At 42.9% G+C, this 72089-nt stretch overlaps 1 protein-coding gene across 1 annotated transcript; it reads left to right on the top strand.

The window, feature by feature from the left end:
• Positions 1-280: 280 nt before the first annotated feature.
• LOC128757790 (leucine-rich repeat neuronal protein 3) lies at positions 281-27345 on the top strand. The gene is made up of 2 exons (XM_053863320.1): positions 281-531; positions 24293-27345. Exon 2 carries the CDS (start codon positions 24578-24580, stop codon positions 26699-26701), a length of 2124 nt encoding a protein of 707 aa, XP_053719295.1. The 5' UTR covers positions 281-531; positions 24293-24577; the 3' UTR covers positions 26702-27345.
• Positions 27346-72089: the final 44744 nt, after the last annotated feature.

Genomic DNA, 72089 nt, shown 5'->3' on the forward strand with positions numbered 1-72089 from the left:
AATAAGTCATGCATGTTTCATCCAAAAAAAAAAAAAAAAACACATGCATGTCCCTTCCAGGGCTCCGTAGTTTTGTAATTTCTTTTATCTCGGCGTTATTACCGTTATTTTAACTTCACCGCCGGACATTTCTTGCAGCGCTTTTCTCCCCTGACAGCAAGCGCGGCTCTGGTGATTGACAGCTCTCTCGACCAATCAAGTTAGGGATGCAGCCCGTTGCCTCGTCGTCATTGGCTCATCTCAGCAGGTTCATTCTCATCACACCACAGTCGGAGGCGCATCGCCGTGCACCAGCCTGACGCGGTCCAGAGGAGAGATGCGACCTCAGCTGCAGCCTCGGTGAGGACGTGAGGCGGCCAGAGGAAACACATAAACCTCGGACCGACGTGTGGATCACACAGGAACCTGTCTCCGTGTGGCTTTTTTGGACTTTTCCCGCACAGGAACCGCTTCCATCATCTGCGTAAAATAGTGTTGCGCTGCTCTGGTCTTTGGAATAAACAGATTCAAGAGCTACAATGACCGAATCCGGTGAGTTGACTTATTTTGAATTGATTTAGAATCGCGCAAAACTAATACGATGTTCACCAGTTCTTCTCCTTTATGGTCTTCTTCGCCTTAAAGTACGAAATAACTAGAGAAATGTGAGTGGAAACGTGGTGTGCTGGGGTCTGTAATGTATGCGAGGTAATTACCACAACTGCGGATGGATTTGCGCGCAGTCTTGATGAGTTCAGATACACAGAATGGTGGCGATCCTCTACCTCTCTTTCTACCTCTCTTCTCCTGTTGCATAGAATTTTGTTTAAATATAAACGTGCTGTGAATCCGACACTTTTTTTCCCCAGGAAAAATAAAGGCTCATCTACTATTTAAAATCGCGTTTCCCACACGCTCCATGGCGCCAGTGGAAATACCAGATGCGTAAAACTGAATTCCCAATCGTAATTTTCCTGCTGCTTGTGAGCTCCAAGTGCGCTTGTGTGTCCATGCGAGGTTTTTACAGTGATGGATATGATGGATTTTGGCCTGCTCTTCTCGAATGACTCACCTAAAATGCTGCCCAAATATGAAAAGCTTCAGTCGAAGCATACGTTCAGGATGTTCAGAACGTCTCTTATGAGCGTGGTACGGACGTGGAACCGGTTTCAGGGACAGTTTTTTTTATAACAATTATTCTGGTCCGCCATTAAAGAATGTTAAAAATCAACATTAGGAAAGACTGGTGTCTTTCTGGGACACTTTGTTTCGATTTTGTTCTAAAGCTGTTCCTCAGCTACATAGTGTCTTCATCGAAATCCTTCAATTTTGGGATCACAACAGTCACTGAGCATGTGGTGTCAATTCAATTCCATTGCTATGCTAGGCTTGTTTTTGACTCACCCTGATAAAATAGTACTTTATTTAGATCAGACAATCCCCTTGTGACGTTGACTATTTTGCTGCCAAGTTCCTTCCTGTCCTTGTGTCTTTGCAGGGTTCTTCAATTGCCTGGTCATAATTCTTTTTCCCCTAAACCACACTGCCCTTTATTCATGTTGTTCATGTTAGCATCCACTATTCTTCAGGTATTAACCAGCGTTCACATGCTTCATGCTACTTCTTGTTACTGTGTATTGCCACTATGTCGGGTACACAAAGTTGTACTGAGCTCCTTAGGCACTTCCACCATAAATAACCTCCTATTCTAATAGTTGACTATTGTGCCATGTTACAGGGTTCAATTAAAGATGTTAAATATGAAAACAATTAATTCTGAAAACGGATAACAGATAATCGGCATGGACCGATTATTTACCCGGACGCCCATCTCCACGGCTGCTCTCATTCTGTCCATCACCATACACCGTCCGTAGAGGGAAGCTACTCTAGAAGGCGTAGCAAGCCCGCAACACAGACTGAGCTACCTCCTCTTCAAGAAATGTAACCAGCGTGAAGCGGCAGCTCTGCTTCTGTCAGCGAGAGAGCGCAACCCTTTACACAGAGTGGACAACGCTAGTGTTACCCACTGTAGCGTTTTCTTTATCAGGACCTCACAGGATTAGACACTCGCGAGTTACAACAACAGTGATAACTGCTTGTTGACGCTGTTCCGAAAACCAATGATGATTTGGAAGTGTAGATCTTTGGATGTGGTAGATAAACCAAGCGCTCCTTGTGAACTGAAAGTGCATGCAACTCAACAAGCGTTATAATGAAAGGAGTGTGTTCTTCTCTGACGTAGCTCTTGAAAAATGACTAAAAATGCTTGAAATATGAAGTCACAACTTGCTACATCAGAACCACATAAATATTTTTGCGTCCGAGTCACAAGTGCCTGCTTTGAGACGGTTAACGGCAGTGGTGGAATTGTCTCCACTAATCTCTAGTTAAAGCCAGACCTTGTGAACAGACTGGTGTTTTTAGCTAGAAACTGCTAAGAGTTACATGATGGAGGTTAAATGTAGATGTTAAATTATTATTTATGAGCAAAATCTTGAATCATTGAGTAACTGACTACTGTGTGACATCAATCTAACCCAACAGTCTTAATGCAATCCACTGCGTCCAACACATTCATGTCTTTGCACCAGAATCTCTGTACTGAAATCGGGTCAATCGAGCTTAACCGCTTTTCTAGTTTGACCATTCGCTTAAGCTATAACGCCTTGCTCATATAGTGTCAGCTGTCATTGTTGTTCTACTTCCTCAACCACGTGAGCACCTCTCCTCCCCATTTTTCCTGTGATATGATCTATTTTTCATTGTGTTTCTGTCTACTGTAGGCCATGCTGGTTTGTTCATATGCTATTCATCGGATCCTGCACACTACTAGACTGAACACATGCAGAAGCGCTCGCTCCACCCTCCATATCTGCGGTATGTGACATTAGTAGTATTGGGTTCCACTGGGCTCACAAAACAATAAGAGTATTTATTCACACATTAATATTTGTCTGATAGTCTGTCGGCATAAAGCCACCGAGCGTTACTGCAGTATGTCACCAGAGTCCTCTCTACTCACTAAATTCATGCCATGTATACAATATGCAGTACATACTGCACTCACCTAGTTGGAACAGTTCATACCGAACTGCCTTGGCCTGGATTCTGAGAAGAAATAAGTCCCGTAGTCGCCCACAAGCAACAAATTCTGTCGTCCAACATTTGAACGTCTCTCCAAGGCTGTTTCCTCTGTTATGAAGTATCGCATTAAGTCTTTTAATTTGTTGAACAGTAGACAGCCTCAGTTCAAGCGTCGAGATTCACATCACAGCTACATCTGCAACACATCTCTCAAGGCGTTTTTCTGCCATCAGACGAAAGTGCCTCATTCTAACTACTAATTTTCTCATGATGCTTTTGTTCCTTCAAGCGATGCTTTGTCTTTCAAATATGACTTAATCCTTGGCCACACAGTCCCTGCCACATGGGCCAACTCTGATTGAGTTTCATGTTGATAGAAACACAAAGACTGAGTCATTTCCCCTGCAACATCAGTACCTCAAATATGTGAGCGTCTCCACTGCCTCCCACTGTCGCTGTGCTAGCTCCTGCGTTAGACAAATGTCGCTGGTGCCAGTTCTCCATTAGTGACAATGCATCTGTCAGATTTGGCTGCGCGATAGTATCTACGTTCTGAACCGCTAGCTTTATCTTCCCATGAAGCGTGCATTCCGGGGCTTTGTCAGTTTTCCCGCTACAGCAGCCATGTCAGTTTTATTGTTGATCAAGAGCTTCTGCCGAGTCGACCTTCGCCTGTGTTTACAAATCTGCCACAACGGTTTCAAGTATCTTTGCTAAGTTACATTAATATCTCTTTGCCTGCCTTTCTTCTGACGCTATTTTAGTCCTACGACTAGTCTTTTCCGTCAGAACTGCGTACAGTCCTTATGTTTCCTTCCTTATGTTTCAAGGATGTTTTCATCTCCAGGTTGTTACAGTACCAACATTTGCGTAGTCAATATGAAGACCAGCGATTTTCCATTTTTCGATACTCAGTCAGTACCACAAAAAAACTACTTCAGGGTCTCTACTTATTTAAAAAAATGTGTCACTCTGTCTTCTGTACTTGTACTTTACCAGTACAAAACAGAGAGCAGTCCTTGTAATTATGGCTTTAGAAAGAAACTTAGACATTTAAAATAAAACAAATTTAAGAATAAGAAAGTGTCACTCTGTGCATTCATCTCATGCAGTTTCCAACAACCCAGGCATAACTTTTGATTCATTAACTTTTGAACATTTGAAGTCTGGTTCTTTTCCCTTCAACAAAGTGTTATTTTGGCTGAGTTGTATGACACTTCTCCAGCTTGTGCTGCTCACAGTCATACTCAAAGTGATCCTGTAAAGAAAGAGGCTGGTATTGTTCCATTTTTTTGCGTGTTGGTCACAAATTGGTACGCAAGTATCGGCTCCTGTGAGAGCCCCAGTTCATCTATGTGTCATACCCCCAGTCCATTCAGAATTGTTATTATTATTATTATTACTATTTTTTTTGTGCACGTTTTGAAAGCGGCAATGCCGTGACAATCATATCTGTTTCCTCGACAAGGCAGTGGATCAAAAACGCAAGTTTAATAGTCATGATGAACTTTTGTTTTCAAGCACAACAGTCAGTTGTATAGCAGAGACCCGTTGCCCGGCTGCCATGTATCACTCCACAGTGGCGTCACTCGGCTAAAAATGTGAGACACATGGGAAGCGTGGCATGACACACACCTCATTTGCATCGATTACGGCAGACCTGTGCTAACACGCTAGTGTTCTCCGCTAACCGCTGCTCAGCATCGCTCCAAAGAGGTTGTAGATACTGAAATAACACCGTCTATGTGATTAAGAGTCATACTGAGGTTTAGATATTGGTTATTTATTGCGGCTCCTACAGCGTCTCTCTCCTGCTGCGTCTGAGAAGAGGTGTGTGATCACGCAGGTTCTCAATATCTGAAACAATGTAGCCCCCAGAGTTTTACTCCCAGACTTGTTGTTGAACTGAAACTACTTTGTGTATTTATAAACAGTATATAATTGTCTGTGCAAATACACCCACGGTCACCACATTGACCAAATGTCTGTGGGAAGTGTGATGTGCATAAAAAAAAAATATATATATATAAAATATATATATATATATATATATATATATATATATATATATATATATATATATATATATATATATATATATATATATATATATATCGCAACATAAATCAAATCATTACCCAAAACAAAATGAATGGAACTGAAATTGAAGAAACATCGTCCCAGTCGACACAAGTACTCCACTACTGCTTTCACCACAATCATACAGTAGTACTGGCGATACTTCCCACTGGAATCTTACTTCGGGTTTGATAATATTTCTGACACAGCTGTGCTTCGCAGTGATAGTCCACAATAAAAGTTGTACTGCCACTGCAATCGTGCTACAGGAATGATAATATCAGCGCAACAATACATCCTGTCTAAAAATGTCGAAAATGCTGCTGCTCTGTATGCGACTCGTCTGCCCCCTGTTGTTGTTGTGATCTCGCTGTCATCTGAATATCTGTGTTTCTACCACTGAATGACAAATCTGAAATCTGTTATGCTAAGGACGGACTTCACGTCCAGATGTAAGACACTAGAAAACTGATCTTCTGTTTATGTCTGACTAATGGAGCATTTGTAGCTCTGATTTAGCCCCTGGCGTCGCACCAGCCAGACAATATCCAAGTCAATGTATCTTTTACTTTTAAATAGCTTGTGTAGTGATTAAAAAGAACATGATGTGGAGGAACGTGGTACTGGTGCAAAGTATACAGTGATATGTGAATCATTTTAATGTAGCCATGAACCATCCACGAGCTGAGGACAGCCACCTGCCTGACAGTGACAGTTGGGAAAGGGGGGTCATGCCCTGGTCAGGTTGAAGATGAGCTCCTTCCCCAAGTGAAGGGGGTCAAGGTTGTTTGGGTCTTAGGTGTCTCCGATTCTGTCCCTCGTGTAGGGATTCACTGATCCCGGTATCAGTTATTGACCCGATCTAACCTAAACATTCCCTTTGTTAAATGTTTTCTTGAATCATACAAGCGTAAAAAAAACAATCATAAACATAAAATCTCCCTGAATCTCCTCATGTTGCTGAGATGGAGGGGTCATAAATCAGCTGATCCGACGACCGTGTCTGCAGTTTCATTGGACAGACGCGGGTGGAGCTGATCAAATCTGAACTGTTGTGAGTTTCTTGTGTCAAAAGTACAATTCAGACGTGCCGTGCTTTGGTTTCAGTTTCATACAGCACGGAGCTGTAGTCCATGCTATGGTTTCCCTTTTGTTCTCACAGTAAAATGCGAATAACATAAAACACATTGTCATTTATTACAAAGTTTCCCTGGTTCACTTCACTTTTCACAGGTCGATTTCCTGTCTGTATGTTCTTCTCCACTCCAACATGAAGTGGTGCCACGCGTTTCTCCACTGTAAATAGAATCCTCACCAATTTGCAGTAGTGTCCAGTAGCGCAGGCAAACACTTGGCAAAAATTTGTTTCAATAAATATCAAGTTTGTAGTTCCATATGAAGTCATTTTTCCTTCTTACTTAAAGCTTGACCTGTGTTATCGGTGCATCAGTACTGTCGTGGTGAATCAATGAAGAAAGACATTGATATGGATATCTGTTCCTGTGCTCTCGTAATTGGGACTTCATGTTTTGATGTGACTGATGTGGTCATGATTTCAGGTTCCAACATTCTGTTCCATAAACTGTTAGCCATTGTTTGAGGCTGAATTCATGTCCTTGGTGTGACCCAGAGATTTTATGTGTGTGTTTATGAGGAACCACACAGCAACCCACAAGTGGGTCGCTCCATTAATTTGGGCACATTTGTTCAAAACAAATCAATATCACATGTCCACAACAAGTCATTCGCTTAAAGTGAGCAGCTCTGTGAATTGGCTATCGACCCGTGTGTGAAAGAAGCAAAAGAAAGGTGTGTGAGGGTGGGAGAGGAGGTGGGGGAGGGAGGGGGCTGCGCTGGCCTGGTGGAGGTTGGGAGCAGCAGGATGGAGGGTGTTCCACATCAATTCCTCCATAGGTAGAGGGCAGCAGGTTCCCGTGAGGTGAAAAATGAGTGGGTGCCAAGCGTGCACTTGTAGGAGGAAAGTGCCACGGGATTGAAATGAATCTCACAATTGAAACCCTCCCCACCGCTCCTCCAAACCCGCCCTAGGTTTTCCATAATGATGGTAACGAGAAGCCGCAGGATTCCCGGCGAAATGCATGTAAACATATTCATGGAGCGGCTGCAGGGCGTCAGGCTGTTCGGCCGTGCGCGAGTACCACGATAGCATCCTGTTCCCAAACAAACGCAGGAAGCATTAATGAGAGAGAGAACGCAGAGAGATTCAGGGAGGGAAGGGAAGAGAGAGCGAGCGAGAGCACTGGTTTACAGAAAGAACTAGTGACCCGTCTACCACACTAATCGCTGAAAGTTCAGTTTTGCAGTGAGTCTCGCCTGTTTCCCGTCCAGCAGTCTTGTCATCCTCTTGGGTCAAAGGGAAACAAACAGCATTGAAGGAGTTATTTATTCTCCTGTCACAGGGACTCACTCACATGTGATCCAGGTGGTTTCATCCACTCAAATGAGGAACTTCAATCGATGAGTTAAACTCCATTCATGGGACTCATTATGATAGCACTTTGAGTCATAGGGACTCATTTATAATCCATATGTTTGTCTCACTTCCTGCTCAACACGTTACTGGAAGGCACCCAGATATGTGTTAGGTCAAGTCAAAGCATCTCCCTCGGTGGTGTGGGATCAAGTCAGTGTGGCCACCACATTTCCTTCCTGGCAACTTCAGCTTCAGGAATCCAATTAGATGTGCGGGACTCAGCCATTGCATAAGTGCCCCGCTTCTTGTTTAGTGGCTCATGGGTCGACACACTCGACTCAACCCTACATGGCCTTAGCTGCGGCTCGACTCGTACAAGGCGAGTAGTGCAGAAGCAGGCGATGAGAAATAATTGTTGGGACGCTGTGATTTGGTGGAGTGTAACGCTCGTGGTGACATGAAAGAGGAAAAGGAATCCCAAGATCACAAAAACATGCTTCGCCAGCAGCATCTGTGACATTTCCCTCTTCTGGTCGATATCAAAGGTCACATCGGAACGTGACACCCCTATTGTGTCTTGTGACATTTACATCACTGTAGCGTCTCCACGAGGTCGACGATGGCCACGCGGTATAGATCAAGTATAGGAGATCACATGCAGAGGAATCACAAAACGAAATGGCGATAATGGCTCATTAGTGTTGTGCAGACTGGTATCAGAGATGGACATGATGGCAGCATATGTTGGCGTCCCTTTTTCAAACATGAGCAGAGAAGAAGGAGGACATGTGAGGGCTGCTGCTGCGTCCACCATCTGCTCTGCATTCACACCCAGACGTATAGAAGTGGAGGAATAGGAGTGATGCTGCGCCACTATAAAAATAGTTTGGCTGTATGCGACGACATTTCTGCATCAACATCATATGTTGATGCCACCAAATTGAAAATTTGAGGCTGAGGCAGAATAAATGTTTAAATGTTTGGACGAATACCCAATATTCTATGGTTGTTTTTGACTATTTAAAAAAATATATTACATAAATAGTCGATAACACATTTACATCAATATTTGTCAAAGAAAGTTATTGTTTAGATAAGTGAATATTTATGACAATTTTAAAACATTTCAGATTTCGTTTGTCAAATAAAAAGAATAAGAATAACAATAAGAATAACACAATTTGCCATGACTCAATCGGTTGATAATGTCAACAGGAGACTTCAAAAGAGCTGATAATTTCAATACTGTATGCGGACTTTGGGTCACACTTTGTGCTGATGCGTCGCCATGTCGACGGTCAGAACCGCTTAATACTTTGCATGGAAAACAAAGAAAAATCATGATACATGAGTTGGAAACTTGTGTTGAACCACTCCTGCTCGGTCTCCAGCCGACCAGGTAGTGAGCCGGGGAGTCGGTGCTGTCACCGCTGAAGTGGAGGATTGTGTTGCCAGATTTCCATGGCACTTTGAGAAAGGTGGAGTGGACTGATCGCATCACCTGCCATGATTCGACTTTGGTGACTCTTCGTCACCAGAGATCAGATAAAGAAAACTATCAGTTCCTATCTTTTGATGGAGTCAAAATCTGGGTCACTCAGACGTGAGCCTTCCTGTGCAGGTTGCTAGGGAGAAAAATAGACTCTGTCCATTGCTCCTGACCATAATGGATTGCCTCCGTTTTCTGTTCTTCCTCCTATATGACATCTGCATATTAGTTACAAGGATGTGAGTACTGGTTCTCTAAGTGTTTTCAGAAACTAGTCTTAGTTAGTCCCGCAGCTGTTGACACGAAGGAGTGTCACAAGTGTTCACTCCTGATCTTGGGTGATGAGTCTGTGACCATATCTGCCATTTTATGCTCTCACTGCTGTTTACAGTGACAGGCCAATGATGCCTCAGACAGATACACATAACGTGATTGATGTTCTAGTCACAGGAACTGCATTGGACGAGATCTGAAAGACAACACTGAGCCACATGCAGTATTGTGCTCCATGTAGTGCAGTATGTATCAGATGCTGATACATGTGATGTATCACAAATGTACTTTCATCGGTGTACACGTAACCTTCGTGGAACATGTCAAGTTATGACCTTATCCATTAACATTAACAAGGTGTTTATGATACAGTAGGACCTCAACCTACCTTGCGTGACTTGGCTGCAGTTTTTTTATCCGAACTAATGTTCTGAACACTTCAAATGAGGTGCTCCTCTACTACAAAAATACAAGCCTGTTTACTGGCTGATGTTCTGTTACAAACTGGCCAAATGACCAGCAGGTCAAAAGTGGTCACACGCCTCAACTGCAGAATGACGGCGGCGTGTTCCTTCCATTTCAAACCTTTATTTTCTCTCACAGCGCACCAAGGTTTACCTTGTTGTTTGACGATTGGCTGAAAACGAAATGCTGTGCCAAATCATTGCTTCATTGAGATGATGAATGTTAAAGATTTTTCGGGAAACTCCCCAAAACTGAAATGAAATGATGCAATAAAAGGTAAATGTAGGAACTACTTTCAGACTTTAATATTTTCTTACTTATTGCAAGTCATATCATAATTGCAAGTAAAAACTCTATGCATCTCCTAGCATCATCATGCAACGGTGATATGATATTTTTGCCATATCGTCCACACCTTTTTAGTATGGTCACTGAAATGACCTACTCCAGTGAGGCAGGACACGTGTCTGTCTTTCAGACACACACTGCAGCACACATATAGACGAACAGTTTAGCGTTGTTAGCAAAATATAGTCGACCTCAATTGTCGACTAGCTGATGCAATCGGTGCAATATGTCGACGCGTTTCCACCAGGTGGTCCGACAGAGAAACTGATAAAAATTCTGATTGAATCACACGACTTGCTAGCCGTCCACGACACTGCTGCCTGAAAGGCCACGTCCATTCATCTGCTGTTTGGCGAGGATGAAAACCCCCAAAAGAAATTCAAACCCAGTGAAATCGATAACAAAGAGCCGGCAATAAATGCATCTCAGCACCATATGATGATTGATTCCGTCTGGCTCAGGAACTTATTCCCCGCAGGCGTGCGGCCTCTTGACCGGACATTTATTATTCATATAAATATAGATAGCAGTGCATCTTTCTCGCCACGTTTGCATCTGCAGATTTAATTTGGCTCTGACTTTGAGGTGCACGTCGTGGTTTGTTTCCCCTCCCGCCCCCCCTCTGGTCTGTGGTACGGGCCCGCAGCAATACACAAGAAATTATGCTGATATGTGCGAGCATGATTATGTTGGGTAGGAATGACTGCTTGAATGTTCGGAGAGTCTTTGACCTTATCAGTCGGCGCCGCAACGCCAACTGTCCGATTCTGTTTATTCGAAAAGATTTACTGACGACAGGAAACAGCTGCGTTCTTTCCCGGTTTAGTGGCGACGGCCATTGTTATGCAAACCAGCTTCCATACGTGCAGCTCTGTAGTGGGTTATCGGACGCAGTTTACTGTGTGAGGGACCGAACACTATGACAGCAAATGATTAAAGTGAAGCCGGAAACAATGAGCAGCGGCAGCAGCCTGACACATTACAAAGCACAACAACTAACACCAGAAATTAATGTAACCCAAACAAAACATCTGAAGCTGGAGAGAGAATGTTGTTGAACACAACCAAAAGGTACTTGGGACGACAATTCACTAAACCCAGCAACATTATGGCAACAAATGGGAATGGAATTCATCAAAAATATACACAACAGAACACAAGATAGACACATAAAAGATAGACATTGAAACAAACATCACTAAACAGGACATACAAGGGTTGGACAGAACACAATCTGTTACTGAACATAATGGCTCTTTTTTTACACCAAAAAATCTCCAAAACCGACGTGTCAATTACAGTTACACAACGCTGTTTTGCAGAACACAACAGCATTAAATAGGCATCACAACACAACACTGAACGCTGTCACTAACAACTCATGCACCGCAACTACAGTAATACAACAGTGCATCACAAAACACAACAACCTCACTAAGCACAACAATCGATCTACGCAATCGGGACTGAACATCACTGAACTAAATAGCTAATGATGACTGTGTCAGTAAACTAGTGGTCACAGAGAAACCTTGAGACGCAAATCAATATCCGATCAAAGCTTCAATATCCAGTGTAAACTAGAGTGAAATAAGGTATGCGCTTTTGCCGTCGCTTCAAACGGTTGTTGTTTTTGTTTGTACTACCTAGGGCTTAGTGTGAACTTAATGTAGTTTTGCTGCTGTGCACACGTTACATTTAGTGAAGTTTTTTTTTTTAAAGTGCCCATCTACACAAGTGCATGTTCTGTTATTCATGGTAACATTGTTCTGATTTATCTTTGTGTTCATTGAGATATGTTGATTTTGGATGAGATGTGGCTCTGGGAATTCATTTTGCGTCAATATTTAATGTGTTTGTTGTCATGTTAATGCTTGTTTTCTTGTTGAGTCTTTTTTGTAATGTTGTTATGTGAGCCCATTCATCCAATATTCGCATGTATTATTTTGTTGTTGTTGTTTGGTAAAGTGTTCAGAAAGGCTGTTGGTTTTAGTGATCATATGCTGTTGTGTTTTGAGGCCTACTGCTGTGTGTCCCTTATATGGTTTATTGCATGATTGATGATCATTTTACTCTTTTGTTGTGACCAAGTTTCAGCCGGGTGTGTGCTATTGTGTGTGCATTGTTGTCATAATTGATTTGAGCTTTTGTTTCCAATCAATATTGCAAATCAAACAAACAAGCAACATCACACGCAGGCCTCAATATTGGTCATCTAACCTGCTGTTGTCGTGTATGTGTGCCTCCACCCCCAACACTCGGGGTGTGGGAGTCCGGGTCCGGGTCTTGTGGTTAATTCGGGACATTGATTTCACATTAAGAGGCGACTTGGCCACTGATTCATGGTCGCACTAGTGCAGATGTAAGGTGAAAGGTTCGGGCCCACTCCCACACACACATGCACACACACACACGCACACATGCACACAGACCCAGGAAGCTTGATCATACGCACACACAAGCTTCTCTTTAATGGACTCTTCCTCACCTTGGAGATCTTACAATCATAAATCAATGAGGTGAAGGGCAGCTGTGTGAGGCCTCCAGAAACAAAACGCCCACCCACGAATGGCTTCACCAGGAAGGCAACGTGTTGACACACCCTTTTCGCATATATAATCAATCCCCCTGCACGTAAATACTGGCTTTTATTCATGTAACTCAATACTGCAGTGGCACGTTAGCCTGAGGTGCTGCGATATGCGTGTATAGCATTGATCGATAGCGCATAATGAGCAAGAAACCGAACAAGCATTTGCAGGTATAATTTTAACACCCAGAGCTAAACATGTTTTAAGAAAATGCTGATATTGCTGAAGCGCTACAGTGGCGCATTTTGATGTGTTCAGTCAAGCTTTTCTAACTGCTATTATAGCTTTAGCTTCCATGCTAACAGGAAAGAATTGAACTCATGAGGAAAGTGTCAAAAAGATCAATTCAAACTTCAGAGTGGTGGTGGTTGAGCCCAAGGATTGTGTAGATCTACAGGAGTGTTAGGATGTGTAGACCAGTTATAACGCCTGCACTGGAACTAGGGGTGTCCCAATCCGATATCGGTCTGATAGCAGTCAAACATTTGCATTTTATCAAACTGAATCTAAAACCATACTTATCGCTTATAAGATTCCGCTTCATTTTCCGCTCTGGCACTTCTTGACATTATCCACAAAATATCAGTGGCAATATCTGTAGCCATCCAGTAGCCAGCCAACGTCAACAACGTGTGTGCGCTACAACTGAGTAGCAACTGCTTGTCATACACAATTTCCCGTTGTGGCATAGGACCGGAAAGTTTAATAGGATCAACCACATTGCGCATTTGGCGCAGCATCGCAAACAAGACCACTGAGGCGAAGAAACAACAAATCTCTTGAGATGCTGTGTGACTGGAAGGTAGATATGAAAACATTATTTATAACATTATGCCAATTACTTTATAAATAATAAATGACTTCATTTTTCTTTATACCTACTGCTGCTGACTATTGTTCTCAGCTTGAGTCACATATCTTGATCGTATCGGTACATATCGGAAGTAAAAAAGTTTTAACTAGAGGTTGTTGTTGATTGTAATGGCTGCACTCCCATGTTTAGGTGATGCATGTCATAGTGATATATCTCAGGACCGCTTGACCCTGGCAGAGCTACGTCTCGCTCCAAGACGCTAGGTGTCACAAGTCAGATGTTTGATGTCGTTGACCGGGTGGGTGGATTCATGGGTGTCATGTTGGCTGGGAATTAGGCCTGCACGATTCAGGAGAAAATGTGAATTACTATCTTTTTAGCAAAGAATTGATGTAGCGATTCTCTGCCACAATTTTTTTACTCATGAAATATGAAGTTTATGACACACATAAACCATGACAAAACAAAGTTGCAGTATCAAACTGATTTTTTTGGCAAAATGGCCTATGAACAAAGGATTCAATGAAAAAAAAAAGCATTTAACTGGTCATGAAAATTGTAAAATAAATATGCTGAAATAAAACACATCTGCCAACCTACTAAGGAGTAGTGATAAACAAAAGTAACCCTGACTATGGCATTCAAAGATTCCTGGCAAGAAAGAAAGAATTGCAATTTTGAAAGCAACTGCCTCTGTTATTTCTTTACGTCGGCTGGAGTTATATGGGTATGGCGTTGCATTGTGCAAGGTGTCCTTGGACGGCTACGTCAAATTGCACTTTGTGGTGGCGTTTGAGGTGTTGATAAATATTGGTGATGTTGCCTTGCGGCGCAGCGACGAGTGAAAAACACGTCTTGCAAATCACTTGAGACACTCGTCATTCGGTTTGAATCCAAAATATAAAAATAAAAATAAATCATGCACAAGGGTGAATCGAAATCGCGATTTTTTAACAATTTACAATGCAAGCCTACTGGGATGTTTGAATATACAAGCAGGTAGATTTCGGGGGCATCTCCTACATGTGCAATCCTGTGCAAATGTTGCCTTGTGTTACCCCTCCAGGAGTTGAGTCTGTGCCATGCAGTTCTTAGTCCAGGCACTAAGGCCAGGGTGCGAATCTTCAAGGTCCGACCCAGACAAGATTGAGATGAACCCAGCTGTTTCTGGTTCAGTCTGTGAGGAAGGTTTTGCGGTAAGTAGGGTGAATCTAGATCTGGTGTCTTTGGTTGCACATCTAGGAAGGCTTGGCAGATCAAGATGGTAACTGTGAAAAGATTCGGAATATACAATTCCCATATTACTGGCAGATAGAGGTAACAAGCTAAATATAAACAGTGGATTGATTCCACCTGAAGTGGCGTGATGTTCATCTAAAATGTCCTTGTTCGACCGAGAAAGCTTCATTGGTTGCGTCGTAATCTCTCAGTCGAGCTGGCAAACTCTAATTTTGTTTCCCAATCGATACCTCATATGGAGGGGTTTGTTTTGATGGCAGCTTTCGGCATTTTGGCCGGCGAGCGACAGCTGCAGGAACATCTGTGCGTCAGGGTTTTGCCAAACAGCCTTTTTATTTGTCAAGTAGATGGAGGAAGAGCGATGGATCGGAGTGCAGGGCGGCAAATATTGAGAGGGATTGTTCTGGAGACAGGAAGTGACTGATGGAGACAGAGCAGAAGAGCGGACGGGAAGAGAGCAACAAAAAGAAAAAAAGGCCTTTATTCCGCCACAGTCCTCAGGCCGGCCGGATCGTGATGCTAATAGGGAGCATAAGCGGATCGGTTCTCCATTAGGGTTTGAAGAGCGGAGACAAATGTGGGAAGGCAGGATGAAAAGGACAAGGGAGTGCAAACTCATGAGAAAACACAGGAGAGGGAGAAGGAAGCGGCGCCGGTGCTTATTACTGGTGGATCAAAATTCCCACGGAAGCGTTTCTACAACACTATTCTCTGGCTCTCCACTTACGCCTGACCTTTATGTCTTCCACCCGCTGAACATCTACCTCTCGGCAGAAGCGTCGCCGCCTCGTTACCTCTTAAAACCGTGTCGGCTTTATGATCGCCTCCCTGATGGCCAATATTCTCCTCTTGGAAATCAAACAGGATGCTCGGATCAGGCTCACACTACCCAGCTTCATCCAGATGCTGTTTTTCGGCCCTTTTAAAAAGGACCAGTGCAGAAGAAGTGTGCAGGGAACAAAAGGCGTCTCAAGCTGCGTCTGAACGACGGCACTCATTAAAATGCTTTTCTCTTTCTTTTGAAAAATGATTATTACGTTTTTATTCATGTTGGAAAACCAGTCACCTGAAATAATTGAGTGATACTATCTAAAAATGTTAGCAAGAAAGTTGCTATGAGAAATGAGAGAAAAAAAATGATGAGACAGGTATTAAATAATGTGATTCAAGAAATATCCCTGATGAATAAATTACATTGTTGTAATGATGTGGTGACATTGACTTTGGTGTTGAACGGTGATATTAACGTTTCATTGTCTGAATAAAAATAGTCCATGTATACAAATTTAGTCTTCAAGACATTTTATCATCAAAACTATTTTTCCATTAATTAATTATATTATACTTAAATCTGAAAATAAAGTCTCATAAAATGATGATAAATTATTGACCTACATATTTAAACCAAAAGACATTGTTTGTGTTGGGCTGTTATTCATTGCGGTTACTCCTGATACAAAAGGAGGAAAAAAACAAAAGAGGCATGCAACATTTATGATGGATTCTGAGTCGTCACGAGGCCTGAGTTTGTTTGGAAAGATTGTAATTAATAGCACAGAGCACTCGGGAGTTCCACTTGGCATTTACTCTGAATGATCTGTCAGCTTGTGCAACTGCCATTTTCCTTCCTGCATCCAACTCTATTCTTGAGTGACTCCATGCATGTGTGTTAACACACACATGCATGCGCGTGTACATGGCGCAAACCCACTCTAAGTAAAATCCACTCCGTTTTAACCTCCAAATATTTTGTCTAAATTTGCACCATTTTTTAAATAATGCTAGTCAATTCATTATTTGTTTGTATGTGTTTTTATTTATTTATTTATTATGAATATGGCCAATTTGATAGAATGCTCTTTAAATGCTGTATAATGGACTTGATCTCCCAGTCATAGAACAAATAATTGTTAAAGATATTGAACATACAAACACCCTTCCCTCTCAATAGTAATGCAATATTTACATCTTTGAAATCCACTTATAACTGGCCATGGTGGTTAAGGATAATCGATAATCACACTTTATTTAATGAAGTAATTACGCAAGTTTAAAGAAAATTGGGGACAGTGTTTGTATTCGTGGAGGTATCTTAACACACGGAGGAGGACATCTGAAAAGTAAATGTTGTACTGAGACGAGGTGGTGTTGAATAAGCGATGCTAATCTTCTCAAGCTGTTGAACAGCTAAATTGCTATTGTGCCTCGGAATTATACGAAGCTCAGTAAAGAGCCACTCTGGGAATCTTGCAGTGTGACGGATGTGACCGGAGTTCACGCACCACTTCCACCCGGCTATTAAGTACCAAGTCCGGCCACACACAGACACACACACACACAAAGGCGCGCGCGCCCGGACCGCGGCTAATTTTCCGCCACCCACTGCTCAGGAGCTGGTAATTGATGTAGAAGAAGAGAGCGGGGAGGAGGAACTTGTCCTGGTTTCGGTGTAAGTCTATTAACCTGTGGGGGACCCCGAAGATGTCATGATGACGGAGATTGGGGACGAGAATATCATCTTACGGAACGTGACCTCATTTACAAGTCAAGAACGTTCAAAGACAAAACCATAATCAAACCATGCTACCTTTCTTGCTACCGCCTCAGTTGCACCTGGCGACCGACATAATACACTTCTTTCTACCTACCTATTATGCCTCTCGTGCTTCTCTACTCACCTAAGAATTGCTTATAGATGTATGCACTTGCATTTCCATTTCCTTCTACATATTTACAATTGACATAAATAACCCCAACATCGAACAGCTACATATGCGAACTGCTTATTAACACTGCTATTACCGTCACTTGTTTTTACACCTGCTTTGCCTCCTTCCTCGCCCTCCTACTTTCCATACTCAGAAATACCCAGCTCCCTCCTCACCCGCCGTCTCACCCACTGTTCTACCTTCCTACCCCACCGCATATAGCATGTAGCACATTTAGCATCGCTGCTTCACGTCAATGCTTCATGTTCTTGTGGCTTAACAAAAAAAATATAACAATAACATAACACATAACTAAAAGAATCAAAACGGGAAAGAAGTTTTCTCTGAATTCAGTGACATTGTAAGACACACTGTACCCATTTCTTTGCTGATGCGCCTACCTATTGCATATATCTCCATCTTTTTACGGTGCCTCTGCCTAACTACTAGCATCCCCGCCTGGTTACCCACCACCACACCATCCCACACACATACGGCGCCTGATCCCTGCCGACTGACTGCATGCATACTCCCTACATGCCTGAACGTTCTCACTTTCACCACCCCATCGCACGTGCTTTCCTTAACATATACCGCAAGCACGGTGTTCACCTTCTTCCGTAACAACGCAACAGCCTCTGTTTCATCCAATGTATTCAAATCATGTCCTGTTTAAAAAACACGGCGTTAGCTACCTTCCAACTGCCGTCCCACCCTTCTATGCCTCATTACTTATTCTTGTCCTCTCCTTGTCAGATTGCTTCTCCCTCTGCTCCTACCTCCAACCTGTCTGCCTCACTCTTACCTATTCACTCACTCGCTGCATTGGACTTGCACACGTGAACATGACGAGACCGCGATGGCGCACTACGCTCTCCAGCTCACACACTAGAGTGTCTGGATCTGTGTTTATTTTATTAGATGGAGTGGTCCTCATAGGTTCTCTGAGGGGGTCGTCTGCCTGGTTTACATCAACACATGCAGGTCTCCTGCTGCGCAGGTGCCTCGGCGAAACACCGCGGTGAAAATAGTTGGATATTGGACGGACACCCGCTCCGGTACTGGCGGTGGCGTCCTCTTCCTCGTCCCCGATTAGGGTTCGCTGATCCCGGACACACTCACGCAGGCAATGCTAATACTACGATCCGGCATCAATTAGGGACCATCAACAAATACTAAAACGTTCAAAGTATTTTAGGAGAGAGAATTGTGAAAATGTTTTTCATCACGCAAGAGAAAGGAGTGACAGTTTGTATCATAATTTTGAGAATAGAATATTATTGAGAGATACAGCAGTGAGACGGCTTCTACGAGACGGGGTTCTACGAGAGACATGAAACATTGAATTTGTCATCTCTACACTTGGTTAACTGTTACATTTAAACATAAACAAATAATGATGCTGGAGACAAACTCCACTAATAAGTGTCGCCATGAAACAGTTTCAAGAGAGACTGTCGTGTGTACAACACATGGAATAGAATGAAATTATCGCCGAAATGATCGTGATAACTTTTTTTGTCCATATCGCCAACCGTCATGCCAACCTACTATCCACCAACCTGCAAACCTTGTAACAAACAACCTTTGTAGATGTCATTTCACGTTGTTATTTACTGAGAGTCCTCCTTCAATCTGAGATCTGTCCATTTACAATGTTACCAACAACTGCCTTTTCACATGTTTATGTGCCAAGCATGCATTTTGTCTTGCTGAGCGAGCTGTTTCAAAAGGAAAGCAGCCACTATGGCAGGCTGTGACAGAACATTCAGTCCTGTGAACGAAGCTGGTGTCGCTTGCTAGAAAAATGGAGGCCATTACATCACCTTACATACAACTTTGCTTTTAATAACAAGGCCCACGATCGATCCAGTGAAGTGGAAGATTGTTGCGCTCCAGCAGAAGGTTTGTCTCGGTGTAATGATGTAACTCTAGACGAGGAAAAATGGAGCCAATATTCCTGTTCTAAATAGAATTCCAAGATGGATGCTTGCAATTGGTGGCTGTAAAATCATCCGCAGACACTCGAGTGCACCGGCAGGTTGCTGAAGGAGCCAGAGGAAGCAGTTTAATAGGTCACAGGAAGGTGTTAGCTAATTTCAAAGTGCTGGAGCAGGAAATCACTTTGCGGGGATGACAGTGTGACCACGGGGCGCTGACAGTCAACATCCTCCGTAAATTCTCTGCTCTCAGGACTCCTTATCTATTAAAATTGAAGCCAGTGACATCATCCTTGCATCATCAGGAAGCTGGATATTTATTTACATTCCCTCTCACAAGAATGACAGCACTCTTGCGTCAGTGTGCTAAGCAGCTTTAGTGAGTCAGAGGACTCAATACGCATGAAATTTGACACCAGCGGAGGCGAAAAAGCCCTGTTTCGAGCATAGATGGAGGCGGGATGTTCCTCTCTGCCAGGAAATCTCATTCAAAGTTGTATCTTGAAATGATTCAAACATAAATAGGTGGGATGTCACAGGTGTCTTGAATCTCAAAATCAAGAACATAAATGAGGTGTGAGTGAGTGGTTTCTCTCGACATGTTCCCAGTGACGGACAGATTGAGTCAGAATCAGAATCAAATTTATTGCCATGGTCAGTGGGAATACCACCAACTAGGAAAATGCTTCACTAAATAAAGTGCTGTCAATAAAATAAAATAAAATAAAATATAATTAGCCCGCATGGCCACATCACTGGGATAGACTCCTCCCCCCTGAAACTCCTTAAAGGAATAATCCGAAAAGAATGAATAAATGGTGATTTTGCATGAAGTCGTCCTTCAGATGGCACCTTCAGGGCTCTGCATGTGTGCCACCATCTGTTGGTGCATTGGATATGCTATCTATTGCACAACTAACTTCACAGAGGTAGATATTAATTCAGTGTCCATCATTTTTTTATGGAGGTTGTGGTTTTGAACAGTCCTGTTTAGTGAGTAGCAGTAGCTACAATGATACAGCGTGGCATGTTGTCAGTATGATATTATAAGTGAACTTCTTTTCTATTTCACTTCTTTGTTCTATAGTTCCCTTTCTGTATATGTCAACCTAAAATCTGATCTCTGATGGGAGTCGCAGTCTGTCGCTGGAGTTCATATTTTCAACTTCCATGTTTGATGCAACAAAGTACAATTGCTACATTCCCCTATTTTTGTCGTACGTCAGCCCGGAATAATGGGCATAAGTCATGAGACTTGGAGAGCCAAGCTGCTGGATAGGAAGCCAGCCTGATTCTTCAAGTGGTTGAAATACCGATGAGTGTGAGAAAGAGCAGAGCCAAACGGAAAGAGCTCTACATCTACTGAAGCATAGGGTAGTGACCAAAATGTACAGTATTCCAGATACTAGCAGCTGCGCCTTGGAGATAGGGTGAGAAGAAATAGAACTGGCGCTTGTCCAAGACAGACAAGTTGGGTGGTGCAGCTCTCGTCAGGAGGCCCGATTGAGCTCTCCTCAGCGATCCAGGCGCCGGACACGCTGTAGAGATGGTCTTTCCCAGCAACACCTAGATCAAGGGTTGAGGGTGCAGGTTTTTGCTACAACCAGTCAATGCTTGTTTCAGCTGAATCCTCATTGGTTAAACTGCGTGTGTTTGACTGGCTGGAACAAAAGCCGCCACCACCCTGGCCCCGTGAGGACCGGACCTGGATCTAGGAACAGCTGCTAGGAGCAGCTTTTGACTTCATGTGAGAGGAGAGACAACAAGGTGAAAGTCTTGATGTAATGGGTGGATCTGTGTTTAACATTTTAGACTATGAAGACTTGGCAGACAAAAAAGGGAAGAAATAAAACCAGACTAAAGGTTGAACCCGTCGAGACACAACTCCACCACAAGCCAATTCAGTCTCCGCTTCATATCTATGGATCTCTCAGCCAAGAGATTCCTCCTCTGTCAAGGTGAATTAGCTTCCGGGCTCAGAGTCCGGCCCCGTCGGACCTCCACCACTTACTGACAGCGTCACATTTTAATTACAGAACAGCCAAATGTGAGCTTTTGAAATTACCCTGTTGGGCTCGCACAAGTATTCTTGGAGGTGACCATGGCGGAGAATACCATGGCTCAGCATGGTATTCATATACACACCAGACAGTAGTCCAGCAGGGACGCAGCATTAGTTATCGTAGAAGTAACTGTAGTTTCCGCAGTTTCAGTAGTTCTCTGACTAGAAACTATACTTTTGGTTATACGGTGCATAACTTAGTAGTATTATTAGTTTCAAAGCACCAACAGCATTGTTCCTAACTCCGGAGTCAAAGTGTTTCCCGTAGTACTCGAAGCAAAGTGGATAGTTCCGGGGATAAGTAGTAGCATTTTCATGCATATTTGTATTCCTGCTCCTCTCCCTCTCCCTCTGTGTTTACTGTCGCACCATCTTGCAAATAGTCTGCTAAAGCCGCTTTAATGCTGTCCTGGACCGAGATCCACGATGCTCATCCGCCGTCTGTCCTGCCTTGATCCACTTTTTCATCTGAGTCCAAACCATCAGTGAGTTTTGCAGATGGAGCACTGAAATGTTCCTTCATATCCTCACTCACATGTTCAGATGAAGATCATCTAGTGTTGTTTGAATGCAGCGCCAAGCTAACCCGGCCAGAGACGACAATTTCTACATCGTAGTAGCGCCCCCTTTCTGCTCGCCAACAATCTGTTACAACTTTAGCAGACAAAAAAATATATATCGCAACGGCTATTACTTTTCTGAGTGAATAAACACCTACAGTATGTATTTTTACTGTCCTTTATTGTCAGTTGTACCTGCTGCATTTCTCTCTTCTCTATTATTTCCCTTTTGTGAGATAATTTCTATTTTTCTAAACTTTACTAATGTAGACATATGTATTCATAATGTCATAAATCTTTCAGTAATAGAATGCGCAATAAAAATAATAATGATAAAAGCTATTTTTAGGTATTAAATGTGTGGGAACGTAGTGGGAGATTTTATTAAAGAACTGATACATAACCTTCACACCACACTGTGGTTTGCAGTAGTGGTAGTAATAATAATGATAATAATAATACTAAATAGAAAAACGCAAAATAAAGAATTCAAGAGAACATGTCTTTCTTCCTGCCTGAGTACATTAGTTGATCCCAACCTTATTTCAGTGTTGTATCGGATGAATTTGGTTTTAATTTTCATTTTAGATGTGAAACTGGGAGTGTTAATGTTGTCAGTGTCGGCTGATTTAACAGACAAATAAGATGCAAAGTTCCCGCTGGTGGATGCAGTTGTGTTTCTTGCTGGCGAGATGTGGTTAGTGATGAGAGCTGATGAGGACGGCGAGGCCCAGAACTAATTACTCATCCAGTTTGATGAGTCTGGAGCTCAGCGAACCAGAAGAAGGCAGATTGTTCAGGACAACAGCACACATCACAAAATCTACACAAATTAATTTGATGTTAGAAAAAAGGAAAACCTGAAAAGAGTCATCGTAATTGCTACTACTACAATTACGCTACTATTACTACGATAATAATAATAATAATAACAATAATAGTAATAATAAAGGTGAAGGAAAGAAGAAATTGCATTTGTAGAAATAAGGAATAAAATAAAGAGCATTCATTATAAAAACAACAAACTAAAACATATCTGTCAAAGAAAAATGGTTACAATATTTACACAAATAGATATATAGGTAAGTAAACCAAACAATCGGAAAAAAACCAAACACCAACAATAAAAAAAGACATTGACGCAAAGAAATGTAGGGAAACGTGAGATGAGCCAAGAGTAGAGTTAAAAGAAATTCTCCAACCTTTAGTGAACTGACTGGTATAGTTCTTGTTCTTGTACACAATATGAAACTGAGTTTGCTGTAACACATGTTTGTGCGGTTTACTCCCTTCTTCACTCCAAATCTTTCTCATGCAAAATGTTTGCTTCCTCACATCCACTGAGTGGTCACTGAACTGGATGCATCGGAGGCAAAACAATACCCAGCATCTCTGTGACCAGCACTTCTCTTTTTGTCCGATTGAACAAAGATGTGCCTCTTACTTGGTTCCGCCTGGAACATCATGAACATGGACGAAATGTATCTGCTGATTTGAACGACACATACCAGCTTCCATCTTCTGCTGGTGACTCATGTGACATCCAAACAGGCTTTTGTTGTGAGCCGGAGTTGTAATGAATATCCTCATTCATGGGTCCATCGAGAAAGAAAGTAGGTGTTTGCCGGCATTGAAGCAATGTGACGTTTTCAACTTGCTTGATAAATTGTTGCATTGGTCTGTGCCAGGAAAATTGGAATTTCAGCTACTAAGTGAGGCTAGTGACTAATACATGGAAAAACTACATCAATGTGAACTACATACATATGGACTGTGGAATTGCTTATCATTAAACTTGATCTTATATTTAAAGGAGATAAGGCTACAGGTATCTTCTTTCTCATGTGCTGACATCTGCCTTCTGGCTGGTCTCTATAGTAACAGACCGATCCCCTTGCTTTGAAGATTCCTGCCCTGAAGGATAATTCAGCCCAAGGACATCTGCCATTTAAGAATCTTTAGTAAAGCGCTCTTTAACCGATAATGCTTGGACGCCGGCATCAGCGTTGAATGCCAGATTGTGGAAAAACTGTGCCGATGCGTCCCGGCGACAAACTCTAGAAGGTCAAGCAGATAAAAGTCTGCGGCTCTGCATCTTGCAGTGAGACTGTGTAAATGTCAACATACGTCAGGCTGCCTGTAACAAATGTCAACATGCCCAAATCCTTCACTCCACACCTTTGCTGCTGATGTCGCTGACTCTTCTCTCGTTTGTCTTTTGCAGGCGGACATGGACTGGTCTGTGGAAGATAGTGGCCATTGAGGACCTCTCATTTCACAGAAACTTTTGGGACACTGCCAACTGCGTTGCTTGATTAATCATAGCTAGCAAGGGCGTTTGCACTAAAGACGGAAAGTAAAAGAAGTCCCTCGGGAGCCCTGCTGCAGTTGGGAGCTGCAGCGGCGGCAGGGGCACTGAGTCAATCGCCTCAGCAGAAGCTGCAAATGATTACTTACTGCTAAAGTCTCAAGGTTCAACCTCACCCACTCTACTTAGAAACCATCCAAAATGAGGGACATGTCACTTGTGGATCATCTCTTGTTTGGCATGGCCATGGCCTGTTTTGTTTCAGCTGCAGAGAAAAGGCCAGACTGCCCGAAGCTCTGTGTGTGCGAAGTCAGACCTTGGTTTTCTCCCAGTTCTTCCTACATGGAGGCACAGACAGTGGACTGTAACGACTTGGGACTCTTTACCCTGCCAGTCGGACTGCCGCTGAGCACACACGTACTGCTGCTGCAAACCAACAACGTTGCAAAGCTCGACACCCCACTGGATTACCTGGTCAACATCACTGAGATCGATTTGTCGCAAAATAACATATCCTCCGTGGGTGACATGCATCTTGGGAACCTCCCGAGGCTCCTGTCTCTTCACATGGAGGAGAACTGGATTCGGGAGCTGCCTGAACGAAGTCTGACGGAGGTGGCGAACCTCCAGGAGCTTTATTTGAACCACAACCTCATATCTCACATTTCTCCATTGGCATTCCAAGGTCTGGGCAAACTGGTACGCTTGCATCTCAATTCAAACAAGCTGACGGCAATCCACAGGGAGTGGTTTGACCCCCTTCCGAATTTGGAAATCCTGATGATCGGAGAAAACCCTATTCTTTCTCTTGACGAACACAACTTCAAACCCCTTGCAAATCTCCGCAGTCTCGTCCTCACCCGGATGAATCTCTCTCAGCTTCCTGATGGTGCCCTCACCGGTTTAGATAATTTGGAAAGCATCTCCTTTTACGACAACATTTTCCCGGAGGTTCCACATTCTGCCCTGCGACATGTCAGAAACCTCAAGTTTTTGGATTTAAACAAAAACCCAATTTCCAGGATACAACGAGGTGACTTTGTGGACATGCTTCATCTGAAGGAGCTGGGGATCAATAGCATGCCAGAGCTTGTCTCCATCGACAGCTTTGCCCTCAATAACCTGCCGGAGCTAACTAAGATCGAAGCCACCAACAACCCTAAACTCTCCTACATCCACCCCAATGCTTTCTACAAACTCCCTCGTCTGGAAACATTGATGCTGAATGGTAACGCGCTCAGTGCACTGCATAGGATTACTGTGGAGTCACTTCCAAACCTCAGGGAGGTCAGCATGCACAGTAACCCTATCCGCTGCGACTGTGTCGTCCGCTGGATGAACATGAATAAGACTAACATCCGCTTCATGGAGCCCGACTCCCTCTTCTGTGTCGAGCCCCCAGAGTTTGAGGGTCAGCATGTCCGTCAGGTTCATTTCAGGGAGATGATGGAGATTTGTCTGCCGCTCATTTCCCCAGAAAGCATGCCGGGGCGCATCAAGGTGCGAAACGGGAGCGCAGTGTCTCTTCACTGTCGGGCTTTTGCTGAACCGGAACCTGAAATCTACTGGGTCACGCCAACGGGTATCAAAGTGATGCCTAACACCGTCTCTGACAAATTCTACATGCACCCCGAGGGTACGTTTGATATCTATGACATCACAGAGAAAGAAGCTGGCCCCTATACCTGTGTAGCTCACAACCTTGTCGGGGCGGATCTGAAAACTGTGTCGGTTGAGGTGAACGGTTATTCCCCTCGACCGGCTAACGGTTCCCTAGACCTTGCCATTGAATCAGTGGAGGCAAACTCCATCGTTGTGTCATGGAAGGCCAGTCCTGGAACGCTATCTCCCCACATAAACTGGTACACCCTTTCGGACACCAACCATTCCACCACCGCCTTCACCACTAGGGTCCCATCGGACATGGAAACCTACAACCTCACCCATCTCAGCCCTGCCACTTTGTACAAAGTCTGTGTGGACATCCGCAGTGTACACTACCACCATCAGACCAAGTGTATCAACATCACGACAAAAGGAATGGAGCGGAAGTTGGAGGACAAGGAGAAATGGGATGCCGCTGTGATCACCATGTTTGGTGCACTGCTAGCTGTAGTCTTGACGGCCTGCCTCCTTGTATACGTCACACTGAGAAACCTCCACCTCTACCGGGATTTAAGGAAAGGCGACTCTAAGGCGCTGCTGACACCAGTGGAAGCCACCGGGATGCCTTTTTTCACAAAGCTGTGGCTTTCAGGAAGAGGGCTGCCGAGAGGCGTGGAAGTGAAAGCAACAGTCATAAATGGCTACGATAACTCCTTTTAAAGGTGCTTGGTGAACTGAGGGAACAGTTTACGTAACTATGCCAAGGGCGTATAGGGTTATATTTCAGAAATATCCTCACTTCTGCAGCCCAGCTCTTACTATAACCGGACTGGGGGAGGCGGAACAGTTCTGACCCGAGCTGGAGGCTGTTTGTGACATAAACCTGGACGATCATTCATCCACAAATGCAGGATACAGGAATTGTGATGACGCTCTTGTAACTGACTGTTAAATGTGTTCGGAGTTGTGGAACTGTCCGTGTGGTCCCAAGCAATACCGTCTGTGCTTTGTCGGGAAATAAAACATAGACGAGTTAGCGATACGACTGCTGTCCATTACGGCCAAAAGGGAGTTTCAGTAGAGTAGACGAATAACAGTGACTTTTGGTGTACGAATTATACCCGCGACCCTTTTCTATTTAAACAGATTTTGTTTTCTTTTTTCATGCAGATGTTGTTATATATTCTATTAAGTTGATGTTTAAGATGGAATATGAGAGACTTCTTTTTAAGAAAATACGAGGATGGTACACATGCAGTTGTTGCGACAGCAACTACGACAAGAAGCTAGTTTGTCATTAGGAACTTGAACCTGTTGTGCGACATTTGTGGGATTCGCCCAGTCGTTTTTTTTTTGTTTTTTTTTCAACTAAAAATTAAAAATATCTAGTTGAATAATAGACCTTGAAATCAAAATCAATGAACTATTGCAATTAGCCAAAATGTAAGCCAGTTCACATCCCTGGCACAATGGTTCACTCAACTGCAGACAGACAGGATGAACTCGGAAAATGAGGTTTAATTTGGTAATGCGATTGAGTTCACTCATATCTTAGTCCCAGAGGAGAATTGGCTAACCCACAGTTTCGTTTGTATTTGTCTGGGGTACAAGAAAAAAACGCGACACCTGAGTGTGTTGCATACAAGGGGAAGTACCGTTTTATCCTCACCTCAGGGGCCAATGCCACTGGTGGTTCAGTGGTGGCTGCTAAGTCCAAGTCCATTGGAAGGAAGCTCCACTGACAGCTATTTTTTGGAAAGGTTAACCTGGACTTTGTGGAATCAGTCCTCCTGGGGTCAAAATGTGATAAAAGCATTTGTATTGATTCCGGGTGCGGTCCAAAATATTCCAAAGGTCACTTCCTGTCTAAATTGGATGGCATTGGTGGACCGAATGGAGACTGGCAAAGGGTGTTCCTGTGCCTTTTGCTCAGTGGTGGGGACCTACTGGAGCTCCCTATCGCCCTGGTTCACAGGAATAATTGGTAAAGAAGAAAGGAAAACCTGCTTTGTGTGTTTATTCAAACAGACCAAAATTCTAAATATATTGTATTGTAAATTGAAAAGTACAGATAATGATATATTGGGCTTTCAGGATTTGTTTGTGAAATGCTGGAGTCATTCAAACCTCCTTCAGCCTGATCATAAACCGGTAACTCTTTTGAAAATGGCTTCCAGGTCAACCAGCTCGACTCTCTGACAGCTGTGTGCGTTAGACACCCAGCACCTGAAAACCTGTGGCGCCGCTAGCCAGTGCACCATGAGGAGTCTGGGTGACGAATTCATGAGATTACATCCGTGGAGGAAATTGGACTTCTGGGGAGGGAAATAGCGGCTTGTTGTTTTAAGGACAATAATGTTTTGTGTTTCATTTTCAAAAACGACTGAGGCGGATCATTTGGTTTGGTGGTCTGTTCTGCCCTGGTAAGTGCCTACAACCAGAACCATGAAAGGTGACCAGACAGGAAGTCGAGGAAACGGTGAAAACCACGTCGTCGTTGCAGAGCTTTCCCCACCTCACCCGAACCCCCACTCATGTACTGTTGACTGACAGGCTTCCCCTCAGTATTTTTAGCATATACAACATATTTTAAGAGTAAAAATCCCATTTGTTGTTGCTTTGGGTGTGAAGTTAAAAGCCATTTTTATATTTACTGTATTATATGATGTGATCGATGGGCACAACTGACTAACCATGAAAACGTGCTGAGAAAAAAAATAAAAATAAATGTCATCATTTCTTTTACCCTCTCGTTGTGTGTCACTGGTGTGATTTGTTGTTCGGATTAAATTCTTTATCGGTCTTACCGGCGAAGTGGTGAACAAAGATTTTCAGGTGGCCCAGCAGACCACCCAAAAAAGGGAAGTTGACTCCATATCTGTGGTTGTTGTTGACTCAGAACCCAAGGTACCTGACTTCATTGACATAGCAGGATAGAGTGATGAAAGCCTCCGATTGTGCTGTGTCATGAGCCCAAGAGTGCAGATATAATATGGAATACAATTTTTGACAAATAAAACAAGAAGGCCACACTAGTCTTAGACCATCACATTGCACAGATCATGTCGAAATATACTGGTTATGTTCTGCAAGGTTGCTCTTGTGACCATATATGACTTGAATATAAATGACAAAACATTGTTTTTCAAAGGAATGTGTATGAACAACAGTTAAACAACAATTGTATTAAACAGAGTAATGAAGTTGGGAGAGCAGTGCCAGAGAATAAACAAGGAAGTATGGGATGGTCATGATGAGTGAAGAACAATCCCAATACATCCCTAAATAATGAGTCATATTTCATGGTATTCTAATAATACATACTTTTACTTTCATTCAATTATACATTTATTTCATTGAATTAAGGCTGGGTCAATAACATTTTTTTATTGCATCAATTACTGGGTCACTTGACAGTTGACATTCTTAACAGTTCAACAATTCATTCAGATTATATCTAGTCACAAATGTCATTTAGTAAATAAATGTTTCAATAAAGGTGGTGACTCTTTATTATTCCTCTCAGTACTGTAAAAAAAAAAATAATGAAGAAAATAAATAAATAAATCACAGTATCCGAAAAATGCTCTGGAGATAACTAGGGTTATCTCAATAACCTTGGTTCTCAATTCCCAATACTTGCCTATTTTGCTGTACTCGTACTTAAATACTCATTCATGATAGCACTCATGATACCCTAGCTATATTCAGTGGATTCAGTGAGCCATCGGTGACGGCTCTATTTTTTACGGAGCTCCGCGTGCCACCGAGGATTGTTCAGGCAAGAAATCGCCCCGTGAAAATTGACGTCAGTCTGGGATCATTTCATAACAAAGCAGTATGTGTACGTAGATGTCATTTGCATGTTACTGTAAAAGAGCAACTGGTACATTAAGACATGGACTGCAGCTTGGCGCTGTGTGAAACCCGACACCAAAGCCAAGCATGCTTGTGTACATGATCGTAGTTTTAACTGTATTTTGAACCAAAGAAACTCAACGGTTCACACTGTTGATTTGGTGAGATCCACCCGTGCATCAGATGAGATAGCAGGCGTGTCGTCTTTGGTCAGATGATTTGTGACATGCAAAATGGCTGTTATGGTATTATCAATTCCTCGTATCAGTACTTACTTGAGAGTGAGGTAGCCACAGCCAGCCATGTGACTAGTTTACGGCAGCTGAGCGGTGATCATCGGTTGATGGGTCCGGGAAGAGAAAACAGGAACCCGACAGACCAACTCGATATAGGAGTTACATTCACACCCTGGTGAGAACTGAGGACGGCTGAAGGGCTCAGATGCTGAAATGACAGTGTTTGTACTGGACTTGTAAGTCATTCTTGGTGTTTACTGGGGGTCTTTGGTGTATAATCAAATGTGGGGAACATATGTTTGAGATAACGTCTCAGTCATTGTTATGTTTCCATGTTATGTTATGTTCCGCAGCATCCGATGCTGAACCACCAGATTCAGGAACAGTTTCTTTCCTGGTGCTGTCAGGTGTGTATATATATATATATATATATATATTCATCTGGTAAGTATTTATCTGATATTTATTCATTTTTGGACACATAGTTTTTCTTTTTAGAAACCGTAGGCCTCAGACCGAAATTTCGGTGCCATAATATAGTGATATGTTTTTGTGTAATGACAATAAAGAAAGTCTAAGGTCTAAGTCTAGTATATTGTAGTAAGTATAGCTTAGATATAGCCAGCCAAATGGGTTAGCTCCGCTAGCAACTATCATCCGCTAGCATTTATCAGACAGAAAAGAGAGTTTAGCTGATTCACGGTCATTCGCAGTGTTGATGGACTATCTGGTTTGGACAAGTGTGACATGTTCTACCACAACTGTATCTCTACAGCTGCCGCAGACTCCAGTGTTCTGCAGACCTGCATTTCCACATCCCTGGCAGTCGTTCTGTAACCTTTTGAAGAAGACTAGTTTCTTGTTATGGCGTCTGTCTCCTCTGTCGATTGGAAATAAACGTGTAAATAGACGTTTTGTTGCTTTGATCGCTGTTTGCGTGCTCCTTATTGAACCATGCTGAGTCATGGTGTAATGAAGATGGGCGGAAAAAAAAAAGCTGCACCTTTGTCTTTGTTGTTCAAAGATCATATTCCTTTGTTAGTGAAGCAATTTGTGAACGGCGGTCTGAAATGTGCAATCCAAATAAAGTTGTGTTTTCTAGGCCATTCGGCCTGCAGCTGCTCCAGTCCTCACTGGCTGAATGAGGGAGTTAGATGTTGAACGACGCATGTTTCTAAAGTCCCGTTGCAAGTATGAGCTTGGCAGTGGGGTGTATGTTGCCATCTGAGATTACAATTTTCACTGTTTTGCAACGGTCCTTCCACATAAACAAATAAACGTGGGATGGGGACGGGGTTCAACATTTCAGACGCAGCCAGTGACTCAGATGGCATTTTTTTTTTTTTTTTGTCCGCAGCGGTTTCTCACCTGGTGGCAAGACTTTTTTTCGTCCCAAGCAAAATCAATATTTCCAACTTGGTGTTTAGATTTATTTTCAACAAGGTTTGTCAACACCAAAAACATTTCATATTTGTCAGTGGTGCGATTGCACGAGATCATTTCGATTTTAAGACAGAAGCTTGATGGGTTTCAGCTCAAACCGTCCAGCCTCCACCAAGTGTGACGGAGCTGAGGTGATTTATGATTTCAACCTGCAAATATTGATTTTAGTAGGGGAAAAAAATGTCTTGCCACCAGGTGAGAAACAGCTGCGGACGAACAAAAACATTGCTCAGTGATGTGGTCCAAGACGCGTTTGTCCTTCGTTGGAAATAGTCACCAGCTGCCCTATCAGTGACAGGAACATCACGTCCACCAAGCGAGAGAAAGAGAAGATGGCTGACTTGGCGAGGCATCGGGTTGTGGTGGAGAGGAGCCCAGACTTTCACATTTTATTTGTCTTTTTGAATCATTCGCCACAGCGAGCATTTGATGATGAATGGTTGTCAGGAGCCGGGTGACACGGTGGATTTATCAAGCCTGGTCCGAACGGTCGTACATCAGGGTGGCGCGGGCCGCAGCTTTTAGAGCTGCGCGATCTGTCAAAGACGGGAGAGCTGAGATGCGACGCAGTGACTCTTCAGGTGTCACTGAGGAAGATTCAGTTTTGCCGACCAGACATCAGTATTGGGTCAGAGTGAGGTCTACTGAAGAAAACATGCTGAGGAAAAAAAAAAACCCTTATCGTTTCTTTTACCCTTGTCACTGATGTGATTCGTAGGAACAGATATAATAGAAATATTCATAGTCGAGCTTGGCACCGAAGTCTCAAAGAAGAGAGTTGTCGCCATATCTGTAGTTATTGTTGACTCAGAACCCAAGATACTTTGTCCACAAGCTCATTGTAGCCTCATGAACCCGACCTATGTTGTGAACCCAAGAGTGCAGCTATCAGACAGCCTCTACTTGCCTGGACCATGGTGGCACTCGTGGATGTCTCTCTGAGGGGTTCAACTGGAAGGACATCCACGACACTGTGGTAACATTAAGTCTCCCTGTTGATCTGTTTGCACCCCACAAAAAGGAGCAGAAGATTTCTGGGGTCTCTGGAACTCCTTACAGCTGCAGTCCCCTCAGCGTGCCGTTGACAATCTGATAAATTGTTGTCTTGTTCTCGCATGCTGTGTTGTCATGACAACAGTACAATTCCATCAAAACAAAATAATGAATTGCGTGTCCAATTAAGAAGTTTGCCGCGCTAATAAAAAGCCCCTCCGTTGCCCACCGCTGGTCGAGAGAGAGAAGAAAGAGACAGAGGAGATCAGGCCGACAGCAGCGGAGATAACATTCAGTGAATTCACTCAGCTATGAAATCAAATCATGATGCACCCAACACAGAAATGTCGTGAATCAACACGGCGCTCTCATCTCCAGGAACATGTCTGAGACTCCGCTTGGTCGGCGCGCCAAGTCTGGTTCTGGAAATAAAGCCACAAGCTTGGAACGTTTTATAGCCGTCTAGCTACCACAGAAGGTATGGGGGGAAAAAAGCAGGTCCAGAGTAGATGTGGCAGCTACAGAGGAGATAGGGAGCTGGGGGCACAGGTGGCTGGAGGTCGCAACATCACTTGAGCAGGCGTTCGGCGTGTGCCACAACAGGCTGACTTGCCTTAACAGGCACTAACCACTTGCGCCACATCAGGAGACCACACTTTGTTCCACAAGAGTGCTGCCCTATTTGACCACCTAAATTTACACTTGTGCCACAGAAAGCGGTGCCCCACACACTGACACTTGCCCCACAGAAAAGAGCCAAGAGTGCAGGTGACTTGTGAGCTGAGAGAATGCACAAGTGTCTTCTGTAAGTGAGACTTTCACATGATCAGACCAGAGGGCATGTTTGCACTGCACCTGTCGGTGTTAAGAGAATATCAAGAGATCAAGAGCGCTGCCATGCACCCGGCATGGACACATGACAGAGTCTCAGCTGAACACATAGAGTGGATTGTCTGTGTTTTCCTGGTCTTTAATCAACAGGTCTTTAACTCGCACACGCATGCATCTATCTGGCTCATTTGCGGACATCGATCTGAGCGTCACGTGTGGCGGCGGCCAGACGAAGGCAGGCAGGAATATATCAGCCAGGAGGAAAGCCGCGGTGACAGACTGGTAATTAGCGGAAGAGCTTCTGCGGTTGTCCCTCTGTGATTTGTGAATCTCCAACTGGATTTATTGACACAAACAGAAACAGTCATGTGATTTAAGATCGCCATGGCGACTGCAAACTTTTGACTGAACTCTCTAAGACGAGCCTGAGCAGGAATAGACTTGCTTTTTTTTTGTTACTTCTATGTTTATTATTAAATGTAGATAGATTTTATAACCAAAATGTATTGATTGTTTTTCACAAATATTTTGTAGAAGTATGAATGAATTTGGTATATTACTGAATCCAATGATGGACCCATACATACAGTTATTATATTGACCCATACATACATACAAAATATTGTTTATTTTGCATCAGTTTGACAATAGCGCAATAAATCAAGATGGTGTCTATATTCAAGTTTTTATCTCACCTTATTTAAACTAAAGCTCTTTTATTGTCTTGTCTTGTCTTGTATGAGAATTTCAGTTTTATAAGACTTTCAAGTCCATTCAGAGTAGTGGAAACCCTGGCCATGGTGTAGTGAAAAACCTCCCTGAACAAAAGCAAACAGATGCTTTTGTTTGCTTTTGTTCAGGGATTCCTCCATGTTTGTTGTTGTTGTTATCATCCTAGCTGCCACGTGTCTCGTGCATCAGTGTGATCAGTGGACCAGGAACTCCTGCACTTCTGACATGAGCGTTTGTCGCGTTCTTCACGGAAGCATCAACGATGGCGGGCTGCTCTCTCTGACGTGGCTCATCTCTAATCCCATCAATGATTTAAGCAAAGATGGCGACTGAAAGCCATTTAAGCGTCGCAGCTGTTCCAGAACCTCAGGAGAATGACCAGGGCGCGCGCGGCGCCCATTAAACCCTTCTCCTCTCCGTCGCTTTCATCCGTGCCCATGGCTGTCTGACTTAATGACAGCGCCGTGTGGGTGGCCGGGTATATTGGAGGAAGACTCTGGAGGACCGTTGGCGGCGGAACACCTGCGGTGCCGGCAGAAGCAATCAGCAATGATAATGTGATGAACTTGCAGAGACTTCAAGAGCACTTGTCACCGCTGATTTAATGTGCATGGACCAGCAGGGGGCGACGCAAATCAGATGTCTGATTGTCAGGGTTATTAATATTGAGCGAGGAGAGCAAGAGCGCTTTGACGCCAAAGAGGAGTGGAGAAGCGTTGCTGCTCTGCAGGTCAGGCTCAGTGAGTAAACTTCAGACGACGTCCAATAGAAAGGCAGGGAAGTTGTTTTTTTCACTGCACAACACTGCACAACCAATGCAAAAGTGGTTGAAATTTATTTCAGCAAGAACAGCGACAACTCTTCCATCTAAACTTGATCTGGGGGATCGAAAAGGCACAGAGAGAAGAACAGTTCTTACCATTTCTGTCACGTTTTTCTTGTCAGAGATTGACATATATTTTGTTTATAAAGACCATGTTGAATCTTTTTAACCGTGTCAGTACGCCTCTTCGTCCATGACCAAAAGGTTTCTTCCTTTGGTACCAAGTACCAAGTGTGTGTGAAGAGCTGCTTCTGGGTTTTGGTGAATTTCCACATTACAGTCTTGGAACTCAACTCTCATCTCCGCAGAATGAGTATGCAAGGCTTCGGGTTATTTCACAGAAACTTGCTCCTTCCTGTGTTTGTAGACCTGGTGTGGGCAGTCGTGGTCGAATGTAATCCTGGTCTAATAACTGACACGTCTAGCCAGCCATGCCGCCCCCTGGATTTTCCTCACTTCCTGCTGGAATTTCACGAGGACGTGATTAGTTTCCTTGCACTGAATCATCATTGTCTTGGCTTTTGTGTTGGCTTCCGAGCAGGCGACTTTCACATTGGTTCTACTTGTGGACGATAGCTTTCCCACAGGAGTTTTGTTTTCTCTTGCCATATTTTAATCTCAGCCTTTATTTCAACATTGTCCGTCCATTGTTTCTTCTGTGACTCTTTCAGTTTTGCAACTCCCTGACTTTTAATGTGATCTATCATTGCTGCCATCTTTGATTCCATTTTCTCATTTTGGGATTGGATGAATTTTGCCAAACTTTCCGGCTTCATGGCGAGCTTCATTACTGCAGACTGCCCATCAGAACAGTCGTTGGTCTTGTCCGACAGGTTTTCTTCCAGGTCTGTACACATCATGCTTCGAGCTGATGGATTTTTTTCTTTTTCAAAATGATGGTGACGACTCACGATTCTCTCCTCTGTCATTTCCTCTCCTTGGAGTCTCGCGCAGCCTCTTCTCAAGCCAAAAACAGTTGAGTCAAATCTCCGTTTTTTGCGATGCACCCTCTCAGCAAATCCGGAGCTCTGGTTACTTGCAATCGTCTCATCAGGTGACTTTGAAAAAAAGGAATTTGGGTAGAAGGTAAGCAACCAAAAATTGAAATTAAGAGTCAATATAAAAATAAAAACTGTAAACAATGGAAAGATACTGTATCAGAAAAAGATACCATATAAAGCTTCAGAAGAGTGAAAATATGTTGTTCAGTAGAAGAAAATCTACAAACAAAACGCTTTTAACAAACCCAAAATTCAATGGAAAGCAAAATGACTTGAGTTATATCTTGCAGCAGCCCTTTTAATCTGAGCAAGGTTGAAATAAATCAAGTCATTTGTTGTGAGTCGATAATGAATCTGACTGTTGAGCTATCTGCTGCTAATTCTTCCATTAACATAACACACTTTAATAACTGGCTGTTTTAGTTCACAGGCGAGCGGCTCTAAGTCACTGCCAGCCTGCGCACTTCACACACACACACACACCATTATTTATGCTAAACACTTCATCAGGATGAAACGCTTTTTGCCTTTTCTCATTGTCTGAGTCGCTGGAGGAGGAAGAGATGGAGAGATGTCAGGAAATAATCATGGACAAACCCACCACCATTCCAGTTTAGGAAGCAGCAAACCGAAGACAGTCAAATAATATTGTGCAAGTGTGTTCACTTGCAAGACAGAAAGCGAGTCTCACTCATAGAATTTGTAATGACTCACTATGTTGGGCTGAAAGTCTGCTGTTTAGGACATAACAAAGTGACAGGATGGAGATTTGTGGATGACGCTAGCATGGTAAGGATTGTGGGAGCTACCACTTGGGAGTTTGCGGAGATTTGGATCCACAACGCTCGCCAGCGTCGAAGGAGAGCCAGGCAGGATCATGGCGGCACTTTGTGTGGTGTAGTGATAGGTTGATGAGGTTTCATGATACAGTGTCCTGATTTTCAGAGGCCACCAGATGGCACTGTCTACTCCAAAATGTTTGGACCTGAATAACTAACCAAGAGTGCCAGCTGGACGCCTCTGAAAATGAGGTCTCTGTTTCATAAACCCTGCGATACTGTTTCATGATACCTCATCTACCCGACACAAATGTGGTGGGTCATCAGATCAAAGGTCATTGTTGAGTTGACAAAAGATGGTTTGTGAACAAAGGGGAGTCCACGCGAGGGTTTAGATAGCTGCCGTCATTTAGGTCCTAAGAATGACTCTTATGGCTCACTATCGAGAACAATATGGAAACAACTGAGTCGTGTATATCTGAGATATCTGAGTCCTCTGTTCCTGGTGTTATAATCAGACGCAAGTCAGGTTTACCTGTCAACACACAAAAGACCAAGAACCTTTGAGGACCCATTCATTGATAGATTTGTAATTCATAAAGCTGAAGACCCGGCTGTGTGGATTCAGTCACCAAGAGTCCCTGGAATGAAAGATATACATGAGTGACTCATGGGAATGGAGATTCCGACCTGGAATCCATGAGCTACGCACAGTTCTTGTGGCGACTGCCTGTCACTCTCTCGTTCGCACACTTTCATACTTCACTGACCAAACGGCATCATGTTCACACGCCGTGATATTGAAATCAGTCGGACTCAGGAGACGCTTGCGGACCAACTGTGCAGGCTAACAAACAGATTCTCCCGGAGCACGACAGTGGGGGATGATAGCTCGCTGCCAGGAATATTGATGACCTCGGCTGGAAATTAGCCGCCTCCTCAATTGAGAAAGAGCAAACTCAGTGTTTCTTGAGGAACAAGAATTTATGACTGAACCAACAGTGACATCCTCTTGATCACCGTCCGACCGAACTAGCCTCACGGCTTCTGTCAAATAAGTCTGGTTGTAAAGAGACTTTAACTGTAGTCTAGTTTTATTTCACAAGCAGAATCATTTAAGGGATTTTAAAACAATTTTATATCCTATTTTTCTCCAACTTTTTTCACATTTTTAAGCTTATGTATTTAGTGACCAAGCTAAAACAAAAAAAATATATACAAAAAAAAAATAAATAAATAAATATATATATATATATATATATATATATATATATATATATATATATATATATATATATATATATATATATATATATATATATATTTTTATAAATAAACCACTACGCGCTGGAAGTGGGAGCAAAATCACAAATCATGTCAAGAGAAATGAAGCTAGCAGTGAAGAAAATGAAGGAAGAATTACGAAAACAAATGCAGAATATAACTTTGAAGATGGCGACAGGGACGAATCAACTGAAGTTTGAGTGAGCTTGCTGATAAAGACACAGCCTCAAAGGTCTCAACAGACGCGTTATGAGGAGAGAATTGCCCACTTTCAAGTCAAAGTAAGTGCCAAGAACATGATATACTCAGTGCCAGAAGACATGGAAGGTGATGATCTCAAGCTCTTCACAGTAAACTTAAGCAGAGACCACGCCCTTTTCTAGTGAAATTCCTACAGGAAGTGATGAAATTCAAGGTTCTTAAGGTTGCATGGCTGATCCAACACATCACTGTAAACAATAAGGCCCGGATAACATTGGACCACGATTACCCACAGAAGGTTTATAACAACTGCAAGACGCAAGTGGCAATGAAGAAAAGGTTCCAGGGAGTGAAGGCTGAGACGCGCCTTCTCTGTGGGTTAAGTTCAAAGAGGGTAGTGGCCCACTGCCACTGTAGGTACCAAATGTGTCCTACATGCCGCGGAGTGATGACGTCACATCCAGCATATATGATATCTTTTTTTTCATGTTTTAATGAGCCAGATGAAATTGAAATAAGGGATTTCTACCACATGCATAGCACTTATTTCCACAAAATACGATGTTTATCACCGAATCATTTGCGAAGTTTATGTCCGTTCTTCTCCGCAGTCTGCGGAACAACGCGTCGTGATTGGCTGACATGTACGGAGCTGTGTTTTTCTTTGATGCATCTTTCAGCTAACGCGGAAGTGGTAGGACCGATTTGGCAGGGGGGGGAAAACTCCTTCATAAATGCATATTTTCCCTGGTAAATGAATAAAAATGTAAGCGTCTACTGTGGAGACTATTGTGATTTCTTGCGTGATATCAAAGAAAAACAAAGCTCCGTACATGTCAGCCAATCGCGACGCGTTGTTCCTCAGACTGCGGAGAACAACCGACATAAACTCCATTCGATGACGAACATCGTATTTTGTGGAAATAAATGCTACGCATGTGGTAGAAATCACCTTGAAATCCTTTATTTCAATTTCCTCTGGCTCATTAAAACATTAAAAAAAAGATTTTTAGTTTTTTTAAGATAGTTTCACAACGATCTTATATGCAGTTTCACTTTATTTTTACCTTTAACAATTATTTCACCATAACATCACTACCAGTAGTTTTAACAGTCAAATAATGTGACTTCTTTTTAAAATCCAACATAAACAGTTATTCAGTGACTCACAATGAAGCGTATGAATTGTTCATTTAAAGGTTTATTTTCATTTTCTGGTTTGTTCATTTTATGGTTTGAGCTGTGGGCTGATGCTACGAGGTGTCCTCCATCTCCGTCTTACGGTACGTAACAGAGACTCTCGTCCATCAATCGATTCCTGCTGCGCTGCTCTGATCAGCGTCTCGGATCAGACGGGGAAAACAATCCGAAATATAACAGGGGAAGAAAAACGCGGCCGGGACTCGACCATTGATCAGGCGAGAGGCGGGAGCAGCGAGAGACGACATCTCTCCCATCAGATTCATTAGTTTTCCCGCAGCGCTGACATTTCCATTTGCACACTCCAATTGACAAAATAAAATACCCAGTCGGCTCGCATCCCTCCGCTCCTCTCTGGGTAATCACTCCCCTGTCGTCCTGCCGAGTGCTGCCTCACAAATTCACCAAAACACTGACAGCTCACCTCAAACTCTGAGGTCAACAGGTCAGATCCCATTTAGTGGATGAGATTTTAATCAATCATTGAGAGAAAAAAAAAAGATACATTGAAAAATACATAACATGAGAAGGCTCCTCTGAGACATGCACACGCACTGGTGACACACTTGTGGGAACGTCGAACATGCGTGACCAACTGCAGATGCTGATGGCACAGCCATCATTTTAGAACCGGGTGGAATCATGTCGCAAACAATGATGCTATGTTTACTGTTACACACTTTTCTCCCAGAATCCACCTACGGCATTTAACCGCACGTGCATTAACTTTCCCGGACTTCCTCAGAACTCCACCCAGCCGTCGGCGTGGTAACATGCTGACTGAGTTTTTGGTCAAAACCGATGAAGCTCTTCCACTACAGTGGCAGCTCATCAATGACAATGTGATTCGGGGGAGAGAGGGCTGCCTGTGATGACATCACACGGCAACAGGCCGCCAGGAAAAGCACTGCCCAACCCCAGAAGCAGGTCAGGAGGAATTCTGATGTCGACAGAATTCTGTCTGCGTGGACATGTTTTGCCATACTTGTCAGTACCAGGCCTTGACAAGCCACCTTCTTGTGAGAACATTTTGCTTTGTGAGGACATTTTGGCCGGCCCACATCGAGTTTTGAGGACCAAAACTGGGTCCTTACAATTGGGTTTAAGTTTGGTTCCGAGTCCTGGTTAAAGAAAGCCATTTGTTTTGGATGGGTAAGTTAAGGGCGAGATGACAGATATTTTATTTTATTTATTTATTTAGTTTCCTGATGGCCGTCTTCGTTTTTACTATAAATTATACATTACCATAACATAAACATTTCAGGACTTTGTTTTATTTATTTTGCTAAAACCAACTTTTGGTGTCTTCTTTTCCCCCTTAAAAGTTTTTATGGTATTGAGTGTAATTTATTTTAATTTCATTCTGGGACACTTTCCCTACATACTGTGGTGAGGAGTCTCTTTTCAACAACTCTATTAACACTATAAATGTATGGAAATATAGTTTGACACCTGACAGAGAGCTCATGTGATAACAACACAGAAACACAAGCCAGTTTTGCTCACACAGCTTCTCCAGCTGCAGCATCTTTTCACATGCAAAACGGGAGAGAACAAAATCCTGCAGTGGCCACCGACATTGTCCCCGAACTCATGTTCCCTTCTAATTTGGGAACGCTAATCTCCCTGTAGTCAGCAAGAACTACAACTTCAGCCGACCCGCCTGCCAACGCCGTCCTTGACCGGGACTGTGACGTGACACGGTCCCTCGGCACCGCTGTGTGACTGTAAACTGAGTCAGATGAGGTGACTGGACAGAGGTCAACGAAACAAACAAACAAGGGACGGATGCTGATGGGGACGATGGCATCTGGCACCGCGAGGACACGGGGAGCACAGAGGTCGAGTTACAGTTGGACTGAAAGACTTCTTTGTTACTTCAACAAGTACACACAGTCTAGCCATTACTTTTAGGTTTTGTTTTGATGATAAATGCTAACAATGGTAACACATGCATTCAATATCAAATATTTACAAAGAAAATAATCGCTGTTTTTTTTAAAGCCAGAGTTGATTCTTGTCCGCAGCTGAAATCAATTGAGCAGTAAAATATGGGGGGTAGTCCTGACTAGCAAAGGACCAAGACTCTAGACTTAAAAGATAAAGCCCTGACAACAAATCTTTAAGCTTCCAAAAACCGGGCTCATACTCAATTATCAACAAAATAATTTCCCATTTTTATCATCAAAGCTAGAGACCAATGATAATTTTGTTGGTTGGACAGTTGCCTAGTAAGTGCAGGAGGTTGGCTTCACTCTACGGAGTCTTTCTCAGGTCAAAGTGGGTTTGGTTCAAAGATGTGTGATGTAAACACATGCGAACAGTGCTTTGGCCCAGGACTTGAGCCTGGTGAGGTTCTTGTCAGTGAAGTGCGAACTCTCGCCGGAGGCAACACAACCCAAGATGTAAGAAATCGTGTGACCACATTGATGTGTTTGGGAACAAAAACCACCAACCAGTTGTCATCAGTTGACTGCTGAGACAGTGGCTACTTTGTTGGATTGTAGAATTATTCCCTCTCAAAACCCAGTTATGCGCACAGCGCCCCCAGCAGGTCAGAGTGAGAACTGAAAGACAGAACACAGCTCTGAAGGCAGAGGTGTGAAGCGGCGCAGCGGTGGGTGAAATGGATTTGGACCCCTAAGAAGTAGCGATGAACGAATGAACAAGAGTCTCATAAGTGCATTTTTGTCGCACTTTTATATATATGTATGTTACTTATTTGCTTACAAACTGAGCCATATACTCTGAAAGTGTTGAAATATTCATTTCTATGACTCGTGATTGATTAATTTATCAAGACAGATAGATAGATAGATAGACAGACAGACAGACAGACAGACAGACAGACAGACAGATAGATAGATAGAAGGATGGAAGGTCGGATGACAGATAGAAATTCAACATTTTTAGTTATTCCTGTTTTCAGCACTTGATTTATTCTTTCTTTTTATATTCTGCTTCTATCACCCCGCACGCTTAAAAAAAAATCCTTCCCTTCTCCCCACAAAACTTTCTTATCAGGATTTTTTTTTGTTTGGTCAGATTCTTTTTCCAAGTCAAGGGTTGTTGTTTCAAAACTTTTTCTTTCACTGAAAACCTTCTGAATGTATTGGTTGTTGACCTCCTTAACCGCTGGACCATACTACCACTGTAGTGACCACACAGCCTTATCAACTCCCTCTAGTACAACTACACTGAGATCACAAGCTGTGGTTCAACAATTACTACTACTTCCACAGCTAGCGTAACCTCCATTTTTTTATGAAAATGCAACAACGCCTAGCTTGAAACAGTCGTCACGCACAACTAACATGAGGAGATGCGGAGGTGACAGTCGAGGTGAGAATCAGTCGCCACAGATGCAATAAAAGTCTGTCGCTTTAGATATGATTTATTTCCGTCCGTCAGCAAATGTTGCTCAACTTTTATCACACTCTGATTTAATTTCCACATTGATTTTCTCTTCTGGTGGCCGCTGGGTGAGGAAGCTTTATCGAGTGGAGCCGAGGAACAGAGTCAACAGTGAGCAGCAGCTTCTTCTGCTGACTTTTTAACTTCCATTATCAACTTAGAGGCAGAAAACGCTTGCGATGCTTTTACTGTGCAGCAAAGACGCAACAACAAGGTTGTGCTTCACAATATCCGACGGAGAAGACAAGGTCTCACCGACAGCAGCCAGCCACCACTTTATGTTTCACTGAATAGATTTTCTGCTCCTCACACTTTTCAAGATGGTGTCTCAAAAAGCATTATGATAGAATGAATTTCCATTCTTCTTCCAACATTTTATATTTTTCTTTTTTGTTAATTCAACCATATTTTTTATCATGGGCAGTTTTCCTTTCTTTTTCATGCTCTGTGTAGTTTGAGTCATTTATTGTACACTTTAGAATTTTTCTACTTTTTTACTTGGGTGTATATGTGCAAGTGTGTGTGTGTGGGCTTGTTTTATCCCACTTCAGGGCGACCTATCCTTGACAAAACACTATCTTTGAGAGGACCGTATGATTCTGTGGGGACATTTGGCTTGACCCCCTGAGGGTAAGCCTCAATTTGAGGATGAAGATTTCAAAAATAACTGGGTTGTTATAATTGGATGCATTTTGGTTCAAAGTCAGGAAGGTCCCTACAAGGATAGAATACAGCGTGCATGCGTGTGTGTGAGCTATTTCATATTGACCTCCTCGGGTCTATTCTCTCTACGTTGTTGCTGTTGCCTCCGGATTCTGGGTCTGGCGGCTCGTGTGACCTTCTGACCTTGTGTCAAAAGAGAGCCAAGTGGTGTCGACCGGCTGTCAAAGACGGATTGCAGCGGATCTGAAACCCTGACAGGAAAAGTTGTAGAACATCAATGAGAGAGAAAAATGGTTCAACTGCCACCGGGGTGTTTCCGTTGCGTTATCAGCCAAGATAGCAAACATATTCCTCCTGCATGAGCTCAGCATATTCAATATACTCGAGGAACCTTTGAGAGTTGCTCTGGAAAGCATCGTCCTCTCTCTGTATTTCACGCCACACTGCCAAAATTTTGAATTTCATAAAAACCTAGGCTGAATAAAAATAAGCCCTTTATAGCTAAGATGGAGACGGAAAGGACAAACGCCCTGTTAGAGTACAGTGTTATTGCTCACTGTTTGAATATGACTGTTGCGCAGTATCAGGATGAGACAAGCAGCAGTGCAGACATCTGCCCCTGGCAGAGCCGGAGGTGTTCAGGACCGACACAGTTTCATGCAGACAATATAGAATCCATCACATTTCCTTGTCAAATGTGGTGTTTGTTGAAAGCGATAGTGAAGGACGACTTGAATCTGCTTTTGCAAACGGAGCCCAGAGTCGGAACCCTTCAGTGGCAATGGTGGATTCCTCCTCATGTAGTATGAGTTCACATCGACAGTAAGCAGCTTTGTGGAATGAAACAACCCACCTGCTTAATGTGAATAATATATCCTTATTTTTCAATGGTATTGTTATAAAACATAAATTATTTTGAAAAATGATATATACTTTCATGAGCTGTAATTAATAAGAAACAAATCTACACCCATCTTGGGCTCCTCCTCCTCCTCCTCCAGCTAAGTGAGCACCGTCTGAAACCTCAGGAGGACCAGTCGCCACCTGCCGAGTTCAGAGTGAGTGTTAAAATTACGCTCTAATTGTTCCTCGCTGTTCCTAAGAGTTTGAGTTAAAGAGGTCAGCGCTGAAGCAGACGGAGGAAGAGCTGGAATGTGCTTTTAATGCGGTTTTTAATCAACGTCACAAAGAGTGGAGGTGGAGGAATGACCACAGTGTGTGTGTGTGTGTGTGTGTGTTGTGGTCTAATTACTTAAATTGTGCTTACGGCCGTGACTGTACTCCACATTTCCCGACGGAGAACAACACCGGCTTCCCGTTTCCTGTCGCATTAGCAGGAGAAATTAGCAAGTGTGGCGATTTTGTGTTCCTCGGCAGCACCTGAGGGACAACCTCGGCCAAGACCACGAGAGAGATAGTTGAACAAGTTGGTTAGCTGCGAGGGTGTGTGAGTTGAGGTGGGACACTTCGCTCCATCACAGGACCAGAGCTAGAGGAGTCAAGGAAACGTTCCTGACTAAGAACGGTATGACATTTCAACTCATTCATTGGGAGATCAGATGCATTTGCGCGGTCCACCAAAAAGTCAATATCTGTGATGCTTGCGTTTGCGTAGGAAGTCACAGTCGGTGTAGACAAGATTGTCTGAGTACCGCTAGCAGTGGAGGTCCATAGCTGAATTACTCCCCAGGCGAACTCACCTCGCCAGCGCCTCCCGCCCAACTGAATAGATTGAATTGTGTTTTTGAGTGACAATGTAAGTGTAGTGTCATTTTGCACGACATGAAGGATCCCGGTCTAGTCAGAACTGTGGTATGGCAAAGGCTGTTATGCTCAGTTGGGCATCATGTCACATGACTTTGCGGTAGTATAGTGGTTAAACCACAGCCCCGGTTGCTGGTTTGCATCCAGCGTTTATCTTTCGTGCATTTATTTTTTAACATGAATGCATTTTACTGTGATCCTGTTTGAGATGTGAAGTGACAGTCGTGTGTTGCACCTGTGCTATGTGGCGAACTGGACCGGCACAAAGCCATGCCAGTGTGAAAGGCCACACTGAGATACAGCGACATGAAGCCTGATCGAACTCATAGTTAAAGAGAACCAGAGGGTAGTTAAACAGAAGGTAGTTTTTTCTCATAAATATTGCTTTTTATTCTCAAGCTTCAAAAATCCTAACTTTTCTGTCTCATAAATGCTGTTGTTTTCTTAAAAATATATTTTTTAATTCACCTTTTGTCTTTATTACTGACTTCGATCTGACTTAGATTTGACTCCCTTCCAGATCTCAGCTTCTCATAAACATATTTGTTATATTTTGTACAAAAACAAAAAAAGTTTAATTTGATTTGATAATTTGACTTTTTTTATTGTCAAATATTTTGACTATTTGTCTGACTTTCATATTCATCACAGAATCGATGACTTTTCACAAACTTCAAACTACCATGCCAGAATTAGCTTCTTTCAGAAAATGCTACCTATAGCTTGCTTGCCATCCTCTTATGTCATGTACGGAGAGAAGAAGAAACCGCCTTCAGAAGTTCATACAACAGTTTTCCCACCCGTTTGTTCATCTTACAACCATCGTCAGTATGCAAATGTTGTCGGCTGGTACATGACAGAAATGTAGGACGACCCGTTTCCTCTTCTACAAAGAGAGACTCTGTGTGTGTGTGTGAGTGTGTGTGCTCGAGCAGGCTAGCAACGTGGCGTTGCTGGATGCAAGATCTCCCTGGAGTCTGCGCTTGGATCTCCGCCGGAGGAAAAGCCTGAAGCGTCTTTTCAAAACTCAGCTGAGAGAAGAGCGGCATTGATGAAAGGATGAAATGAATCGTCACACTTCCTCTCCTCTGCCTTTGTCGCCGATAAGAAGGGGCTCACTCGGGGGCGCAGGGGTGAAATGAATCATGTGATCGAGTGATAGTGGTGAGCTGGATCGTGGTCTCCAGGCAGATCAGCTCCGAGAATGTCTCCTGCTCCTGTAGAAGACATAATGACCACATTTGCATGAAAGCTGACATTATTATCGGATTAGTCCGACTAAGATCAGGCTTTTAAAAGGCACGTCAGCACCTGAGTCCAACTGTGGGAGTGAAATTCACGTTTGTCTTTCAGTTACGTGCACGATTTAGCCAGCATGCTTAGCACGCTAGCTGCATTACTCTACAAGTAAACAAAGAGAGACAATCTGATAACATTATTTACTGTGCACAAATCATGTGTGCCGTATTGGTCCGTGAGCGGCTATGTAGTTCTCTCTGTCTTTCAGACAGATGTGTTTTAAGAACTGATCCAGTAACACTGCATGCACCACTATATATATATATATATATATATATATATATATATATATATATATATATATATATATATATATATATATATATATATATATATATATTAAGCAGCGCACAAGACACATGGCAGCTAGGATGATAACAACAACAACAAACATGGAGGAATCCCTGAACAAAAGCAAACAAAAGCATCTGTTTGCTTTGGTTCAGGGATGTTTTTCACTACACAATGGCCAGGGTTTCCACTACTCTGAATGGACTTGAAATTCTTATAAAATTGAAATTCTTATACAAATATTTTCAAGGCATTAAAAGAGCTTCAGTTTAAATAAGGTGATATAAAAACTTGACTATAGACACCATTGTGATTTATTGTGCTATTGTCAAACTGATACAAAATAAACAATATCTTGTTGTTTAAATGTATGTATGGGTCCATCATTTGATTCAGTAATACAGTAGTACCTTGGTTTGCGAACGTCCCTGTATTCAAACAAATCGGAGTTCAAACAAAAATTTTGAGATTTTTTTGTTTCTGATTTCGAACGAAAATCCAGAACTCAAACGCCCCTGAAAAAAGCCGGAAAAAACATAACGTGCGTGGACCGATCAGCTGACATGACGCGCTCTGTATGCAGACGTGTCCCGTTAGCTACGTTAACTGACAGTTTTTTCTTCATATTGAGGTGTAAAACCTTTCCTGTCTCCACACTGGACCGTGGTAGAGGGTCACAGGGGAGGTGCTCGCTCTCCACACCTCCGAGGCTGGAGCGCGCACTCCACATAGACCAATAGCACACCTGCAGCAGACACTCTACATTCACTCCCACAAAAGCCTATTTTAAGGCCTGGAACGCATCATTTCTTTTTCCATTCATTGTAATGTGAAAAATCGATTCAGATTTCAAACAAATCTCTTCTAGAACGGCCGTCTGGAACGGATTGTGGTCGAGATCCAATAATCCCACCCCTTTTAGATGGTTAGGTTTATGGTGAGAGGCTGGGGAAATCATTATGGCAATAAGAGGTCCGCATAAAACATAAACACAAATGTGTATATGTGTGTGTGTGTGTGTGTGTGTGGTGATGGTAGATTTCATGGCCAGTGCAATCTGTGTTCACCACACTCCCCCTCAGAGCGTTGGATTACCGGATAAACTGGGTAGTGGGCGCTTCTCTTCTGCTCCACTCACACACACAGACATGCATGAAAACACACACACACACACACCTGGAGGTGACAGTCATGCACTCAACCGATATTTGTTTATCTGCACAAGTGCTGATTAGACTGATTGTTAAAAGCCCACAGGCTTGTTGTGCGTTTGTGTGAGTGCAGGTGTGTGTTTGCTGTGTTGTAAACATATCTTCTTGTTATTATCAACATAATAAAAGTCATTAAACAAATGGGTGTTTTAATTTAACTGTCAGTGTTGTGTGTTCCCAACATGAGAATTCTGTGTGTGTCTCAGTGTGTGAATCAATATGTCTATGTTGGTGTGTGCCATAGTGTGGGTGGTAGCACTTGTGTATTTGGAAGGTTTGTGTATTCAGCTTTTGTGTTTTCAATGTCTGTTTGTGGTGATTTGTGTGTGTTACTTGTACATTGTGTCTGTGTGCCAGCATGTTGGAATGTTGGGTGCTTTGCTATTTCTCTTTACATTAGTTTTGCAGGTGGCTCTGTACGTGTTTGATGTTTGTCTATCTGTGTGTGTGACTGCAGCTCCAGGTATGACACTGAGATACATGTACAAGGCTTGAGCCAAGGCAGAGCCCCAGATGACATGGAGTGTTTGGACACTCTGACATGGGAATGTCTCGGCATCCCTCAGCCATTAGTGAAGAAGTTTGTTCCAACAAATATGCACATAAGCCACAGAGGATTGTGCCCCCCACATATGTGGAAGAGCTGCCCTCACCTCCCTTCAAACACATTTATTTTCAGTATGTCTTATAATGTTGAAACTTGTTTGGGAAGGTGAAGCTTGCCATGGTGCTGGAGAGTTCCAGCGCTGCCTTTCTGACATTTATCTTTGATTTTGTGATAGATCCTCTTCTCCACCTGCAGCTGAGGCAGAGAACAACAAAATAAATACTGTGTGTGAGTCAACAATGGAGTTGTGTGAACTCACTCACAGCTCATTTGTGCGTTGGCTGTCAAATTAGTCTGCAGTGGAAAACATAAATGGGTGCAATCAGCGAGTCATGTTGGTGCAGAGGGAGTCGGGACGGGGCACTTGGCCAACCAAAACCTGGTCCCGTTGAATGGGCTGATTCTGTTTTTTTCAGCGTGAACAATAAATGCACATTTAATCAGCCTGTTTGTTGGAGAAACGTCCAACTCTGAGAGGAACAAAGACTCAAAATTCATCATAAAATAAAGACAATGGTGAAACAACGAGTATTGAGGTAGTTCTCCACACTTGAAATACTCATTGCTTTTTGCAACCTGGAGCATTTCTTACGCTAAAAACGGACTTTTTGTTCGTTTTCTTACTGAGCTAATTTCCAAAGGTCCTTATCTCCGGTCATGTTGCTCTAGACAGCTTTCACTGCCATTTTTTCCTAAAATCTGTAGAGTGTCTGCTGCAGGTGCGCTGTTCCTCTATGTGTGTGGCCGCTGCATGTGGGAGGGGTTGCCGAGTGAGTGACGTCTCTCCAGAAGTGAAGAGGTGCCCGGTGCGTGTCCAGCTCTGAATGTGCGCTTCTGTGCAGTTTGGCTGTGACAAAGTCATAAACCAAGTAACGCTCTGTCCCAGACTCGCCTCATCCCTGTCCCAGCTCCAGCCCACAACAGGACATCAAACCCTGGAGTGTGCGCTCCAGCCTCAGAGGTGTGGAGAGCGAGCACCTGTGACACTCCCTGTGACAGGAAAGGTTTTACACCTCAATATGAAGAAAAAACCGTCAGTAAATGTAGCTAACGGGACACGTCTGCATACAGAGGCTGCGTTATACACAATAACAAAGCGCTTCGTGGGTCAGCTGATCGGTCCACGCACGTTATGTTTTTTCCAGCTTTTTTCGGGGGCGTTCGAGTTCTGGATTTTCGTTTGAAATCAGAAGCAAAAAAATCTCAAAATTTTTGTTCAAACGCCGATTTGTTCGAAGTCCAGGACGTTTGAAAACTGAGGTACAACTTTAATTCTAAATTAGCGTCACATTTTTGTTCATTTATTTATTTATTATTTTTGTGCAATTAATTAATTTCCTTCTTTTTTATAAAATCGACCTCATATAACTGTTCTGCTGAGGTAGTGGCCTTACATTACGATGACAAGTGTTTTCCCACACGCTACACTGAAGAGCAAGTGTGGGTGTTTACTACTACACTGGCGAGAGAGTAATTGTTGTGATATTTTCATTGTTTTTTTTTTGTTATTTGCCTTTTCACAGTGAGTTACAACTTCCATGTAGAAATGTGGAAATGTCACATCTGATACGTGATTGAGCCACTTCACATTTATTCTAATGATATGGTGCAGTCTTTATTATGATAAGAAAGACAAAAAAACATCTTTCCACTGACAGAGAGAGTCTGTTCGTCTCGACCCCATCTTTTCTTTAAACAAGCAGTAGAATGCAAGCAAGCAATGCAACTAAAGCGTCTTATTTGGACCACTTTGTCTCTCGTTTAACGAAATGAAATCTGACTTAATGGAACACAAACCAAAGGCATCAATTTGACTTATTTAAACCTCCAGCTAACGCCAAGCGGCGGCTCATCAGAGGTCTCGTTACGGCCACTTGTCGGGAGGTTCACTTCTCTGCACTGAAAAACTTCTGCAAATGGAGAGAAATCATCTGCGTGTTCTCTTTAATTTGCTGGGCAATTATTGTAAACGTTGGCGTCCGAAAACACGGCGGCCATGTAGAGTGAGGAGCAGATGTTTGCCAGATCTTTCAGGTTAACGTTATTAACTTTCCGGCAGCGGCTGCACCGAGCGAAACAGTTGAAGAGTCTTGGATTTATTTCAGCACACACAAACCGACTGGTTTCTGCACTGAAATGGCCTGAACTAGTAGAGAGACAAACACTGTGAGTCATGTATAGAGTCAAGTGTAGAGCCTGGCTGTGATTGGAATAGCAACAAAGACTGACTAAACTAACGCCTGATGAAGAGGAGCAGAGAAGGAGAGGGAACGTCTACAACAACTACTATATGATGGAACCATAATGACACAAAAGTAAGGAAAAACCTATATATGAATCATCTGACACAGAAACTTCAAGACTCCTCCAGAGAAGGGCAAATACTTGGTTAGGAGCTACTGAACATAACATAGAACTCGACAGAAAGGATACTGCAAAGGCATAAGAGGTAACCAAATGCATTGCTATCTAAGAGAAGAAAAGAAAAACATATAACATCAGTTAGCGAAAAATGAAAAGTAGGAACAAAGGGCAGGAATATGAAAAACACCTTCATTCTGCTATTTTAGAATCTTTATATTATGTCTGACAAAACGATTCTGATGGTGTAATGCAAATCTTGAAAAAAAAATCCCTTCAAATCATTTTAATTATGAAGTATTATTGTAAATGTATGTACATTTTTTTTAAGGTAAAATAAAAAAAATGTGACATTAAAAACTACTCAAAGCAAAAATGTTCTTGCTATACTATTATACCTATGTGAATAATGCGATATCAGAAGATGCTGACCATAAATACATCTACATTTTAATACCATGTTTGTATTTTGTTATTTTGGATTTATATTTCTTTGTCTCTCATTGTGCCCATACTAGTCTTTTAATGTGCTATTAATGAACATTAAAACTTGGAGTAATTTCAGATATTCTTTTGGATGCTGTGTTTTATAAAGACACAACACCTTTTACTGCAGCTGGTAACATGACTGGCAGCGCAGCTGAAGCTATAGAAGTCAGTCGGGGGACATTTCAGAACGTTCTTGAATTTACTTCAGAAACGCCCCCTAATATCACCTGACCTGTAAGTCAGTCACCTCTAGGTCAACCGACTCCAAGCCAATTTTATTGGATTTCTTCCGTTTACAAATGAACAAACAAACCAATAGCGAAGCCGAATACCACAAACCCTTTGCCACTCTGTGATCGATGGGGACAATATTTATTTATTCAAGCAATTGTGCTTCACAAGAAATATTTGGTGAAACAATGTTATATACTTGTTTTGAAAAACAACTATATTAGCAGTGCATTTGCATCTATAATGTATATTTAAGTGTAATTTAGTATTTAGTAGTGCGATAATAATCCAACTTTATTTGGTCGTAAGACTATGAATTTCTAAAAGCTGTTTAAGCTTTATGGGGGAGTCATTTCTACAGCTTTTAATGTGTGTGTGTGTGTGTGTGAATGATAAGCAAATGTGATCTTGCTCTGAGGCCTCTTGGTCTGTTAGGAAACAAGGCTCCGTATATTATCATGGATTCTGCATCATGAACGTGGCAGCCGTTATCACCGGCGGGCCAGAAGTGACCAGAGATTAGACCAGTCTCATTGTTCGCCAGCATTTTCCTGCCGCCAGCGACGCCGCCACACTTCTGCTGGTCTTACTTATCTTCCCGAGCTTTACGCTTCATAAATCATCACTTTTTTTCCTCTGTAAAGAGCTTAAAACTCATAATTACACTCCTCTTTCCCCAAATGTTGAGTGTTGAATCGTAGCCAGTGGCCAGTTCAGCACGATAAACAAACTCGACGGCTGCTTTCATGACTGTGGCGCCAGAGTGGTGATACGATTGTGACGCAAACCTGTGAAAGAGTCAAAGAGAAAAAGCCGCCTCATATTTTGACCCGGGGAAACAAGTTGTTAATGGACCCCCCCGTGCTTGTCACTCTCTCAGAGCAAAAGCAAGTTAGCAAACATCCTCGCGGTAAAGAGTGTATCCTCCACTTTGCTTTGGGGCAGAGTCGACACAATTACTGGTGTGAAGACGTGGAAACCTCACTCCAAACAAGATTCTCTGCACTCATTGATGTGCCACAAAGGTACCCAAAGCATGGACTGTCTCTTGAAAGAGGTAAATCTTACCAACCACATTTTGGTGACATGTAGCTCCGGGTCTCTCAGTCAGAACTAGCTCCTTCAGCTGAGCCAAAACAAAGCGACCAATTGTGTTGTAAGACCATATTTTCAAGGTCTTGGAATCAGCTGCGTTGAAACTACCAATTTAGTGGTTCATTTGGAAAAAAGGCCACCAACAGGCCAGTTAATACGGAATACTAATGCGGAATACGGAGTAAAAGTATGCACCATTAATGTAATTAATAACTAGCATTATTCACCAGGTACGTGTTCTTAAATATTCAGCATATAATAATTGAGGGGATTTCAGCTTTTCATTTTCCATGAAATGGAGTCATAGTTCCTCACTGCTCATGACACTTAAAAGGCATTTTAATGCAGGTGAGTTGCCCTTACTGACGGTAGAAAGCATCAGGACCAAGACCAAACTGAGCCAGATCATGGCCACATTGGTCTCCTATTGAGTCTTGAATAAATCTTCAGTTCGATGGTATTTTTCAATGAGGCTGCTCAAACCCTTTTTTTCAAAGTGTGCTTTACTTTGTCTCCGACAGGATGTTCTGACTGAAGAGTGTTCCAATCGTATCCAAGTAAGGAGCCTTGTGTGGTTTGAAAGAAACAATAACAAAGAGACTTCATCGCTGAAAAATCACTCAATATTGGTGACATGGAAAAAGTGACCCACCAAAGATGACATACAACCTGTATGAGTCAGCGACCCTCCTCTGAGTGACTCCTGTGAGCATCGGGCCCCCAGACTCTGAAACTATAAACCCTGATTTCTGAGTTGTCAACAGAGAAGGATAATATCAGATTATCACAGATGATGCATGTCTGAGATTGTAGTGACTCCACGTCGCCAGACGTATCCAGCATCGGAAATTTACGTTGGCACTGCTGCTTGTCTCAGTCAGGTTGATAGTTATAGTTCATCATGAATGCTGCCGTTTGCTTTGTTTTTTTGGTGTGTAAAGTTGGCAACCTTCACCATCCTTCTTCACCATATGTGAATTATAATGTGTCCAGATTACATCAATGGCGCCGTCAGTGTTGACTCCATCTGTCTGAGTTTGTGATGACTCATTCATGCACTTGTCTTCAACAACCTTGTAACGCTTATGTTTGTCAACAGGACTCACCAAAAGACTCGTTTCTTCTGTGCATTGATTCACAAAGAGGGAGATACATCAGCGTTTCTTATGAGTGATGTATGAGTGTAGTGTGTGTGGTGTATGTTGCCAGACTTTTGCGGAGCCATTCTCAACAAGTGCAACCCCAATGGTGGACACAGACATCCTGTTGTTGTTGTCGAAACAGCATTTATGTGTCATTTTGCATCAGTATCTTTTGCTCTTAAACCAATGAACCATTTGAGCCATGTTTTGCGGTTTTATTGAGCCAAACATTGAGCAAACGTTCTTCAGGTTTTGTTCCTTTTTGTGAGCGTCAAGAGGCTATATCTCAGCAGTTCCTCTCACCTTTGTGCCCATTGGTGGACAATAATCAGAACAAGTAATGTCTGGTCAGTGAGTCGTGTTGCAGTCATTCCACATCAGGAATCCAACAGGTCTCACAAGTCACACGTGTAGCTCTCATATTACAGTGGCAGCCACCTTAAAGAGCCAGTCCCAGCCGACTGACAGCCGAGTTCCTCTCACTTTCCAGTCAGCTCCCAGCAGGTTTCCGGCCAAGTTCCAACCGTCCCCCCCTCCACACAACTTGTGTGAGTGCCTACGTAAACCCCACCAACTCATTGACTTGCAAAGTCGGACCTGGGGATGGCGTTCTCTCACAAAACACATAGCCATTCTGATTTTCGGCCTCCCTGAAAAGGACCTGTAAGAGGACCTTGGTGACTTTTGTAGAGACCTTGGGTGAGTATTGAGTGCAAGTGGATGACTTGCTTTTGTAGTGTCACATACTGTGGTGAGTTGTTGAAGAAGCAAACCCAGTCAACAGGTGGAACAGCTCACTCTCGTGAAGGTGAGCAGGCCTCTGCATTTCAGACTGGATAGAAGCGAGAAAAGTGTCCCGTCATCTTGATGCTCTCTTCATGTTTGATTGATCCTTTCTTTATGTAGATGTTATTAAGAATGAATCGTGTGGAAAAAAGACGCAAGTTGATGAAATGACTTGTGTTATCTACCCAGTGACTGGACAGTTGCTTGGACATTGTCATCAGCCAGCCGTGATGATGATGGTGATGAATACTGTCTGAAACTGTAGCGATCAAAACCACTGACACTGAGTCTGGGGACTGTGGTCGACTCATCTTTTACAACTCATCCCTGCGGAAATGTGATGAGTCGGTTAATGTCGAGAGTGAAAAGATACTTGCTTCAACCCACTCCTGGTCTGCACACCTTTGTGTGAATGGCCGGGTCCATGAGTGTAACAGACATCACTCGGCGCACAATCTGCCCTCCAGCCATTTTTGCTGCACCTCGGAGGGTAAAAGCCAGAGGCAGAGGTGCTGTGAGGCAACACAAGGGAGTTCCACGGCTCAGCATGGTCCGAGTCCTCTGCCCCGCCAGCAGGCCGCAGCTGAAAACACTTTTTTAGAAATATTTGAACGCAACCCTGTGCTTCTTTCGTTTGCCTCACCATAGCCAAAGAGGGGTGGCTGTGGAACCGGAGAGGCGCTGGCGTGTGTGACAGAGAAAACCTGTGAGACTCTTCACATCAGTGTGGAGAGAATCCTACGGTTTGAAGTCGACTTCTTTCGCTCCACTGACACCAAGCCGCAGTTTCAAACGATAAGCTGCCGAGCCGCCGAGAGCCGAAAAAACATCTCCACACTAGTGTGCAGTGGGTGTGAGAGTGACTTTCTTATTCTGATTGAAGATTCCTGTTTGCTTACACACCAGTGCAGCTGAATCTAAAACATCATTTAAATTAACTCCGGTTCAACAACAGGATTCCAAGAACTCCGATTTGCGCCTGCTTGAATGTTGTTCAACCACGGATTTATAAGTAACAATGCAGGTTTCGTCCTGGCCGTGGAACTACCCACTGACTCTTTACTCTCTCTATGGTTGTTGAGCGTGCCCTGGAGTATGACCTACCAGTCCACATGTCTCAGGGACAAGTTGTGGGAGGTGCTTCGGGAGAATGGAGTGAGAGGTTCTCAATTGAGGGCTGTTCAATCTCTGTATTCCCTGGGTGGGAGTTGTACCGGATTCCTGGTTGCAAGTCCCCTGTATTCCCAGGGAGTGTTGGTCTCCGTCAGGGTTTTGCATGGTCTCCAATCCTGGTCTGGTGTTTCATGGGCAGGATTTAGATCAGCACCTCTAAATCCAAGGCCATGGTTCTTAACCGGAAACATATGCCTCAAGCAGAGAACTTTAAGTATCTTGGGTTATTTTTCACGCATACCCTCACCGATGGCCAGTTGCCTTGGTGTCATGACAGAAAGAATCAGATCCTGGATACAAGTGGCTGGAATGAGTTTCCATTGACGGGTGGCAGGCATCTATTACAGAGGTAGCGTGAAGGATATTTATATTGGATGATGTGAAATGTGCAGTATCGAATTATTTTGCTCACACGAATCGAATAGAGGTTTGATTTTTGAAATACCAGGTGGCGTTCACGCTCATGGAACCATTGGATTCCTTTGACCAGAGCATATTATGGTGAAAGGGCTTTACTCCCAAGGCAAGTTGCATTATGTGGTAGCTCAAAGTAGCTTTTTTTGGAGCAGTGAATGGAATGTCAGGAGGTGACAGTTTATCCTTCATCTGAATTCGACCACTGCTGTCTATGACATGGCAATGCAAGTGTCCACCAAAGGGCTCCCCCCCATGGATTCTGAATACCTGTAGCTATCTCTAGAACTTGTGACCGAGGAGACTCAAATTGCTTAATTCCAAACAGGAAATGATTTTAACATTCCAGATTGCCACATATCTGAGTGAGTCCCACTGAGTCATCGGTCCATTTGCCACTGAATAACAGAAAAGAGACAGGGGACTAGATATGGGCAAAAGAGGTAGATGTTTGAAAATTGCCTGAGACATTTCGCCACAAAAGAACAACATTGCTTTGTGCACTTATTAATTTCCTGTCAGAGGTCATGTGACTTTTCAACGATCGGTGAGCCTGAATGGCATAACACAGAAGAAAACAATATCAAATGTACACCGAGCACGGCTCACCTTGCTGTGGCTGCTGTGTTGCCATGGCAACCCTCTGAAGGTATGCCTCACATGCTGTACAGTGTGTTCCAGATTTATCTCCTGCCTGATCCGCCGCTGTAATTGTCTGTCCAGAAGAATTCCTGGAAAAGGGATTTGCTACAAGATCGACAGAGCTGTCCATCATTCCCAGAGACGCTCCGGGAATATTGCGCGACAAGAGCCATGCACACAGTCATCAGTAAATGTTTAGTTAAGAGTAGAAGTTGCAGGAGCGCAGAGAGGTTTCAAGCTCACCACAAGGTCACCGCCTGCAGGCAGCAATAACAGCGCTGCGACTCAAAGCCCCATTTAACTGACTGATGCTTTTTGACATGTTGGAGCGACGCAGCCAGTTAGCCGCTGGGAGCCTTCAATTATAACCAGGACTTAATGTAGCGAGGAACTTTGCAGAACCCTCCGACGATGTCGCAGATCAATATAGGGAGCAGCATTTTGTGCCGGCGCGACGTAAATCATGGCCGCGATGGAGAACTGCCAGGTGCGTAAATGTAGTTTCAGTCGAGGCCAAATACCAATTCCCCAGAGCGAGGCAGCTGAAGGAAGCGAGAGACTGGAGTGGAAAAAAAAAATCTCTCCTGTGAGGTCGTTCGGCACCAGAGGATGATCCTCATCAGCAGTGGCTAATTTTAGGGTTTGTCTTTAAGTGTAACTAATGTGTGAGTAATTCTGTCAGGCAGATCTGTGAATTGGATTTACTGAACCCAAGAGTCATTCAACAACAGCACAAGCTGGACATGCTGTTTGATGTGCAGTTATGTTGTTGTCTGGATTCACCAGAGTCATTTGAGTCATTTACAGTCCTGGAAATCAGAGTAAAAAAAACTTTATTAATCCCAAGGGAAACTGTGTTCGTAACAGCTCTGTACACAACATATCACAATAAATGAAAAATAAATAATATTATAAAGTGCAAAAAAAGCGATATAAAAGAGCTTAGAATGTGCAACAAAATGCAGTTCAATAACAGAAAAACGTGCCAAGGAATCTTTCATTATATTTTTTTCAGGGAGCAATTGTATGTTTTCACAGCGAACAGAATTGTACTGGACACCAGCGACTCATATAACATCCTCAGCAATGTCCCGCAGACGTTGAAGGACCTGAGCCTCCTCAAGAAGAAGAGACGAATCTGACCTTTTTTGTAAAGGCCCTCAGAAAACACATGGCTTCACTGTTCTTGAGGATTCTCCGTAATAAGCAGTAAGACTTGTGATGTTGCCGACTCCTGTGCATGTGTTGGTTTATTGTCTCTCTGGATTGACCCACACAGGCAGCATTCTCTCACTCCTGAGATGCGCTAGCTCATAATGTGTCAGTTTCAGTTTCCGTACTTGAGCACATTGTACAACAGGTCTCTCAGAGGCAGATTGGATTTTACTTTAAAAGCGACCTCTCTGTTGTTGTTTCTCTAAGGCACTACAGGTTGATTGACAGGCCAGCACCATTATTTCATATCCAGTGACAGATCCATTTCCTTGCAGCAACCACGTGACTTGCTAGATGCTCTTCTATAACTGCCATATCTACCTTACATCCACCGTATGAGCCTGATTTACGAGCATGATGTGTGGGCTTATGTGCTCCCTCAGGGACTATGCCTGTTTGATTTAGTCGTGGGGGTGAGATTGAATGGTCTGGGGTGGAAAACGATGATATGATGAACTGTCCAGACGTTTATGATTCCTCGTCTAAAAGCTCGAGTGGGTATTGGGTTTATTCGAGCTAACAGCGGCTGAAGGAAGAAGGCAACGCTGAGAAAGTCAGACGTGGAGGTCAGCTCTGTCGCTCTCTCCAGACAGTGCGGGCGCATCATTGTCGAGGCTGTCGCAGTCAAAAATGACAAGCGAGGGTGACACCGAGGGGTCCACGAGTTCAGTTGCCTGAAAATGTCACCCTGCTTGACAGAATGGCGCCGTGGGACACAGAGGGAAGTGACAAAACAACAACCTTAAAGTGACGCAGATCGCTGAGACGCAGGGTCTCGTCAAAATCTGCGTTTCAGCGGCTCTGCATCGCTGTAGGTGTCCAGACAGAATCAAGTCCAGAACTGGGAGTGTCAGGTCCGATGCAAGACTTTGACAGGATGATGGAGGTCGTCCTCATCATTGTGGTTGGTAACAGATGGTAAGCAATTCTTTCATCACCAGACCCACTGAGTTAACTGGTATGTGTAGCCTTTCGATTCTGCATCTTGACTGGCATGAAAATTTGGGGTGCGTTCCAATTCCTTCCTCAGTCCTGAAAAATGCACATTCTCACAAGGAGGAAGGAAAGTCTAAATTCTTAGGAAGTGAAATTGAGGAACAAGATTGAGGAACTCAGTGACCTCCCTCTGTATTGAGGAATTCCCCATATTCTTTGTGTAGTGTCAAAGATGGCTTTGAAAACAAAGAGACTGAGCTACAAATGTAAGTATCTCCATTGCTAATGGAGATATAAAGGACAAAAGACATAGCTGCAGATCCTGTAAATGCATCTTCTTCTGAATTGAAACAGACAGACGGAACATCGCTTTGGTGTAATGCTGCCACCAACAGGCTAAGGACATACCTGCATTTTGGAGTATCCCACCTCTAAAGAACAACATCTTCCTTAACACTTGGTTTGGAGGAATGACGTTCAGGATGAAGGAAGGGACCCCTATTCCTTAGTATGTGCAGTAGTTGTATGTGGCTAATCTCATGACTCCAGGATGAGTGATGCGTAAAGTCACTTCAAAGTTTTTTGGCAGGAAGTGTGTCTGACTCATTGCAGAATCCTACTAGTGTGAGTCATGCTGTGTGACTGACAACTAGACAGGAAGGGTTTTTCACTCAAGTAATGAGTGTAGCTCAGGTTGCCAGACATTTTGTTGAACTCAATGAAATGTTGAATCCAGCGACATTTGAATGACTCCCCCTGGCTGTGAATCAGCCTTAAACCGGTTTCCTTCAGACTCATTCACAAGCGAGGACCCCAATGCGGCGCCACTGCGGCTCCATGTGGCTCAGTCACGTGTCACAGCATATAAAACTATATCAAACTTTCCGTAATCCAATATGTCCGAGGCTGACTGAGTCGGTTTGGCAGATGAGATCAACAGGGCCAGTAAAACTGTTTTTGACATGAAGCTGAAACTTTCAGGAGTGTCTACAGTTGCCAGGCAACTGGTCTCTGTCAAGAACCACCACATCGCCGGCTTATGAAATGGTACATTTCTGGCACTTTGTTTTCTTTTCCACCACAGATTCAAAATATTGATTGTTTCGCCCTGCAGGCGTGGGAAGAATCTGCAACCTCAAGATTAACTCGAAGGTCTTGTTTCACTCTTGGAGTTCAACATAGCTAGCCAGGGGTAGACGCTATTTTGGCATGTGAAAAATGCTTCTGCATTCTGAAAGGAGAGGGATTTTGGGCTTCATCGTGGCGTTAGCGATGCTGTGACGGAAGGGAGGAGAGCGCTGGGCAGAAACGTCGCTCCTCATTAGAAGTTACACCCAACTCGCGGCAGCAGCTGACAGACGGACTCTTATCCTCCAACACCAGTCGCCGCTGTCAGAGTGCATAAGTCCGTCGGCGTGAGTCTTCCCTCTGGTCTCAAAAGCATCTTGATCCAATTGGCCACGCGCATCAGCATCACCGTGTGAGTGCGAGGAACTGGTGGATCGTCTGATGTCGAGCCAGGTGGAGACGCCGTGTTAATGTAAAGCAGATTTCCTGCGGGTGTCAACTTATTGTCAGCACTTCTAATCTTCCACACTGTCAGCCTCGTTTGTCTTCGCCCTTGTTTCGCCTGCTGCTGTCAGACGCGGAATCAGAGAGAAATACTTGGAGATTTCCCAAAAGACCACAAAGAAATATAGCTATACATGCTGTATCGCAGATAAAGGAAACTAATGAGAGACGCTTGCTGCCTTCACAACACACTAACTGAAAGGGATTCACATCCAGATCATGCAAGGTTCTTCGTGTATGTTTTGAGGCCAGAAACATCTGCATTTGCCAGTTCCTCAACCTTATCATGATGCTTGTAAATGTCATGAAAATGTCTGAAATTACCCAGACAGCCATACTGTGTTTTGTTTCTACCAGAAATTTTCGAGGTGCAGCAAGTTTGTCTTTTGGCTCAGCTTATTCTTCATTTCAACAGATTGATATAGAGCAGGGGTTCTGTACCTTTTTGATCTCAGGGCCCAACTTTTCCAGAACAAATGGGGCCCATTCAAGGATTTCAATTGTGATCAATAACTATATTTAATCTACTTAAACGTAAACAGACCAAAACCTTGTGAAATGACATGAAAGCATGTATTTGTCGAAAAGTCCAACCAGAAAACCAGAGAAAAAAAAATACACTTGATGCAAACTGTTTAGAAAATTGCTAAAACTGTACATCACGAATAAAAATCTGATTAATATAAAAAAAACAAAATGTCATCAATAAAGTAATACACATTATTTTCAAAATAAACTCTGAAGAAAATTTAAGTGAAGTATAAATAAAGCATTGCCATAAAATTTTCAAATTCATTTTAAAAACTGCTTGAACAGTTTTTACTCTCGCCGAAAAAGCAGGTGAAGAATGTTGCCTCTGTTGCAGGTGGGAAACAGGGCTTTGTTGAGAAGGTGATGGAGTGGAGGACCTGAGAGGACACTGACCCCTCACTCCCTTTGTAGGTGATGGACCTTTAGTCACAGACCCCTGGATCAGAACTTCTCACTCTCCTTTGGGCCAACCGGTTCTGGAACGGCTTCCAGTTCAATGAAAAACTCTGAGAAACCTCTTAGATAAAACTTTGTTACTACGTCATAGTACGTCAAGTATATTAAGTACTCACTGTGATTTTTTTCATACAAATCCCAAAGAAAAAAAAACCTTCCACTGAGTAGCTGTGGGGGGTGATACTCGCCTCATTGATGAGAGAAAATAGAACCTGAAGAGAAGTCTCCACTCGAGTCTCCTTCAACAGCTCAACTCCCAGTTAGACCTTGACTTGTGTGACCTCGGGCAGGTCAACAACCCACTCCTGACCTCCACCGCTCTCATAGTGCTAATGGCCCCACAGGAGGATATCTGCTTTAAAGATGAGCCAAGTCGCAGCAGCAGGTCCAGTCACCTTCACAGAGCGGCGCGACAGAGAAAGCTGCTGGTGAGAGCAGATTTATTATTGAAAGCAGCCTTTCTATAAACACTGTGTTTAATTTGTACATTTCATTTCCCAATGAAATACTTCCCTGAATTATTGAGCAAAGCCTTCGGAGCCAGTGGAGGCAACGCCGCTCGAAACGGGCCGCGACACATTCCGGATGAGACGCCATATTTTATTTATTCTTAATATTCGTATTTGTTTCGGAGCAACAGCCCTTTCTCTCACTCCAAACACACTCCATTAAAGATGTCTGCGGGAATCGGAATCAAGCAAAAATATATTATTCCGGGGTGAAGCTGGCTATATTCTATCAAACAAGTCGCAATTGAGAGCAACCAAGCGTGAGATTGAGTCGCACTTTCAGGTTTGCTTTGCGTGAGCTTTCTATCAGCTGTCATTTCTGTCAGCTTTTGTCATGAATCCATTAGCTGGGGACAAGATGGCGGATGAGAGTGAACACAAACAGCTTTCCTCAAGTAGACAATGAGGAACGCGTACACCACATCTAGACACACTCAAGATACATTATCTCGGGGGGTGTCAAACTGATCCACAAAAGGGCTGCAGTGCGGGTTCCTGTTCCCACCATGAAAGCATGTAAAGGTTAACCAGTCAGGTGTCTGAGGTTGGGGAACGGTAAGCCATGTGAAGGCGCTCCTTTCATTCTATGTTTAGCAACGGAGGGTGGCATATAGACACACAACCACTCGCACACACCTGCAAACTGCCGGAAACCCAAGGAAAGACAGGACCCAGCTTCACTCCAAGTTGCCGAACATTGGATTTGACCCCTTCATTGGAGAAACCTTTAGGATGAAGATCGACTTCCAAATGGTGAAACAATGCAGAGTATGGCTCTTACAAACAACAGCCACGGATCTATTGGACAATTTAAGTCGGGGTGAGGTCCAAAACGTGATCTTAGACGGTCGCCAGAGTAGAGTGCTTCATACCGTCACTTCTCCATTGCCACAGTCAGACTGAAGAGATCGGCCGATGATCAACCTTTACAGCGCACGCTGGCATGCACACGTCTTATTTCCTTCACAGCTGGACTCAACATGCAGACGTCACACAAATGCAATGATAAGAGAGAGAAAAGCAGGGCGCAGCTGTGGGAACGGCATAATAGCAGCAAAACATCCAGAGAGGGGCAGAGAGAGGGTTCACGCAGATGCTGCCAGCTGCATGAGTGTAATTACAGCTGTATAGATAAACACACAGCCCAGGGGTTGCCGTGGCAACGGCAGAAAGATGATGTATGAGTCCATGCAGATCAGATTTTAAAAAAAGGCTTTTTTAAATTAGTGTCACCTGCAGTTTAGGCTGAAAGACTTTGGAGAGTCGTGATCACAAAGATGGGTTTCATGAGCAGCCGGAGCGTCGTCTCCACCTGGAAGCATTGCAGAGTTAATTGGCTCCTCGTCCGCTGCGGGCGCTAAAATAAAAGGTGTGAGCTCGGTTGTGCTGATCGGATCTGATCTGCTGATATGTGTTAATCTGAGAGGTTGAGGCGACACGTGTCGACCTGAGTGAGGAAGTAAAGAGCCAGTGATGGAATCCATGTGTTAACTATGAGCGTGAGAGAAAGAAAACACTGTGAAAGGCTGCTGTCAGTGCTGAGGAGAAACTGAGAAGAAACCAGAGTTATGAAACGTTTATTATCGCCTGAACTACGACCATACGTGATGTTCGAATTTGTTGGGCTGTTGAGTGAGTTGTCGTCATGTTAAGTTGTTTGTTGTTTAGTGACTGCAGTTGTGTTGATTTGCTTATCATGAGGTGTTTAGTAACTTGCTGTTGTGCAGTTGTGTTTGGTGACTTTTGTTGCTCTATGTACGACAAGATTTGATTTATTGCTAAATGTTTTTTCAATGTTTCATACAATGACAGAGATTATTATTATTGTTTTCAGCGAATTTATTATTTTTTGTTACATTTTGTGTTTAGTTATTAGCAGTAATATCCAATGATTTAATGGTTTTCTTCTCATTGTGTTGTTGAAGATTGTTGAAGATTTGACTTTGGTGGTTTGTTATTGTGGTTAGCGACAGTCATTGTATTTTCTTTTGTTATGCATTAATTCATGGAGCTGCTTTTTTTTTTCATCAGTATATTTAATGATTGATGTGATTTCTTTTTGTGTTAAGTGCCTTGTTCTCAGCACAGTAACTGCAAGGTTTGCAGCTACGTACTGCTATAGTAAGCGATCTGTGTTCCATAATGCAGTTTCTCCTTGAGAATAAGGAACACATTAATATCTTCTTATCCTCATATGTGTTAACAGTACATGCGACTGTCATTAATAATAAAGTGCTTACACTTACACACAAACATTGAATAGTGACAATGAAATACATATCCAGTTCACACGAAAGTACACCTCTTTTACGGATTTCTAACAGTGAACAAGTAAGTTATTATGGTTTATATGTGTGTTCCCAGTCTATAGTCTTCAAGATTCACTGTTGTGTTGACCATTTGTGTTGTGTTTCATTCGTCTGCTCCGAATAACAAACACAAAGAAGAAAACTATCAATCTACTGGTGATGCCCGAACCGAATCACTTCCTGTCATCACTTCGCCGCGGCGTTCAGTCAGTCTTCTCGGGGAAGCAGCAGAGTTTCCCGCGGGAGCAGAACCTCACGGCGGTTGCTCGCAGGAGAGCTCAAGAAGAAAAGGAGCCTCAGGAAAGAAGTGGAGTTTGTAAATTCGCCGAGCGTGAAGGCATGAAACATGTTTTCTCTGGAGGATTTTGCTTTTTTCCAAAATAGAATGGGGCTAAAACAAAAGCAAAGACTTTCAGATGCTGCAGTTGACATCGGTGTGACTCGGTTCTGAGATTGGGAGTTGTTATTAGATAAGAGAGTGAAATCTATTGTTCTTCCACTCCACACTGCCAATTATCTGAGATCAAGACTTGAGTTATCACTACCAAGGCAGTATCTAGACAGGGTCACCATGAGTTTTGGAAATGGAAACCGAAGGTTTTGCCAGAGAAAAACAAGAACATGTTAGTTAATTGTTTGGAGCAGATTGAGCTAAAGATTTTAGAGGGTTTGACAGACCAACAGTTCTAATGTGTGGACCAAATGAAGACTTCCCATAGTGGAAGTTCGACCAAAGCCTTGATGTTGCAGGACCAAAGCTGTCAGACCGAGACTTTTAGGTGATAGCTTGGCTTTATTACCATGTTTCAATACCTAGACTCTACTGCTGAGGCTTTTAGGCTGAGATCAAACTTTAAATGTCTCAACCAAAGCCAAAAAGACTTGTGAATGTTGAGGCAAGCAATGACTTTTAGAAGAAAGCAAGACAGGAACTTCTGTTCTTGTAGACTAAAGAAAGACCAGGGTGTCATGCAATGATGCCAAACCAAGACCAGGACTGTTGGTATGGTGTACGCTGGAAGGTGAAAACATTTTGGCCAAAACAAGACCATCAGTTTGGATTTCCAGAGCAGTGCAAGGATCAGGGCTAAAGTAAGACCAAGACTTATAGTGGCCTGAATCCAAGCAATACCAGAGTTAAACCAAGAATTTATGTTTTTGGTTGGGATACAAGTAATTAATAATACAATAATAGCATTATTATTATTATTATTATTAATTTAAAAAAATATTGTATTATTTTTTTCATTTGTTTGTTCCCTGAACAAACACGAACACCACTGCCACAGATTTCACATTTTAAGTTTAGGCAATCTATGCCAATGCTGATATATAACATATAACACCGGAACCCCGTACTAAATAGAGCCGTGACTGAATTGAATTTGTGTGGTGGTCCGCCACCGCCTACCTGCGACCCCCCTCTTTTGCATGAGAGCATGCAGCCCTGTAAAAACTGGTGATGCACTGAATCCACTGAATATAGCGAGGGAGCACAGTGATAGGTAGTGGGTGCTGTCATCTGACACCTCCCGAGTACAGCGGAATGGGCCAATTTTTAGGCCAATTTTTTTGACACATTCCCAACGTTTTTGGGATAATTGGAAGAAAAGCTGGAATGGACAAGAAATAGGCCGAGGCATTTTAGACCTTGGCCCACCATGATTTTGATCACCATATATATATATATATATATATATATATATATATATATATATATATATATATATATATATATATATATATATATATATATATATATATATATATAGATAGATAGATAGATAGATAGATAGATAGATATAGATAGATAGATAGATAGATATGGTCCAGTGCAGAGACAGGAAAAGGTTTTACACCTCAATATGAAGAAAAACAGTCAGTGAATGTAGCTAATAACAATAACAAAGCGCATCGTGGGTCAGCTGGTTGGTCCGCGCAGATTATGTTTTTTCCATCTTATTTGGGGGGTGTTCAAGTTCTGGATTTTCGTTCGAAATCAGAAGCAAAAAAATATCGAAATTTTTGTTCGAACTCCGATTAGTTTGAAAACCGAGGTACCATTGTATATATATATATATATATATATATATATATATATATATATATATATATATATATATATATATATATATATATATGGGAAGTCTTCATTTGGTCCACACATTAGAACTGTTGGTCTGTCAAACCCTCTAAAATCTTTAGCTCAATCTGCTCCAAACAATTAACTAACATGTTCTTGTTTTGCTCTGGCAAAACCTTCGGTTTCCATTTCCAAAACTCATGGTGACCCTGTCTAGATATTGCCTTGGTAGTGAGCTATATATATTTATATATATATATATAGCCAGAGCAGCACAGGATGAATGCAGACGTAAGTTCAATACAAGTAGAAGTTCAGTCGTCAAGATGATACCATTTCAATATTTAAACTGTTTAAGGACATTAAGATACCAAGGCAGGTCAAGCAAAAAAAAACCCATTTGTCCGGCTTACATCACATTATAGAGTGACAAATATGATACGGATGTCACTTACAGGCCGCAAGAGGGCATTTGCCTTCATCAGTGGCACTGCACAGAACAGCAGCTTTTGAGATAAAATAAAACCTCCAGATGCAAAAACACAAAAGCAGTCTTTCATGGGTAACAGAAACGTCACAATCGTCCAAATCTCCGCAGCTGCTGGGTTGACATCAAATGGAGCTCTTCCAGGTGAAAGCGTTTTCCGGGCTGATAAAGGCTAAAGATGGAGGGGAAAAAGCATCATATCAGGCTCTCTTCCCCGGGGACTGTTTTAGATGAAGAGACAGATCAAACGTTTGCTGCACTCTAAATGAGATTCAAATCCACTTGAGCTCAGTTGATCTCACATGTAAAGAACCACGTGCTGCAATTTGTTCTGATTCAGTTTGTTTTATTGAAACGGCGCCGCAAGGACAAACGTCGGACTCAGCGTCTCCAGCCAACACCTGGAGGACTGAAGAGATCATTCATGAATATGTTTATTAGACCACTGCTTTGCTCTTTAACAGTCCACGCCAAACAAAAACTAGATTGTGAGTCAATGGAAAAACAAAGATGTAGCTCAAGAGGGCAAGGCTAGACCTTTGAACTCATAGAGACAACATCGTGACATTAGCAGAACAAAGCAAAGGCGAGGCGTTGTGGCCAAGACACTATTTTTTATGTTATATACTGTACATAGTTTTAATGTCAAACAAGCAAGACTAAGGCCTGAGCTAGTGATTGACCAGAGTGAGGCACCAAGATATATGAATTTAAAAAATAATAAAAAATAAATAAATAGAAAACGAATAAAACATTTTTATATTCTGAACATTTTGGAAATCCCAAGACACTGATTGATATATATATATATATATATATATATATATATTCAACACTGACACCAAGGGTTTTGGGAAACAGTTAATAGTATATAAGGGTTTGCATTCTGACCATCCAACTTACGACGAGGGTAACAGGTACTACTGTAGTGGTAGATGGCTGTGTGAGAGTGAGATGCTGGGATACTGTGCTGCTACATGCTGCGGTGCCAGACATTGAATGAAAAATAAAAGCATGTGCTGGCCGTAAGTGTGGGTGGACATAAGTCAAGCAGGTCGTAAGTTGGATGTTGCTTGTATTGGGGGTGAGAATTTTAAGGGGTTCACATGAAGAGAACTGCTTCATTGGTCAGAGCCATTCTAGATGGTCTTGGGAGGGTTTTGCATGAAATGCTTTGAATCACATTAGATGGTGCCACCACCCTAAAGCCCTGTCAAGCAACATGTCTTCTGAGGGACGGGATCGACGTTTCGTTCAGCTCTCCATGTGGCTATCGACGTGCCCGGCGTTTCTTGCCCATCACAATCAGTGCGACATTTGAATGTTGACAAAGTGGTCGTCTTCATCATTTCAGCTCAACATTATTGAAAGCGGGAACAGAAGGCGTCTAATTTCCTCGCCGCTCACCGCTTCATTAACAATGTCTTTGATTAATGCCTCACATCCGTCCAGGGCCCCACCTGAGACAGGCGCGGGTGGGAGGGGGAGCGAGGGGGAGTGGGTTTGCACCTGTCCTGGCGCTGCTGCTGCGGTAAATATTGAGACTTTTTTAACCCGTAGTTTTGGCTGGAGGAGGCGGCGGTGGGCGTGGCGGCGGCTGGGAAAGAACTGCACATCAATACTTCTCATTTCTGCCGACCTGGTCGCTGTTTGCAAGCCGGCGGCGTCATCCATCATGGAGACATTAATTATGGAGCGGAATCTTCCAGGACAAAGACTCTAATGAAGGGGCTGTCAGCGCACGCTGCAGGAAGACACCAGAGCGGGCCAGACCTGGGCTCCAGCCTGAACCTGAGGAGCAGTCACATGACGGCAGGCTGAGGCCAAATCTGAGGGCCAGCTGAGGTGAACACTTTCATATTTAAGGTAAATAACCGTCTCAGATGTTGGGTCTCTACTGATGTAAGTGTCCCTGTACTGATGTAAACTGCATCTAAGGCAAGATTTTGAAAAGAACACTGAGAACCCGCCAAAACAATCGTTCTCATCTTTGGTTCTTTTATTGTCATCTGCTTCTTTTTCATATCAAAGTTCATTCCAGAGCGATTTGAAAAGTTTTTCAAAGGGGAAAATGTAACTTAAGACAAGGCATGATTGTGTGGAGATAATGGTAAAATGTTTATATTTTTTTGTAATATACAATTTCCAATCTTGAGATTTCAGCAATCATGCACATTTTGAAAAACACAAAACAATATAATAAATACAGGCATTGAGAACATAAGATGTTTGAACCACATCTGTTCGAAACTGCATAAAGAAAGAACTGCAGTATTATTGAAAATACATATAATATATGAAGAAAAATGAGTTTTTGGTGTGACAGTGTGGTTTGTGTGTGGTGAAGATATGAATTTAAGAAAAAAAGAACAGAGTTTGGCAATTATATTTAATACTCTACAGTCCAAATTCAACACTGAAAAAAATGTTTTGAGAAAACAAATTACAACAGCAAAAAATGAACAAATATTCCAACTCAGTGTTGATGATCTTTAAAAGAAAAAATTGAATTTTAAAACAAAATATTATGTTGTCAATTAAGGACTCAGTTATGCTCCATAATTTAACGCATACATTTGGATTACAGACAGTAAAATGGGGGAAAATGCTCATAATCAAGAATATAATAGTATTTCAAGAAAGAATGAAAGGAACATTTAGAAAGCGCAAATGCCATAAAAAGTATAAAAGGTCATATGAGCGAGATTAATCTTTGATCACATAAGTGACAGGATGTTTAAACATCCGAAATAAAAAGCAAAAGAACATACACACTGCTGGTTGTATTCAACACCACACAAGCCTGTCTCTATAGTGTCACAAAGCTTTTCATTTGAATCTGAACTAGACAGCGCAGCGAGACCCGATGCTGGCCTTGGTTGTTGGAGAAGAACATAAAAAGACTGTTAAAACTGTTAAAAGGTCGCACATAAATCTCACCGTAGTTTTGGTCGTTCAGGTGATCCAGAGGTTTTCGCTCATCTCGCCCAGACAGTGGTGACAGGTTGGCTAGACAACCCCCGCCAATGATATGATGTATGGAAGATGGCGCCTGCACTCTGCTGCGCCAGCCCTCTCCTTCTGCCGGCCACTTGGGCAGCATCACAGGCTGAGGTTGTGAAGTCATCACCAAGCTGAGTGGGCTGTTGTTTCATGGATAATTACCGCCGACTCTCCTCTCGCGCCGCACTCCTCCCCCACCGCTCTCACCAGCGGAGAAAAAGGTATTGCTAATGACAGAAGAAGGTTACACGATTCATCTTCAGGCTAAAACCTTTCAGAGCTTGCCTTTGTTTGGTCCCTGCAGAGAGCGGATCAGCGTGGAATCGCCGCCAATATCGTCAGCTGCTTCCACGGATACGACTGATCCAGATCTTTCTGAAGAATTAGAGCTTTTAAGAAAAGGGAGCCCGCGGGTTCTTATTTTCTTCCTTCCAGTGGCTGGCGTGAAGTTGCTATGACATTTGAGAAGGTAAAAAGACTTTAAACATCATGTGTCACACTTAGGTATAAAAAAAATAGCATGTCAAATTGTAAACTGCAAAATCATTCAAGATGCTTCGGTAAAATAAAATTAAAAATAAAGATGATATTGATATTGGGTTCAGACTTATCTGCTCCATGTCAGCAAAAAGAGACTGATGGCAAGAAGAGTCAGTCGGACCTGGCAACAGCGTAAAGATCGAATCAAAGTCCATGACGAAAAGGGCCAATTTCCTCTATCGCCTGGCAGATGAGTTCTCCAGTTAGTCCGGAGTCTCTGTCAGCCCACAATATGCTCCATTGCTTCATCCTTTAAGATCCAGTTCCAAGTCAAGAAGAAAGTCAGAATTGAGCTGTGGTCTCTGAATAAGCATGTGCCATATCCACACTTCACACCACAGTCGGACACAAGGTACTCTAAGCTTTTTTTTTTTGTCTATCTACTCTTCAAATGTAGTAGCTATTTAGCATTCAACACCAAGTCCAACATCTGGTTTTAAAGTCCGTAAAAGCCTTTTGAAAAAAAAAAAAAAAAAAAAAAAAAAATCACCTTTGGAGGTGTCCCACCACAGGCTGTCAGAATGGTCCTGTCACCACACACAGGCGGGGTCCCACAGTAAAACCTCTGAGTTGGAGCACAAACAACCTGGGAAATCATCCATTGTTGAGTCAACAGAAGAGTCCCAAACGAATAAGGTCCAACACTTTAATATTGGGGGGCGTTTTAGGGGCTTGAGTTTTATGAACAAAATCCAGCAAAGCTCCTTCTCAACATAATAATCTGGGTCGACTTAAATCGACTTAGTTGTGTTTCTGTTTACTCTGTTTTAAAAAGTAACTTGGTTGCTGCTGATCTCAATGGAGGGACATTTATTCAGTGATGTTGAATCCCATTATTCAGCACATTAAATTACTCACCTGTGGAAAAAGTGCTCATGTAGCATGTGACAGATGACAACAAAGCATCTTTTAAAGGCGCAATAGTGCCCACCTTCCATTCAAGTTCATCTCAAAAGGACAATAAATAAATAAATAAATAGAACCTTCCATTTAGTTCCTCTGTTTCATTGAATAGCTTTTCATACAGATGCAGAAGCCTGGACTAACAGGAAGTGCTATTATACTGACTTGGATATCAGAGACTGGACCATGGATACTATCGCACGTGTGATCTTACATGTTTGTCTTGACAAAGACGCCTATCACAGCCGTCTGTAAACAGGACCCCCCAACCTCGACTTACCCAAGCGCCCGCTCGCTGCCTCCTCCATCATCTCCCTGAACTATCCTCCTTTTATTCCTGTCACCTCTGAGTCCTGATTACGGCGATGCGGGGCTATTCTGCGATGCCATTTATCAACGGCAGCCTCCATGTTGTCGGGCTCTCCTCTGTCACCGCGGCAGCTGTCAACCACACACCTCCTTCCTGTGATGACCTTTGCGATTCTCCTCGCATTCATTTCCCCAGTCGTTTTTCACACAATGTACACAGAGAGACGGAAATTAGCCGAGGTGCGGTGTAGGCGCCTGCCGGGAAACGCACACCCAGTTACAGAGCTGCTGG

Source organism: Synchiropus splendidus, chromosome 4, assembly GCF_027744825.2.
Source record: "Synchiropus splendidus isolate RoL2022-P1 chromosome 4, RoL_Sspl_1.0, whole genome shotgun sequence".
Lineage (NCBI taxonomy): Eukaryota > Metazoa > Chordata > Actinopteri > Syngnathiformes > Callionymidae > Synchiropus > Synchiropus splendidus.

Excerpts from the sequence above, each read along its gene's own strand:
- LOC128757790 (XM_053863320.1), top strand. The coding sequence starts at position 24,578 with ATGAGGGACATGTCACTTGTGGATCATCTCTTGTTTGGCATGGCCATG.